The 72089-nt window shown below is 32.9% G+C and overlaps 1 long non-coding RNA gene across 1 annotated transcript; it reads left to right on the forward strand.

The window, feature by feature from the left end:
* The first annotated feature begins 16094 nt into the window (after positions 1–16094).
* Positions 16095–39920, forward strand: LOC118192710 (uncharacterized). Its single transcript, XR_015040150.1, has 2 exons — positions 16095–16147; positions 39449–39920. It is a non-coding gene; the product is annotated as an uncharacterized LOC118192710 (long non-coding RNA).
* The last annotated feature ends 32169 nt before the right edge of the window (positions 39921–72089 follow it).

Here is a 72089-nt window from a genome sequence, read left to right on the forward strand (position 1 = left end):
TTACCGCGTGATTTCGGGGTGTAATTGGAAGCACATTCGGCTGGCAGTCGGAAGGTTTGAAGCAGGCATGTCTAATTTTTCTTGTTTCTCAGCTTCGAAAAGCCTAATAACCTAATTAAATGTACGGCAATAAGCCTAATTAAAAATTAATTGAATTTCCAGTTGCATTTCTAGGCATTTATTTAACGAAAATATGCAGAGATTATTTGAGAAGCTGGCCGAATGATTTTGAGGGATTATAATCAATTCTGATTCTGAGACATTAAAGATTAACAAACTTGCACAAATTTAGATGTTTTCCAGAGTTTTTGTCAAATAGAAGGATTTCCTAATCTCTGAGACAGACAGCCTTCGTGCGCTTTGTCATCTTCAAATAATCTATTTCTAAGCCGTATTTGTGGTTACTTTCCTCTTTGCTAACTTCGATTTGGGAAGTTTAATTGAGATATTCCGGGATAGATGGCGCTAGGGATATTTTGTTAAGCATGCTTCTTTTCCATGGTCATTGCATCTTTCAGTGATCCTAATGTGGAAAAAACAAAAAGCTTGCCTCCCTACGTTTCTGGAAACTTTTTTTTTTTTCGTTTTAAATTGCAAAGGATTGCCGATATCTGTAGTTTTTTAAACTTATTAATGAAACATTTAGCAGTAATTACTTATAAAATTTTAAAGAAGTGTAACAGGGTATAAAAGTCTTTCTTAATATGTAATAACTTTTTAATGTGTTTTATATTCCACATCGGCATGTTTCTGTTGCGTCTTTAACTGAAACCCGTTGTTTCCTTTTATGTACACTGTGTCAAAAAAGGGGGACAGTTCTATATCTCCCGTTCTACTGCCAATTGTTTTTCAATATTTCGATTCTACGACTCAAATTATGCCTAAACATTAAATTTTGTAAAATTTATAAAGAAATGCAACAATTTATCTTGGCGCATTTTTCCGATTTGCGCCAAAAATAATTCATTTGGCTAACTTCTTAATATATGGCAATCTATTTTCCTTTCCTTTTTTACACTGTGCATGAGCGGAAAGAAAGTCACATCATTCCTACTTTCAAATAATTTTGAGCAAGTGCTTAAACTACATTTGATGTTATTATCGCTTTTTACAACATGCCAAATTTCAAAATGCGTCAATATTTACGCATATCTCCGGAAATTTTGAATAAAACATTTTCGAAAGAATAATTTTTTGCAGGTATGCTTAGAAATTCATTTACGCTAAGAAGATGAAAAAAATTTCATAGATTACAAATTCAAAATATTTTTAGAAAAATTTATAAAAGTTATTTAAAAACACAAATTTTAAAAATAAATCATAAAAAATGCGCGAATTTGATTTAGAATGAACCTAAGTTTCGAAATATGAAAGTAAGAATCAAATAAGTTTAATAAATAAATTATTATAATAAGTTTAATAATATTATTATTATAAATGCACATGTTATATATATATATGTAATAATAAAATGTCTATAGTCAAGAATACACTTAAAATTCTAATTGTATTGTTCTTTTCATTTTTAATGGCGACGTTCTCTTATTTGAAGGTACGTGGAATCAAATCCACAGCCCCGTGGATTTAATTCCACGTGGATTTAATTTTTAGAATGTTCTGGAAATATTTAAAGCGAACTGGATTGGCTGACGAGGCTGACGTCATTTCTTGGAAGCTCCGCCTTTCCAGAGGCTATAAAAGGACTCGCAAAGAATATCGGGGGCTTTTTCTTAAATGTCACTATGCAGTAAACTTCATACAAAAAGTTATTAGTAATTCTTTTTATTTACTCCGGATATCTGATTTTGTAACTGCTATTTCTCCTGAATAATAATAAATGGACCTGTTTTTTAAACTTATCGTCTGATAATTTAAATTACGACTACATCTATGTTTCTTCAATGATCTATTTATTCTGGACAAAAGCTGGTAGATCATATATATATATATATATATATATATATATATATATAATTATTATTATAAATATACATATTATGTATATACAATATACAATTAACATTGAAAATCTAAAATTTTGAGGGTTAATTTTTTTTTAAATTATTAGTGGGATTTTTACAAAACTTGTTATTTTGCATAAATTTGAGTCAAAATACCTATATTAGACCAATGCTATGTATAAATTAAGTTAAGTACTGGAGCCTATTGCGGGCTTAAAGATGCCGGAATGAATTTGCGTCAGTTAAATATAATTTTAGAGGAACTCAAAAAACTTTGGGATGATTATGGAATAATTAAGTCAGAAAATGAACTAAATATCTCTTTAAAAGTATTAGGGGCTTATGGCTTAGGCTGGTGTACGAGTAAAGATGTAACTTCTTTGAACATAGATAACTTGTGCGAAACATTAAATAGTTGTAGACACCACAAAAAGAAATATATTATAGGTGACTGATACTATTTTCGATCCAGTAGGTTTCCTGGCGCCATTTGTATTACGTGTAAAATTGATAATTCAAAACCTTTGGCAGTTGTGTTTAGAATTTGACGACGATGTTCCAACTGAGTGTAAGCAGTTGTGGTCCGAGTGGAGCAGTGAAATGTGAAATCGAAAAATTAAAGAAATTTTAAATTTCTCGAGAATATTTTCCCGGCAAATTGAATCAAAATAAAGACATCAAACTGCATTTATTTTGTGATGCATCTATTAAAGCGTACGGTGCAGTCGCATATTTTAGATCGATTGAAGAAGGGTAAGTAACATTCATTATGGCAAAATCTGGAATTGCATCAATTAAACAAACACTTCCAACGCTAGAGTTGTTGAGAAACATTAACATCGGCAAGACTTGCTAAAAATTTTAAATAATTGTTTTCAATTCATGAAGAAAATATCTATCTGTAGACTGACAGTATGATAGTCGTTTACTGGATTCATAGTGCTCCTGAACGATGGAAAATGTTTGTAAAAAATCGAGTATTTGAAATACAGTCATTAACTTGCCCAAATAACTGGAGACATTGTAATGGGAAGTCCAATCCAGGGGACATTTTATCTCGAGGATGTTCAGCCGAATATTTGTTGTCTTCAAAATTATGGCACTTTGGACCAAACTGGTTAGTTGAATTAGTGAGTACTTGGCCTAGTAAATTTATTGCGACGACGGAGTTTCCTGATGCTGAATTAGAGCGGAAAATGTTTATAAATGATACTACAATACTACCGTCTATTGCAGAAAACTATAATTCTCTGATGAATCTTGAAAATTATAGTAAATTAATTACAGTTATTAGAGTGACTGCATGGATATCTAGATTTATTCACAATCTGAAAAATAAAACTGACAAGAAAACAGGACCCTTGACTTACATCCAAGATAATGAACCCCAAGTTCTGTCATCTGCTCGTTTTCTGCTACGGCAGAAACTAATTTGCCTCCTGTCAAATACACTCATGAAGTGTGCAGCACTAAAGAAATTATTTTAATAGCGCATCTGCTCGTTTTCTGCTACGGCAGAAACTAATTTGCCTCCTGTCAAATGCACTCATGAAGTGTGCAGCACTAAAGAAATTATTTTAAAAGCGCATCTGTATCGTTAAAAACTATTAAATAACTTTTGGAAAATCTTTTATATATTTGTTGAATCTGAAATCTTCAAATTGTGTGAACAATCACAGTGTAAAATATGCCTTGAGTATGAACGATATCGTGATAATACATGATGAACGTTTACCACGTAACATGTGGAGATTAGGAAAGGTTCTCAAAATATTTACTGGTAGAGATGGACTAATTCGCAGTTGTGAAATAAAGACTGAGAAAGTCATTATAGAGAGACCTTTACAGTTATTAGTTAAGTTAGAGTGCTAAGAGTATTAATATTGTGTGCTGGTATATTTCTTACTGAAAATGTAGTCTTAATGCTACTTAATGTTGTATCTATGCTTAATATTTAAAGTATTGTATATTTAATATTTAAAGTTGAAATGTATGTATTAGAAAATTTTAAGGTTGCACAAATGTATAAGTGTATTTAAAATTGTTTTAATTCTGAAAAAAAGGCAGGTTTTTTGTAATAATTCTGGTTGAATGATTGAAATGTTATTTGTTTGATATTATCTTGAGTTATATAAATTCTTGATTTAAATTCCTAATGCTTGAACAGGAATGTTATGACAATAATCCTTGATGAATGAAACTTTACTTGATATTCTTGAAACATATGGTACGTTTTACACGTTCTTGATGTTTATGCGACGTTTTCTTGACCACAAAAACTTGAATTTGTATTGAAATGCATAATGATTCTTGAAAACGTTCATGTATCACTGATAATTTTGATTGTTCTGAACTACTGTTCAGCCGGGCCAGTGTGTAAGAAATTTATCTGGAAATATATTTTAATCGCCAAAGAGGGCGTAAATCCTTCATTGTGTATACTTCTTCTTCTTGGATCTGGCAGTGCCAGTTGAATGCAGGTTAGAACTGAATAAAGTTGGAAGTTTGAAACCTGATTCGAATGTTCATTTACTTGGTGAATTTGTGTGTGATTTGAATTGAATTAATGTTTCTTGAACCAAGATAACATGAAATCTATTCGGTTCTATTATATTATTTTACACAACGCACCGAAATATAATCGCTAGGAAATCAAGGACAGCCCCGTGGCGTTCAGGCAGGCAGAACACGTTCTGATTCCTCTTCCAAAACCTTCCGTTAAATACGAACTTCTTTCTACGTCATTTGAATACACACGTGCAAAACGATTAGCATTTTGGCTAGAAAGTGCGAGTTGAAAGCAAAAGCGATATGAAGTCGCTCAAATATAAAATAATTGTTAATTAAATTAAATAAATTCCCATGCGCTTCTAAGCAAATACTGAATTACTATATCTAAAACGTGTTTTGATAGTAATGAAATTTAAAAAGATATTTTCCGTATTTTAGCATATCGGTAAAAATTTCTTATGCTGACATTTTTTCAAGAGCAAAAACAAACTATCATTTCGAAAGGTTATATAGGTATCTTCTTGTTTCTGAGTCAATAAAATTTTAGCATTTGCGGACTGAATAAAATAATGATCACGTTAAATAACTGGAAGTCCGTAAATTGTCCGTAAATAGGCTTAATAAAATAATTAGCACTCTAGTTTTTATGAAGTCATACTTTGTGAAAACTAGTACTATTAAGATTATTTTAAAATTTGATAATGACATTAGGTAAAAAAAAAAAAAATTGTTTTGGAATCTTGCATAAAAAATTTTCTAAAAGCAAAGAAATTTAAGGAAAAATAATTCTTTTAAAAAGAATTTATTATTAAAGATCGTTTATATTTTCTGAAAACTCTACCTTTCTAAGGCATCAAGAAATTTTGTGTCGTAAATGCTGTTATATGAGATAAATTTAAACTTTTTTAACAATAACGCTCTTGAATTGCTTTAATCTCTTGGACACCAGATGGAGCTGCCTTCGCGGATAATGAAACTCCAGATCCAAATTATCAAAAATCGTGTTGTTGAATCTGCAAATATTTTGAACAAATTATAAAAATTTCTAATCTAACAATCTTCATAATAGCCTAAAGATCATATATGCATTTAAATTAAAGTGATCACATTTTCATTGAAACAAAGCGGGATAAATGGAATGAAATAAGAATTGCAATTTAGTTATGAAAGTAGACCAATAATTCAAAGAAATATATTTTATTGTATACATTCAAATTTATATGAATATACTCGTATTTATAAATATACAAAAATATATTTATTATTAACTATTGGTAACTATAAAAATGTTTGTAAAAAATCTGATGTGTACACCACATGACTTCTTGTACGGAATATTAAATTATACGCATTTTTCTTGCATTTCATTTAACTTATTAGATTGAATTAAATCTACTTCGACGACAGCGCATTACAATAGAATAAATGCATTCTTTAAAATTCACTTTGTTTACCACAGCGACACTCTGGCGCTAGGTTTACTTAACAGTATTATATTTCGCTCATATGATAACTCAGAATGCACAAAATTTATATCATTTAAAGAATTATCTAGTCGTTGCCACATGTTCTATTCATATACTATAACAAAGCTAGAACGATGTATAAAAGAAATTCAGCAAACAAAACGAAAAAGAAACAGTTTTTCTCAGACGATTGAGTATTTCTCATTCAATTAATTCCGTTTTCACTTCGCGACAAGGCAAAAATACATAAAAAATCAAAATATCTGTATTAAAAATTACGAAGTAAATCTTAAATACTTATTTCCTCGAAAAAATTCCAGAAAGGATTAAGCATGATTAAATTCGCAATAATAAATGAAGGCGTTATCTTTGTGTTGCGAAGCTTAGTGTCTCTAGATTGGCAACAAATCTACAATTCTGCTGTTTCAAATGTAAACAAATATGTGCGCCATGTTATTTAAAACTTAACCGCACTTAAACAGCTTTTAAATTGTTGATAATTGCACAAATATTGCTTCCAGAATTACGAAAGGCATAACATCTTTAACCGGAAGATAAAAACAACATAATTCAATCATTTTTAAAGCAAAAAATGTGCAATTTACAAACATGTAAGAGTAAAGAAACTGAGATAACTTAGCCGGGTAACAGAGTGGATATATTTATAAATATATTTATATACGTTTGGCGCGGCCGATTGAAACCAAAATACGAGGTGCACATCTACATGTTATAGTAGTCCTATATACAAAATTTCAACGTTCTGAGGCTACTCGTTTTTGAGATATGCGAGATACGTACGTACGTACATACGTTCCTACAGACGCCACGAAAAATTCTCTTCAGAATTCATTTTAAAGCAATTTTTTAGTTTTTTTGGGGGAAAAGAGTCTTTTATTCTGTCCTTACGTATAGATATTACGCAAAAACATGGTTAAATTGCGTTCGAAAGCTGTCAAAGTGGATATTTTTGTCGAAATATGCTGCCTGAAGCTTTTCGCGATTACAATACTTCCTTTTTACTTCGTACAAGGAAGTAAAAACAATAATTTGAATTTTATGTTTTTTAATTAGTTTAAAATTTTGTTTAAAAAAATTATGACTTTCGTTCATGGTTATATTTTTCTCCAAGTGAATGCTTTGCAATAGATTCGAATCATTTATTAAAATGTCGGGAAATTTCTCATATGAATTGGTCAAATTATATTTTACACTTAATAAAGATTTTAAAGTTTTAATGTTCAACTGCGTTTTTTCAATTTTCCATATTTTTGATACTCGAAAAAGCACGTTCTGTTACTGAATTTGTTTCTGAAAGGGAAAGCGCGTATTCTACAATTTTCAAAATATTTTCATATGGAATGTTATTCTGTTTAAAATGAAGGAATAACTCCGTCCATTTTTTGTCTGTTTCCACATTTGCAGACAACCGCCATTTAATTTTTTCATCAGTAACGTATCTTTTTACCAATGACACCTCATCAAAAAGATCAATTTATCAAATATTATTTTTCGGAAAATGGTTACTAATAAATTAAAAAGATTTTTCCACATATTCCTATAAAATCTCCTTTTTTAATGTCACCCAATAAAAATATTTAATATCCTCGAATTGAATTGTCCGTTCTTCAAGATATTCCAAGCAGTTATTATAAAAATTTCTGACTTCTTTCAGAAAATCAGTTTAATATGGCCATCTTGCTTTTCCAACCTAGTGATGTCCTTTCGAATAACTAAAGGAACATAATCGTTATCAATTCTCTCTCTCTCAATATTGTTTTTAAATCAGTGATTTCATTTGACACTTCCGTAACTGAAATTTTGTCCCTTCAATAATTTTCACAAGCATTGTGAAATAATGTAGCTTGGTTGTGAATGAATTGAAGCCAAATTTGTGATGTATCCTTTTAAAAAAATCTGATGTGTACACCACACAACTTCCTTGTACGGAATATTAAATTATATGCATTTTTTTCATTTTATTTAAACTTATTAGATTGAATTAAACCTACTTCGCCGACAGCGCATAAACCACAATAGAATAAATGCATTCTTTAAAATTCACTTTGTTTACCATAGCGACACTCTGGCGCTAGGTTTACTTAACAGTATTATATTTCATTCATATTATAACTCAGAATGCACAAAATGTATATCATTTAAAGAATTATCTAATCGTTGCCACATGTTCTATTCAAATACTATAATAAAGCTAGAACTATGTATAAAAGAAATTAAGAAAACAAAACAAAAAAGAAACAGTTTTTTACAGACGATTGAGTATTTCTCATTTAATTAATTCAGTTCTCACTTCGCGAGAAGGCAAAAATACATAAAAACTCAAAATATCTGTATTAAAAATTACGAAGTAAATCTCAAACGCTTATTTCCTCGAAAAAATTCCAGAAAGAATTAAGCATGATTTAATTGGCAATAATAAATGAATGCGTTATCTTTGTTGTTGCGAAGCTAAGTTTCTCTAGATTGGCAACAAATCCACTAGTCTCCTGTTTCAAATGTAAACATCAATGGCCGCCATTAAAAACAGGCTTAGCGGCAATTAAACAACTTTAAAATTGCTGATAATTCTAAAACTATTGCACACATATTTACTAAAGGCATAAAATCCTTAACCGAAAGATAAAAACAACATAATTCAATCATTTTTAAAGCAAAAAATGTACAATTTACAAGCATATAAGAGTAATGAAACTGAGATCACTGAGCCGGGTAACAGAGTGGATATATATATAAATATATTTATATACGTTTGGTGCGGCCGATTGCAACCAAAATACGAGGTGCACATCTACATGTATTAGCAGTCCTATATACAAAATTTCAACGTTCTGAGGCTACTCGTTTTTGAGTTATGCGAGATACGTACGTATGTACATACGTTCGTACAGACGCCAAGAAAAATTCTCTTCAGAATTAATTTTAAAGCAGTTTTATAATTTTTTTGAAGGAAAAGAGTGTTTTATTCTGTCCTTACGTATAGATATCACGCAAAACCATCGTTAAATTGCATTCGGTAGCGGTCAAAATGGATATTTTCGTTGAAATATGCTGCCTGAAACTTTTTGCGATTACAATACTTCCTTTTTACTTCGTACAAGGAAGTAAAAAGAGCTTCAATATTCTTGGACATTTATCTTGTGATAAAAATATGATTTTAATGGTTCCTATATTTTAGAAATATTTTGTACAGCTGGTAAAAGAGCTAGCCATCGCGTTTTGCTGTAACCAATAATTCTTTTATATTCGATTTCTGCGCTTTCACAAAATCCTTCAAACTTTCGCACAGTATATATATAAAAATACGAATAAATTTTTGCAATAATATTTTCAACACCCACTGAAAGTAAGTCAAACGCTGTTTGAATAGTATTGTGTCGAATGCGCACTGCACAATCTACTGCAATAATTTTTTGGTTCAAATGTTTGTTAAGTTTCGTAAAAACGTTATCGATGGCTCTTCTAGCTTTTCCACCAAAATTTGCGTTAGTGTTATCCTCACAATAGGCAATAATTTTATTGTTCAAATTGTTCTTTTTTAAAATAGTAATTACTTATTGAATCAAAAATTATTTGTGAAGTTTGACCCGGCAGTAAAAGAAAATCTGATATTCTAATTTTAATTCCTGTTTCTGGATCAAAAAGGTCTAATAATTGTGGGAAATAATTTTAAATCTTTGTGGTTGGAAGCATCATAATACATGGCTAATGCGCATTTAAATCTCAGACTTTCTGCAGTTGTGGAAACGAATATGGTGAAAAAACATTACAAGTAATTGTTTCGGTTTATGTCTTTGCACATGCAAATTTTTGTCTTGCAGTGTTTTGATCATTTGTGATGTACAATCAATTGATCTGAAACTTTGATTGTGGTTTATGGTGTGGAAAGCAAATAGCCCTTCAGCTAATGCTAGCTGTTTCTCCGTTAACAATATATATTCCTTGACAAGACGTAACGACTATGATCGAACACCACCGAGTAAATCTAACTCGTTACATCGCCTAATTTAGTTTACTCTGCATGCATTTTATGTGTTTCTTTTTTATTTATGTATTTTTTATTTCATTATATTTACTATAATAATTGATAAATAATAGGCAATATATTTTTACGTTACATTTAAAATAGGAAATGCAGATATTTTCTAAAAAGTGGGACATTTTTAAAAATTGGAGGGACGCGGGACAGTCCTCCAAAGAGCGGAACTGTCCCGCCAAAATCGGGACGTGTGTGATTATGGCAAAGCCTCGAGGGCTATCTGCCTAAGAGGAGGGATGCCTTCGTGGAGGACTTTCTAAGGGAAACTGGCTCGTATACACGTTACACATGGGGAAAACCACGAAAACGCCCATGCAGCCAGCCCGTTCGCGGGAATCGAACCTCGGACCGAACTACCAGTGTTCAGCGACTTTACCGCTCGGCCGCTGGTGGGCCTTCAAAATCGGGACGTGTGGTCACTTTAATTTAAATGTCACTATACTAAATCACAGTTGTTTGATGTCTCCTTGTGCTTACATACTACCATAGATCATGTACCCATTAGAGAATACATGAAGTTTATAAATTTGCACACACATACACACTAAGGGATACATGGTATGGAAGAGTTTAAAAAATATTACATATCATATTTTCTGGCGTATTTCGGAATTTGTAATTTTTGATGTCATTTTCAACTTGCCCTTGATAAATTGGTTAATTAAGTTAATAACTCGAGGAAATAAGTTTAAATGAAGTGAGACATTTTCAAAGTTTAGATCACTTAAATTTACGAGTTATAAGGTATTTCTCCCACTTCCCTAGCGTGCCTTCGTGGTGTAACGGTAGCACCCTGGGCCGGTATTCCAGAGGTCCCTGGTTCGATTCTCAGCGAAGGCGGTTGCATATTTTTCATCTTTTCTGCTTCCAATTAAACTAATGACTCTACAATTTGCGCTCGAACTAAAAGGGTTGTGGATGATGATTCTCTGCACCCAGGATTTGGCGACTTAATCCCCTAAAACTGTAATTAAACCCTAATTAACCTAAATTACACACAAAAAAATGTGTGTAATTTAACGGGTCGTACGAGGAAGTCATGGTGTCTCCACATCAGAAAATTTTTCACCAATTTTATCGGTCGAAAATCTAAAAGAGAAAATTATATGAGTAAGAATATAACAAGTGAAAAATACTCATACTACTAGTGATTATCGCAATATTATATATTTAAAAGAAGCCTACATTCCAACAAAAATACATAGTAGTATTAACATTGCAGTATCTAATAAGACATCTTCATTTCTACTTTTCTGTAACTTGAATCTCGCTCAAACTTATTGTTGTCTCCACTATTTCTTAAGCTTCGAATCATATTTGAGTAATTAGAGTGAATCATCCATAAATAATAAAGTAAATGTGAAGCTAATTCATAGAAATCGCAGACTGAAGATTAGGTCGTGTTTACGTCTCCGTAATGGGTCGGTTCTTGCATTAAGCTGGCTTAAATAACAGTTAGAAAAAAAGGATTTATTCAACTATTTAAAAGAAAAGGTTCCGCGTGACCTTCGCAGGTAGTTTGTGAGGAGCTGTATTTTTTAGTAGGAGAAAATTATTTTTGATTGGACGAACGCGTTTTAAAATTTAAAAGAAAACTTTCTCTGAATTCATTAAGGAAGGAAACAATTACACGAATGTTTTTTTTTTAATTTTTAGAACATGGCGCTAAAACGCTATACAGGGGTTCTCAACCGATGGTACGCGTACCGCTGGTGGTACGCAAGAGAAAAATAGGTGGTACGCTAAGAAGCAAAGTATTTTTAACAATTAAATTCAAAAATTAAAATCCCAACATCCTGATTGACTGTTTTCTCTTACACTCGTGAATTTAAGTGATCTAAGTTTTGTTGAAGAGTGGTGGTGGTAGTAGTACTTTGGTACTAAAGGTTTTCAATTTTTTTTAGATGGTACATGTTAGTCAAATGGTAGAGAACCGCTACAGTGTAGGAAAAAGTACGGTATTATTTTGCCTAATTCTTACGAAAATGCAAAGTGGTTAATTTCAAGAAAGCAATATTTAATCAAGTAGTAAATTTTATCTTAAAAAATGTCATCTTCTTTTTATTTTCAGAAAATAAAAGTTTAAAAGTCACTTTACTTTATATTTTACAGACGAAGTTCTTCTTCTAAGCATATAGTTACGGATTTGGCATTTAAATAGTTTAATGTTAGTAGAATTATAAATTAAATTGTTTTATCCCTGTGCAATGCAGCGCGTGACGAATATTATGAGAAAGCTAAGCCGGAAAAATTAAAAATACAAGAGCACGTGCATGTAACATTAAATAAATAAATATGTCTTTTGATTTTCAGAAAGTGTTAGAAGTTTCTTGCGCATTTAAAAAAGCTTATACAGGGTGGCCCAGAAGTCACTTTACATTTTGAAAATTAAATAACTTTTTTTTCTATTAATATATTTCTTTTTCTCTTTTCAGAATTAAAAAATATAATCCCTGGAAATTTTTGGCATGGATAAGTTTACAACAGAACAACGAGTGAAGATAATTGAATTTTACTTTGAAAAATGGACGGTCAATTGTTGCAACGCAATATATGCGCCATTTTAATGTTCGACATCCCCCTAGTAGGCCTGCAATAAGGAACTTAGCGACGCGTTTTCAAGGTTCAATTAGTGCAATCTTTAAAACCAGCAGACTTTCAGAAACGAGTAAATTATGCTGTCAGGTTTCAGAGAACTGCAAGAAATGACAATGAGTTTATTCACAAGTTGATCATGGGAGGTGAAGCTCATTTCCATTTGCATGGACATGTGAATAAGCAAAAAATAAAAAAGAATTAATTAAATACAGTCATTTAAGAAAAAGTTATTTAATTTTCAAAATGTAAAGTGACTTCTGGGCCACCCTGTATAAGCGGCATGAAAACCTCTCAGTTCGTAGTTGTTAGGGCCCACCAGCGGCCGAGCGGTAAAGACGCTGAACACTGGTAGTTCGGTCCGAGGTTCGAATCCCGCGAACGGGCTGGCTGCAGGAGAGTTTTCGTGGTTTTCCCCATGTGTAACGTGTATACGAGCCAGTTTCCCTTAGAAAGTCCTCCACGAAGGCATCCCTCCCCTTAGGCAGATAGCTCTAGTGTGCTTTGCCATAATTAAATAATCCAACCCATCCAATCGTAGTTGTTATTTAATTAGTTGTTGTTTTACGAATTTGTTTAGAAAACTGCTCTTGTTGAATTGTAGCGAACTCGCGGATTAGCTTTCTCTAGCTGTTTTGAATTAAGTTCTGTTGAACGTTTGAGTAGTTAAAAGATAACTACTGTGATGTATTGTAATATTGTACGAATATCTGAGAAAATTTAAGTATTTTGTTTTATTTATTTGTGATAATAATAAATCTTACTGATTTTTCATCGGACTTGTGCATTCAATTCCTAACGAACCGGTGCGCACGCAATAATATCATAACTGATTAGAGTTTTACGTGGGAACTGTGTTTTAAACTTCGTAGGTTAAGGAATAAAAATTTAGAAAATTTAAGAAAAACTGCAAATGAACTCTACCTTTACTGTTTGCTTGATGTATAGCCAATGCCTTTTGCAAGAACAATTGAGGCTGTAGAGACATTAGGAGTTTTGAAGGAGGAGACATGAAAAACGTGTAGTGCCCTCAGCGGGACTCGAACATGGACCTTACGAATACGCGCCGAGTGTGCTAACCATTACACCACGAAGGCACGCAGAAAGGAGGGGAAAAATGCCTTACAACACTTCCACAAAAACCTCATATTTACTTCAATATAAAGAGAATATTTTCTATTTGAAAGAGCTTTAACATATATTACGGATATTTATCATATAATGTACCGTTCATACGAAAGTAAGGAATGTTATATGCTCAAAAAAGTTTACCTTGTGTTGAAAATTCAGTAACTAATAAAAAAAGAAAATCTGAAAGGTTTCAGATTTTAAATTACGTCCAAAGGGGCGTTTTTCTAAAATTTTTTGTGTTACCTTTATTTATTAAATATCCTGTTCTTTGCACTTAAAACATAAAATTCAGTTCAAGAACAATATCGTAAAATAATTTTAAATTGGAAATATCTTTAGAATTTTCGATACGCAGTCTCACGCGCTGGAGATAAAAATGTTTTCTCTGTACAACTTTGCTATTGCTCGTTTTGAAATCGTTTAGTTTTTTTTAATAAAAAATTCGTTGAATTGTTATAAAATACGAAATCAATAATAAAACAAATTTCAAATTCAAATTAGGGCTTCCACATGCCCATATTCTATGGAAGATTACGTTAGTCAAATTTTGATGGCTCTAGATACCTTTGTTTTATCACTTTGTGAGAAGCACATGTACATTTATGCAGATTCATCATTATTTAATTTCTTCAGATATAATACAGGGCGATGATATTTGGTGGCAACGATTTGAAACGTGATACAGCCTTTTAAAGTTTTCAACGCAAAATCGCAAAACGAAAACAATTTTCCTTCAGGGCAAATAACCGTTTTCGCTACTGATGAGATTTAAGCGAAAGTAAACGAGAAAAACTCATAAATGCTTTCAATAATTAATCAATAATTAATGAATAATAAAATTAGGGTATAAGTTAATTAATGAATAAGTAAGTACAATGTAAGTAACAGAGTAAAAATATTATGAACAATAAAAAAACTCAGATTTTATATTACACCCAAAGGGACGTTTTTTTAACGTTTTGTGTATTACATTGATTTATTAAATATCATGTTCTCCGCACTTGAACCATAAAATTCAATTCAACAGCAATATCACAGAATATTTGAAAGAGCATATCTTTAGAATTTCCCATAAAAAGTCTCTCGCACTGGAGATAATTTTTTTTTTTTTTTTTTTTCGTAAAAGTGTTGCCATTGCTCGCTTTGAAATCGTTGAATTTCTTAGTCAAAAACCATAAATGCTTTACGAAATTTGAAATATATAATAAAACAAATTCCAAATTCCAAATTTTGGGCTTCCTGATACTCATATTCGGGTGCAGACGTACGTTATTCAAAATTTGATGGCTCTAGGTACCGTTGTTTTATTACCATGCGAGAAACATAGCTACATTTATGCAGATTCTTCATTATTTAATGTCAAATATACTACAGGGATTTAGTATTTGGTGGCAACAACTTTAAAAGTGATTCGCTGTATATAGTAAATCAACGCCAAATGCCAAAAAGAAATTGATAGCCCTTCTGGGCAAATTGCCCCTTTGAGTTAAAAATCTGCAGCTGTTTATAAAATTAATTTAATATAATTTTCGCTTTTGCAATTTTTTTCTAAGAGGGGCTGGAGTGTTCTTTCACTCTGTCGTGATCGATAAGTGCTCGGTTATTAAAAAAAAAACACTCTGTGTCGTGACTATATACAATCAGGTACACATGTTATTTTTACCAGCATTTCACTTTCATCAAAGGCTTTTTTTCCCTTACAGATGGGACTTCAGACTCAAGGAAAAATACGCAGCAAAAAAAGGGAAAGTGCGATATAATATGCACGAAATAGCTTTCGTTTGAGACAAGGTAATAAGCGGCATGGCATGCTTACCTTAATTTACTTTTTTTTATTTTAAAGGTGATTCTTAAATTGCCCTTCATATACGTAAATAAAAACACTGATACTGTCTGTCCACTTATGATTGCGGGAATGCATATTCGTTTCCTTGAACAAAAGTTATTTTAAGTAACTTGGCGAAATTCTTCGCTTGTAGCAAATAACCCAAAGATACCAGTTAAAAATAAAAATTATAAAAAACAAACTACGCAGTTGTTGCTGAAAAAAATATTTCCTTCTCATGACGCTGCTGTGTGTATACATCACATCGATTAATGGTTTTTTAATGTTGCATCAATAAAATTTAAATTACTGCTCAAGCTTTTCAGTCAATATGGCTGCGTTTAAAAAAAAATCATTTTCAGAACTTCGCGCGCCATTTCATCAACCGGCATATTTAAAAAATAAAAAAAAAATATATTAATACTTAGGGAAAAACAATAACTTAAAATTAAATTAAAATTATATAGAGTCAAATAATCCATCCAGAAGTGGTATGGATTTCTGATTCTTCTATATAAGCTTTCGAAAAGCTGTTGCGAAATCAGAACGTATAACCAACCACTCAGTTGAAGACCCAGTCCAGATTTCTTTCTTCAAATCGGTAAGGTTCTATCTTTTCCCAAAATACTTCAACATTTAGAATATTTCATTGCTTTTACTATATTTTGTAACTTTCGTTTTGTATATTCAAGTTTCAAGTTAAAAGTTTGGCAAAACTGCTGTTGGTGCAAAGGTTCGTCATCCCGCAATCATCAAAATAATTTTATTTTGCCGTTCAATCAAATTGAAATTATCTTAGAAAGAGCTGTTGAACAGTATAAGATTACATATCTGTTACTAGAAGTTCGTATGAGATTATTTTAAAAATTTAAACGAATGTCCTATCATAAAGTAAAACAAGCAAATTTGCTTTATTTAGTTAGGTTTCAGTTCGAATGTAGATTAATCAGTCAGTTTATTGACTGCATCTTGATTTATCATCTGCATTATTTTAAAGCCAGTATGTTTAAAGTGAGTTTGGAAAATACTTTGTCCAAATGATGCAAATGTGCGCATTGGAAAGACGTTTACAAAATTCACTTTATACATATTTTTTTCGATTAATTTGAAAACGAGTTTGGCGATTTTTCGGACATATTCTCACTTACATATATAGACATATTCTCACTAACCAAAAATTTCAGATATTGAATGTTTTCACCAAGAGCGGAAAGAAATCTTTTAAATGAACTTTATACCTTTAAATTCATTTTTAATGATATCCGAAAAATCGCTCAATTTTTAACAGCTTTTTTTTAAAATCTACCATCCAAAAGTACAAAGGCTGTTCGTATATTTTTAGACGATTTTCATTGCATTCACAGAAATATCTTACTTCAAATTTTTTTATTTTAAATGGCCTATTTAACAATACTCAATCTTCAGTATCTTCATACACTGTAGTTTCCAAGACAATAAAAATCCTCTTTTAATATCGGAAGAAATATTTTATCCCATTCCTCTTCGACAGCTTTCCAAAGTCCAACGAGAGTTGTAGGTTGACATCTGGATAAATCCGCTTTTGGAAATTCCAAACGAGCAATAGTCCATGGATCATATACCAGGAGATTTAGTAGGGATATGAATGAATGATTATGGCCTTCATAACCGCTTCTTTTTCCCTTTCTTTCCAGGTAATTAACACTGGATTTTGATGTATGGCTACTTGCTTTGTCTTGATGTAGTTCTACTGACTGATGGCATTAGGGAAAAAGAGTAGGGATTTCATATTTGAAAACTGAGTATCGTATATTTTCCTGATGGGTTTGTTCCTGATATATGTGGAGATGATCTTAATATTTTTCAGCACTATCTTCATTTTGAATTTGCCGTTATAGGAAAAACCAGCAACAATCATTAATCTCTTTGAAAACATTTCTTTAGATTGTTTGAACTATGTTTTAAGATTTTTCTCCTCTTTGACGATACGAAATGGATATCCTTTTATTGCATTCATTTGAATACACTCAAGATTCATCTATTTTGATGTCATTTTTCCATTGTTATTTGAATAGTTGTTTCTCATACAGAATTGTAAAGCAAGCTCTGCCTTCGTCAGTATATCCTGCAGAAAGACGATGCACATTACGGTTTTTCACCTTTTTATGATTAAAACCAGCATTATCACTGTATTTACAGTTGATACTGAACATTTAAGTGATTTTTCAATTGTCCCTTGATTTGGCAAATTTTCTTTCGACACTAAGTATCTTAAGATACAATTTTAAGATACTTTCATTTGCGCTTTGGCAGCTGAGGGGGAGGAATTGGGAAATTAGATTTGTATACGAAAATATGGAAAATATCTCACTCATTGTGATCAATAAATCGGTTAATGTTATCAAAGTATTACTGAATATTTTTTTTTTTTTTGAATTCAACTAAAAGCGAAAAAAAAAAGAAGAAAAAATCTGAAAGATTTCGGATTTTAAATTACGTCCAAAGGGCATTTTTTAACGTATTGTGTGTTACCTTTACTTATTAAATATCATGTTCTTTGTTGTTAAACCATAAAATTCAGTTCAACAGCAATATCGTAAAATAATTTTAAAATGAGCATATCTTTAGAATTTCCGATACACTCGCGCTCTGGGGATAAAAAGGTTTTTTCCCCCGTACAGTGTTGTCACTGTTCGCTTTTAAATCGTTGACTTTGTTAATAAAAAATTCGTTAAAGGTTTACAAAATATGAAATCGATAATAAAACAATATCCAAATTTCAAATTTGGGCTTTTAGATGCCTATATTCTCAATAGGATTACGTCATTCAAAACTGGATGGCTTTAGGTACCGTTGTTTTATCACAATGCGAGGAACATACGTATATTTATGCAGATTTTTCATTATTTAATTTCTTTAAATATAATACAGGGCGATTTTATTTGGTGGCAACGATTTGAAAAGTGCTACGCCGTTCATAGGATTCGGACACAAAATCGCAAAACGAAAACAATAGTTCTTCAGGCACAAAGCACTTTTGAACTCATAAGAAATAAACTTGCCAAATTATAAGGTATTATAGGGTGATGTATTCGAGAGGTCCAGGTTCGAGTCCCGGCGAAGGCATTGCTCATTTTTCGTGTTTCCTGCTTCAAAAATCCTAATGATTCTACAATATAAGGTAAAAATAGATTATAAAAATTCCCAAGAATAAAAAAATGTCGCCAAATAAAGCATTATGTTGCCAAACAGTTCGCTTTCTATTTTAATCAACACTTTAATATTAACCAAAAAAGGTAATCTTAGTTTGTTTTTGATTTGGATAACTTTGATTTTGAGGATGATCAGACACGGGCTTTTTTCAGAAGAAAAATTTCCGTAGAATTTCTTTCCCTTGTTCCTTTAAAAAAAAGGAAAAGAAAAAGAAAGAAAAGAATATGCTTTTAAATAAATCTCCAAGAAACTTAGATTGCTTTTGCGCCTTATCTTAAATTTTACGTTTCCATGTAATCTTCCAGTGAAAGGAGAACTTTCCGACAAACTTAGACTGATTTTTCGATAATTTATTGAAAAAATTTTCGACAAACGTAGGTTGCTTTTTCGCTTAATTTTAAATTTTACATTTGCATGCTGTCATAAAGTGACGCCCAGACGGTGCAGTGGTTATGGGGTCTACTGCAATACCGAAGTGCTCGAGTTCGAATCCCGGAGAAGGCATGGTGGTAATTGAGCGTTCCTTCATAGAAATCAACTATTAGGTCCCTCCACTTCTGGTCCTAAAACAATTCTCTTAAAGCAAATGAGGGATATTCACCGAGTATTAAGATTAGAGATATAATATTGATCCAGAAAATTTTTGAAAAATTCAAATTTAAACTATGAGTTAACGATTTTATGAATAATTCTTAAACAAGTTTTTGCATTTTATTAATAAACACTCTGCGAAAGTATTTTTATATATTTTTTGTGGCATTTATATTCAATTAGCTGAATTCCATTGCTGCTTTGAAAGGTACTTTTATCTTACCGGTTAACTTTATCAAAATAGATGAGGGCAGATATAATCACATTAAGTGGGGCATACTGTAGTTAAAAATAAACCAATGCATTTGAACAGCTGCATATTTTCATAACTGTTTCAGCATCACGATTTATCTTCTTTCTGAAGTATTAAAAATGCAACAAATCGGCAACAAGATGAGCATAAAAAAACTTCCTAAACGAAAATGATTTCTCCATGGCTCTGCTGTTCGTTCCAGGCGTACCAGCTGTCAGCATCTCTTTTTAGAGGCACTACCATTTTTTTTTTTTTTTTTTTTTCTGTACCGCTATTTAAAAATAAAGAGGATCGCAAGAGGAAATTATAAGTAAAGGCGTTCACGGTCGACATGGTAAATAAAGCTACATGCATGTGGTTAAGTTCATTGTCGTTTCCATTTACCCTCTTCCTTTTCCAGATGCAGGCCGTTCACTTCAAGTTCTTTTTTTTTTTTTTTTTTTCGTCTTTTTGCCGTCTAATCGAGCAATTCCTTAATTTTGAATTTTCGTTTTTTGTTGTCAGTGAAAGATGAAGCCAAAATGAAACAAAGTATCACCTGAGGCACTTTCCGTCAGTGATCTGATTTTCTTCATTTGAGCGTTTGCTTGTCAATTTAAATAACATCGTGCAAGAGATGAAAATCGGTATGCATTGTGATAGGTATATTTTTCCCCAATACTGAGCGTTTTCATTATGAACTCCGTAAATATAAAAATTAGAGCACAAAGAACAATAATCCATCTATCTTCCTGTGGAAGGTGGCTAATTTAAACGATAATGTGTAACATCAAAATAAAATAGAATGTTAGTGAATTTTAAAAGAAAATAACTATATGAAACAGAAATTTAACAAGTAATATAATAAATTTTTTAGGTCAATTCCTACTTAGGTCAACAAAGAAAAATTTCAAAAATACAAAAAAATTAAGTTAAAAATTTTTTAAAAATTTTAACGATTTTTTTAAAAATTTTACGAATTTTTAAAAAAATTTAATATGTGAAAAAACTATATTAACATCAAGTGTCATCCACTACAAGTTTAAAAAATATATCTGAACTTGAGTGGATGAATAAAAAGTATTTTATTAACTACTGAAAATTTTAACAAGACATAAGGAGAGTGTGCGCTGATAGTAGGAATATAAAAATATGAAGCATGAGTTACGCCACCAGATTAATTTATTCACATACTCTATGTCAAAGGGATTATCCAGATTCATTGTTATAACATTGTTAGATTTTACTGTATTTAGAAGCTAGTGTCAAATTCCTAAAGACTGTTGTTGTTGTTGGACAACAAAGTTGTCCATTTGTTGTTGTTTTGTACCATGAATTTCACGGAAGAATTAGTTGTCAAGAGCCTCAAGGAGGTTGGACTTATATTTCCACCGCAATTTTGAGGAAGAGCACCTCGGGAAAGGTCAAAGAGGTTCATACCCCTCTTCTCTTCCACCGTAGTCCACGAGAGAGCTTTCTGCTCATCATATATTTAATGCCCCATGCCGCAAAGACACTATACATTTACAAACATCCATGTCTTCATTGGGATTCGAACCCAGGGGGGGGGTTGGTACCTCAGTAGGGTACCCTAACCACTACACCTTCCGGGAGGCTCCTGAAGACTTTACTAGACTGATTACGAGTTATCGCTTACTCTGAAACAAATCATAAAGTTGTGAGAAGGTTAAAATAACCCTTTTTGGAACAGAACAGAAAGGCACAGCATGTAAGACAGAAGAACTTCAGAAACTTGCGATTATCTAAGTTAACATAACAAAACGTTAAATCAAAGTAGATAACGTAGTCTGAGACTGCATATAAAATAGACTGTTTAAGCTGCCTGAGATAGTTAATAGCGCGCGTTTTAAAACGTCGGCTAGCGAGACGCTAAAGCCGGAATACACGTTAGACAGAGCTGTAGATAGTAAGTGAGGGCAGAAACTCTAACCTAAACACTCAAAACCTCAGCTTAAATACACAGAACAACTAATCTGTACTCTGCTTAGGACTACGGGAAGGAGAAGTTGCAGTTAAGCTTTGAATCATAATAATTGTTTAGTTAATACAAGCTAAACAATTATTATTAATTTAATCTCAAATATTTGTTAATACCTTACAAAATCATCTTTTTAAATCTGATGAAGGTAAATGCTTGAAGAAAACAGATATTTGAGGCTTCATATATTTAACTGCGAAACCACTGAAGCTGTGCAATATATAAAAATTTTTAAAATTATTTATTAAAAAATTTATTAAAAAAATATTTATTTAAAATGCTGACATTAACGAAACCTTTTCGACATACTATGACGTCACATTCAGTCGCGTGTTTTCTTCAAAGTCCGAATATAATGGTATATGATAGTAATATGTTTAATGTTTGGCAGAGCTATTTTATTTCATATTTATAAAACTTACAAATTTTTATTATTTAAATTTTATGATTTGAAAGCGAGCAGTGGCAACAACTTTCGACATAAAGCAGATTTTTATCTCCAACGCACGGAGACTGTTGCCACTCGGGAAAATTTCAAAAATTAGCGTTTAATTAATTTCTCAGATGATTAAAGTCGTACGAAGATGAGAATGATCAAAATGACTTTCCACGAATTTTTGGAATCTGTGGGTACCTTTCTAGAAACTCAACTCCCTGCCGTTCCGGTGGAGATGATGTCGTAAACAAACGAACAGACGTGTAAATATTTTAATAGTGCTGTTTACTGCATGGGAGGTTTCTTAACATGGACATGAACACACAGCAAATCAAATATGAGAACTAAACTTTCGACACCAGACAAAGAAACAAGGAAAGGTATTTATTACAAGGTAAGCAAAATAAACCTAACTGACAGCATCGAAAATTTAACAATAAAATTTCAAGAAATGTTCAGTGATTGCAAGATTCGTAGAACACATTCACATAGCGTAGTAGTATGATGACGTCTTGACGTAGGCCGGGCCTTTTTACTTTCGAATGAGATTGAAATATGAAAATGACGTCGGATCTGAATAATTTTATACTGCTTACAATATCTCTGTTTTATATGATTGGATATTTCTGTTTCACGAATTTCAAAATCCTGATTTTGCTACTGGTATAACTGAAGTCTCATGGGCCTGTTTTATCGAACATTAGAGAGAATTTATGTGGTTTATTCAAAAGAACATTTTGTAATTTTACCATAGAAAAAAGTGCTTCGCTTAATTAAATCTGAAACCGACATTGATCTGTTAGTAATATTACAATAGTAAACTGTTAGATATTTTCCCCCCACCTTTCCGCATGCCTTCGTCGTGTAATTGGAAGCACACTCGATGCTCATTCGAGAGGTCCAGCGTTCGAGTTTTGGCGAGGTCAATGCACAGTTTTCACCTCTTCTGATTAAAAAAAAGACTTTGCAATACATATGAAATATTGAAGTTTCTACGCGCTCGGCCATCACCTTTCATTTCAAAAAAGAAAGTAGATAAATCATTTTTACTTCGCATTTTCATGTATTATCAATACACGAAATTCAGGGTCAGAGAGTCCATACACATAATACAATTTCTTGGCTTAACTTTGATGCATTTCTTACCGATATTTGTGATGCTTCGACTGATCGCACATGTTATACTGTAAGTAATTGCCCGTAACGTCACACCTGAGGTAGTAAACTAAGCCAAAATCCTAAACTCCTAAGTAGCTTACAAAACTCGTTTTTGTGATATCACCTTCGCTAAGAACTGCTGACCTAATTGTCCGCTTCGGAGGATGACATGTGAATTTAAGTAGAAAAGAATATCATCAATTTGTAGACAAAAACATCTATTTTAGATTACTTGTATAATTTAATAATTTGTTACCTTTATAACGATATTAATATTTATTATGCTTTACACGATTTGTTACCAAAGAACACGGTTAAGGGGACTCATACACCTTAAAACCCATAAGATGTTCGAATAGGTGACTGTTGCAAGAATTGGCATAACTTATTTATTTTAAAAGCAATCCGCTTTTTGGCAACATTTTTCGTCATGTTTCCACCTTGCGCGCACAGTTTAAAACATTCTGTTGCATAATTTAATTCCATATTTAATATATAGCTTTTATAACATTTGGAAACTACTGTGAACCTAAAATTCTAAAACTTTCTTGTTAAATTTTTATTTTATTTGGTGTTGAGGTTATAAAATGTATTTTATTAAAAAAATTTGTAATGTTTTCGTTCATAAAATTTTTCAGTATTAAAATATTTATCATACTTTTGGTTCAGTTAGAAAATAGTGCCCATATAAAGAATTCCATCCGATTTCAAGTATGTACCATTAGCCATTTCTAAAATATCATGCGCGCAAGGTGGAAACATGGCGAAATATTTTGTCACAAAGAGGATTAAATTACAAAAATATTTGTGGCAACACAAATTTTCTGGTTACTAGTTTCCAAAGCAGCTGTATTATGTAGTTAGTTGTAAAAGGTTGGAAGTAAATGCTTTTAAAATAAATAAAATATTCCAATTCCTGCAACAGTCACATATTCGAAGATCATGAGGAGTTTAAGGTGTATGAGCCCCCTTAAGAACTGATTGATAAAGATACCATTAATAATCAGCAAAAAAATGTTTAACGTAAGGAAATTGCAACGCTATATATTCGAAGGCTAAAGAGAATCTTCTTTTTCAGCAGTAGTACTGAAATTGACAAAAACGAGACATGTGCCTGCATGAGAAAGGAAAATTCGAGAATTCTCCACGTAAATGACAGGAAACGAGGCAATATCTCTTGCTCCGTTGGTTTCTGGTGCTTACGACTAGTTCTTTATCAGTTGTACGATTTAATAACATTCTTTTCTTAGATACCATGAGTATAAGATCTACTTTTACCACACACCTAGTCGAAGCCCAGGGAGGACATGGTTGAATTTTCCCGTTCATCATTTCGGAGGGAGTAAACCTTATCTAAGTAGCCGTCCTGATCGATTATAGTGACCAATACTATTGGCTGCTGTATCATAAGGCTGAGGTTCGAAAACCCAGAGTGAGTGAGTGAGCGCCACCAAGGACCACTACTGACCTGGCCTTAGCCTCACAGTGTGTTATCTTCCTGGCAGAAACCATCTACTCTCTGCTCCACCCTTCTCCAGGAACGCAGCCATCGACTACCTCCACAGACAAGGGCTCAATATGTGCCACCTTTAATCTTCAATCCTCTCATTCTGCAATAATTTCAGAGTGCCATTGTTATCTCCACCAAACAAACACTTCTAACGGGCCTTCAGTCTTCATTCATATCTGTGCCTTACCTCCATACCATGATATTGTATTTATTTATTATTACGATCTCACCTACCTATGAACATTACCACTACCACCAAATGTAACAATATGCAGCTATGTATATCCAAATGTATAACATCTATATGATTGCATGTCGCCTTGTTTAATTCTCAATAAATACGGAAAGGTAGTATATAGAGGCAATACCATTTTTGCTCATAGCGATGATATGGTGCCCCCTATCGTGGTTCGTGGACCACGATAAGTTCCTGGACCACCTATCGTGGTTCGTGGACAGGACAGGAGCATACCGAAAAATGCTCCTGTCCTGTCCACGAACGCAGCTGAATAGATGGCTAAGAGCCTCATAAAGTTTACGTGTAAGCTTGAATGTTGTGTCGAAAAACCAGAGAAGGCACAGATGATTTTAAAGGTATATCATCTGTGCAGCAAGGAGGCCTTCAAAATGCACGACGAGTGGAAATTCCTCTTAGTTGGCCCACCAACGGTCGAGTGGTAAAGACACTGAATACTGGTAGTTCGATCCGAGGTTCGAATTCCGGAAACAAGCTGGCTGCATGAGGTTTCCGTGGTTTTCCTCGTGTGTAACATGTTAATGCGAGCCAGTTTCCCTTAGAAAGTCCTTCACGAAAGCCTTCCTCCCTTCCATGTAGGTGCCTTAGGGCGGAACACGTAAATAATAATAATAATAATAATGGTTTGTAGCAACGGTAGAGGGATCTATCTACGTATTTATATTTTGAACTTCCACCCTCTTCAGTGAAGAACACTGTGGGATGATAATTTTAAATGCTGTGCCGAAATAGCCAAAACAAATCGATTAGCATAAGGCTATAAGACTGCATTAAGGCAATTAACATTGAATAACTTCGATCGACTGGAAATTTTTTTAACTTCGTCAACGCGACCCACTGGTTCTTTATTAAAGATTGTTTGTTGTTCTTCGTTTGTTACATTTTAAGTAATAAAATAATAGCGTAAGGAAGGAAAACATACACAACATATACAGAATGGAAAGAAAACTTGATATAATTTTCTCTTGCTCTCTTGATCTTTAGTAACGTAGACAGGACGTGTTATCATGTATACTTGCTCTTAAATACTTGCTAATTCACTCATATAATATGGCTAACTATTTATAATCACCGCACCTTCGTTTTCAGTAATATATTTCAAACTAGCAGCTTCGCTGCCAGCCTTCGTCTGGCTTTTAAATGTACCGGAAAAATGGCTGAAGGGCCAAACGTTAAATTTAAAAACTGCGTAGAATTTTACTCTGTAGAACAACTTCATAAAAAAAATTTTATTACGTATAGCAAAATTACAATGAAATAAGCAATATCCCTTAATACAAATATTAATTATCCTAATAAATAAATTAACCAAGTTTCCGTTGAAGAAAAAAATCATGCAAAACTTTTCAGTATCTTACAAACAGTGAAATAAGCAAAACATAACATGAAAGCAACTCAAAAAACATAAAATTCCGCGCATACTTTTACTCTACAGAACAAATCAATAAAAATGTATTATACGAGTATATATATATGTAGAATTTGACTTGATTCACAGCATGAGATCACGAAGTAATATTTAAATGGTTTATTTAATAGAAAGAAATAAAAGTAAATAAAAAAAGTATATAAAGATGAAGTTAACGGTATGCAGGATTAACACAATGATGCACCAACAGTCCTTTTATAAACTCTTGAAGACGTGTGAGCCGTCTGCTCACGTCTGCCATCCACTCTCGACCAGGTCTCAGCGCTGTCTGGGATGATTCTTACTGCGCTGGGTGATGCTATACTGATGACGTCATAACGGGCAATTCTCATTCAGCATTGGACGGTATGATTTCCCACATATATGAATGACAATGAAATACGCCAATCTCTTAAAAACAGTGACATAAGAAATACAAGGAAAATTGTTTCCAAACCCATATTTCTAAAAGAATGAAACTATTCAAAATTATGTGATTTCATCAAAAATCTATCAACAACAGGCCCACCAGCAGCCGAGCGGTAACGTCGCAGAACACTGGCAGTTCGGTCCGAGGTTCGAATCCCGCGAACGGGCTGGCTGCATGGGTGTTTTCGTGGCTTTCCCCATTGTAACGTGTATACGAGCCAGTTTCCCTTAAAAAGTCCTCCACGAAGGCATCCCTCCCTTAAGGCAGATAGCCCTCGAGTGCTTTGCCGTAATTTAATAAACCAAACCTATCAACAACAATAAGACAGGAAAATGGTTGCCAAAATCAGATTCATAAAGATGTGAGATGTGTACTCGGAAGCTTCATTTAAATTTTTTTAAAAAAATACAAAATATTATCATTTTTCCAAAATTCTTTTTGCAAAAGCAGTCGCAAGGATGAAAGTTTAACGTGACCAAAAATCAAAGAAAAATAAACTGTACATTTTTAAAAATAAACTTTTTAGAAAAAAATCCCGTTGAAGAGGTTTTAAGCTACCTTTTTCAAATAAATTCGTATTGAATCGATTTATTGAAACACGAAATTTATTTTAATTTCGTAAAATAGCTAAGTGCCTACGTTTCATGACGATGTGAAAATGGAGTGTGGAGTAAAATCTCGCTTTCCTATAGCCCATTATGTCTCAAAATGACCCGATTTCGTCTCAAAACATAAAATAAAAATAAAAAAAAATTCTAATTCGAATTTCGAAAAAATCGCTTCGAGGTGCACTGGCTCTTGTCTAGATGCACCTATGTACCAAATTTCGTAGCCGTGGGTTTATTAGCTCACGAGTAGCGCGAACGAAAGACACACACACATACTCTTTCTTTTATTATATGTAGAGATTGTGTTGAAGTATAGAACACATTTAGTATTGCAGAATAAATCTTTCGTTAGAATTTTTGTTGCAAATCCTGGTAAATCCTCTGCTCTAATAACTGAAAGTAATAGGCATTGCCACAGATATAATATTTAGCATCTGCCAGATGTTCTGCCGTTATATATCTTACATTTCTTCTTAAGAATCGCTGGAAATAAGAAAGATGAAAACTTTCCATAATTTGTTACTAATATTTCAGGTATAAGGATGGAAGACAACCTAACCGTCCCTTATTATTCTGTTCGTTCAAACAGAAACTTCTCGCGAGTGTAAAGGGGCATCTTGGGCAACGTTCTTTGAAATGAGACGGCTAAACAACCCATGGATATTTAACAATTACCGAAGAATGCATTGAGTTACTAGTGTCTACTTATTTGAAAACAACAACACCTTTATCGATTCAAGTGAATTAGAGCTATTACAACTTCGTTTCTGAACCATAAACCATGTACAATTAATGAAACAAATTCCAAAAGAACTGATATTCTATTACTATATGTGTTTGATTTCGATATAATGTTTAATGATAAAATTAAATCCAAATTTCCTAGACGTCACACGTTTTAAAAATAATAATTCTGTTTGATATGCCTGACTGTAATACGATATTTAATGCAGCAAATATTGGAAAGATGAAATATCTAAAAAGGCTCTGGATTAATATAAAATTCTTTATCGTTTTAAAGCTTCAGATTAGATCGTGATTTAATTGCATTTTCTACTTTATTTTTGTGACATTACACAGCAAACCAATGGCCAAGTGGAAATTTTGAAACCTTTTTTTATCAATTCTTGAAATTTAATTTTAATTTTAATAGCGTTATTATTAATTCTCCAAGGCTACAAAACAAAAATCCGCCATTTACAGGTAATTAAAATAACGTATGTTGAAATTCAAATTCAAGTAACGAAGTCGAAGATACACAAATTTGAAAGCTGGGTCAGTTATTTACCGACATGTATTTAATGACGGCTAGCAAAATGACTAAAGCCGGAATAATATCGACAGAGCTGGGAATAGAACGTAATTGCAATCGAAGCTGTTAAAACTCTTAAACTCTGAAACATTCAACCCTCGATTTAAGTACTTAGGCAAGTAATTTGCATTCTATTGAGAACTACAGAAAGGAGACGTTTCAGCGCAAATCATAATAAGTGCTCAATTAGCCAAAATCATTATAAGTGGATAAGATTAGTTTAATATTAACAGTTTAAACAAAACTTTTCTTTCCACGGAAAGGGCTGGCAGTGTCATATTTTAATACTTTTCCTCAACTATAAACTTGAATATGAGTCAGTTTATCTTAATAAGGTTCCTTTCGAAATCGTACCTCTTAAGTCATAAATCCCTCGCATATTTTGGTACCACCAACCATCCAAAGATCATAATGAGCTGTGTGCTCCCATATTTAACTAGCATTAATTTAGCAGATCTAAAACATGCCATATTACCGTATTTCAAGAGCAGAAAATTATGCGAATACTTTAATTTTCTATGCATATAGTAACAGTAAGATATTTTCTCCCTTCTTTCGCATATCTTCGTGGTGATAATTGGAAGCATACTCAACGCGTAGTCCACAGATCTAGGATTCGAGTCCCAGCTAGAGCTTTAATCATTTTTAACGTCTCGTTCTTCAAAAAAAAAAATTTTCCTAAACTCCACATTGGCGCCCGAACTAAAAGGCGGCGAACGAAAATTTGTCCTCCGCAGAATGTGGCAAATGGGTCCCCTAATCTCGAGTCAACTTCTAAAAGAGGAAGTACATAAGGTATTTTCTCTCTCCTTTTCACATGTCTTCGTGGTGTAATTGGAAGTCTAATCGACGTGTATTCGAGAGGTGCAGAGTTCGAATCCTGACTAGGGCACTGCTTATTTTTCACTTCAAAAAATAAACTTAATGACATCTACAACATAACAATTGAAAAGTAATCATGGATATGTTACGGTGAAACACCGAAATCTGGAGAATGTCGACTTTCACCGGTGAATGTCAACATTCACATAGTCGCTTGGTGTATGTCCGAAATTTTTTCCAAATACTCTTATTTCTGACTTACACCGGTAAATGTTGAACATATAAGAATATTATATTTCCTTCTCCGTAATTCATTCGCGAAAAAACGCACTTGAGACTCAGAATAAGAACTTAAGAACATAAGAACTTAAAACACACAGTACATTCAAAATGAGAAAGGAAAATAATAGAAGTTATAAACTTACCAAATTATGTGATTCAAATCTTAATTATTGCAACAACTTAAACTATTATGACACTTTGAATTGCACAAGAGGCCCTTGCTTTTACAACTGCATTTATTTGTGGAACACTTCCTTTTGCAATGGCAGCGTGTACATATACTCCTCTCTTTTCGACCTACACCAGAGCATATCTGTGATTGTCGACGTACACCGGTGAGGGTCCGAATGTACAAGAATGTAAAGAAATATTTGATCTTTCACCGACGTATCTGGTGAATGTTGACATTCTCCGGTGAAAGTCGACATTCTCCAATTTCGGTCTTTCACGGTAACAGATACACTACAGTTAACTATCACAATGTTATTTCTTTAAAAGAAACCTACACTCCATAAAGAATGCATAGTAATATTAACATTACAACATCTAATAAACTATTTTCCTTTGTATTGTTAATGAGAAGAAAGCAATCACTACGTAGACGAAACCATTTTTAGAATTTAGGAGAGTCCAGTCTCTGAAAGCATTGAGGAAAGCAAAAATATTTTTAAATATTTTTAAATCAAATATTTTTAAAATTTTCGGAACCTGGAGCTAAAATGCTAGATTGGGTATACGCGATGAAACACAGTAATAGTAACAATAACAATAGTTTGTTAAGCATTGTTTTCGAAACACTTGTTCGTTCTTTGTACAGCGCAAAGCCTGTTTTTAAATTAAGAACTACAATTTATAAAATAAAGTAATGTCTTTGCAAAATAATTAAAGAAAATGCTTAATTTTTTAGATATGCGTAATATAAAGAGTCCTATTTATGCTTTATTTATTAACTGTTACCGCATCGTCTGCTCGCTATAGGATGACCGTGCCGGCACAAACGGAAGATATTCAAACAGACATTGCAACGGCTATAATATATTCTATAATAGTTATGCAAGTAATTATAATGCAGCTACATTCCCTTCAAAGCAGATTTATTATCCTTGCGGGAATGTCCACTTTTGAATTCGTGCAGGAAAGTGAAATTTTTATCGTCTTTCGATTTATTTGAAAAACGGACGCGAAATTGCTAGATGCATTTTTCCCTCTTCAGAAGGTTTCCCGCTATTTCTTCAAATGGCTGTTCACGGCTTTCTCTACTTTAAAACAGCCTCATTATCATCTTTTCTTTCCCTTTTCCGAAATGCCTGTCATCTGTCTTTAAAAAGTAATCAGAAGAAGAAAAAAAAATTGTCTAAATCATTCAGTGCCATGTACAGTCGGGATGGCAACGAAACTACAAAAAGGGTGTCTGTGACAATGTATTCAGTCATTCGGAAGTATCTCTTTGCGTAAACATCCGAAGGTAGGTTGTTATTTTGATCTCCTGTAATATTGTGATGTACCTATAAAAATTGTGAAAAGAATGGAATACTCAAATACCGTATACGATTTTAATTTCGAAAGGATTAACATTTTAGGAGTTTAACTTGAAGCAATTAAGTTTAAATTTTACTAACGAAAGATTTCTACGATTATTATCATTTAAATTTACAACTCATTTATAATTTAATTTCAGCCTTTACTGTAACTTTTCCTTCCCGTTTCCTCACCAGAATAACTTAGATATTATTTAAGCTTAGGTTTTTGGATTGTAAGACATAGCGTGTTTTCGCTTTTCGCGAGCACGTTACGTTAGTTTCTGCCTGCTCTAGCAAGTTCGTAATTATTCGGCTTTGCGTCATTGCTGCCGACATTTGAAATCGATGCCCCGGTTAATGTTATTCAGCTTAGATTAATATTTAATTGTGTAGTACTTGACTACTAACCTAAGTTTCAAATTCAAATTTACTTTTGCTTAGGTACACGACCATGATTTGTCGTTGATTTTGGTAGAACATGAATGTGCTCTGATATTCTAATTTCCATTTAATAGTAAGGTGACTGAAATCTTCGCATGGCTTGTAGTTGTTTACACAGAGTGCTTATTCGTTTTACGTCTGATGGGAATAATAGTTCCTAGTTCCTAATAAAGTACAACGCTATAGGTTATTCAGTTTAATTATTTCCTTTATGACTCTTTTCACCACATGTTTCGCTCATTCCAGTATATGATTTTCAGTAGAAGCAAATTGACTATAAACTGTAGAATTTATACGGGTAGGAGTGTGAAAGTTTCGGCTTGTTTCCACTGTCCTACAGATAGAAGAAAGCACCATCTAGGACCTGCTATGTTGGATACATTTGTACAGACATTAGGTTAATATTTGGAAACAGGAAAGATGAGAAATTAACAACGCCTTCACCGGGAATCGAACCATGGACCTCTGAAATACCAGCTACCAGCTCAGTGTGCTGACCACTACACCACGAAGGCACGCTAAGAGGGTGGGAGAAATACCTTATATACTCCCCCTTTTAAATTGCTACTGGGGTGCTTAGGGGACCCAATCGCCAAATCCTGAGTGGGGAGAAATCATCATCCACCACCCTTTTAGTTCGAGCGCCATTGTAGACACATTAGGCTAATTGGAAAAGCCTGAGAGATGAAAAATTAGCAACCGCCTTCACCGGGAATCGAACCACGGACCTCTGGAATACCGGCTCAGTGTGCTGACCACTACACCACGAAGGCACGCTAAGAACGTGGGAGAAATACCTTATACGTTCTATGTATCATTCATTCTCAGAGTCTGTAAGAAGCTCCGTAATTGCTGTATGAAGTACTGTGTAATAATACTGCTTAATGCCAAAGAATAACTCTGCATTATCCCAGGATAGACGAAAGAAGGTTCTTGTTGGAAATACCGAGGTTAGCTCCTCCTTGGTAAGTGTGTATTCAAAATTCTGTCGTGGTGTAGGAATCTGCGTGGATTAGATCTGTTACGGTGTAACACAGAAACCTGGAGAATGTCAACATTCACCTAGTCGCTTGGTGTATGTCCAAAACATTTTCCAAATACTCTTACTTCTGACTTACACCGGTCAATGCCGACATTCACCATGTACTAATGGTGAATGTTGAACATATAAGAATATTATATTTTCTTCTCCGTAATTCAGTCGCGAGAAAACGCACTGGCTGCATGGGTGTTTTCGTGGTTTTCCTCATGTGTAACGTGTATACGAGCCAGTTTCCCTTAGAAAGTCCTCCACGAAGGCTATCCCTCCCTTTAGGCAGATAGCCCTAGTGTGCTTTGCCCTAATTAAATACACCACCTTATGCTCAAAAATTAAAATATAAGTTGTTCAGATTAAAGAATAATTAGGATGTCAGTATACTCACATATCGACTGTCAATATTAATTCATTACACATGTCAGGCTTTCAGTGCGTCTAGAAGTAAACTTTCTTTATTTCTTATATATGTTACGGTGAAACACCGAAATCTGGAGAATGTCAACTTTCACCAGTGAATGTCAACATTCACATAGTCGCTTGGTGTATGTCCGAAATATTTTCCAAGTTCTCTTATTTCTGACTTACACCGGTCAATGTCGACATTCACCATGTACTAATGGTGAATGCTGAACATATAAGAATATTATATTTCCTTCTCCGTAACTCATTCGCGAAAAAACGCACTGGAAACTCAGAATAAGAACTTAAGAATATAAGAACTTAAAACACACAGTACATTCAAAATGAGAAAAGAAAATAATAGAAGCTAAAAACATACTAAATTATGGGATTCAAATCTTATTTATTGCAACAACTTAAACTATTATGACACTTTGAATTGCACAAGAGGCCCTTGCTTTTACCACTGCATTTATTTGTGAAACACTTCCTTTTGCAATGACATCGTGTACATACACTCCTCTCTTTTCGACCTGCACCAGAGCATATCTGTGATTGTCGACGTACACCGGTGAGGGTCCGAATGTACAAGAATGTAATGAAATATTCGATCTTTCACCGACGTATGTGGTGAATGTTGACATTCTTCGGTGAAAGTCGACATTCTCCAATTTCGGTCTTTCACGGTAACAGATCTAAATAACTAAATCTTTAATTCATTGTACGAAGTACCGGAAGTATTGTAATCGCTAAAAATTTCTTATATCATATTTCAAAGAAAATATTCATTTTGAAAGCACTCGAAACCATTTGAATGATGTTTCTGCGTGATATCTGTACATACGGACAGAATACAAGACTCTTTTTCCACAAATGGATTGTAAAATGAATTTAAAATGCATTCAGAAAAGATTATTTCGTAATGTCTATACTTACGTACGGATATATCTACCATGCTCAAAAGAGTAGTCTCAGAACAATGAAATTTTGTACATGGGACTGCTGTAACATGTAGTTGTGCACCTCTTTTTTTGGTTGTAATCGGCCTGTTCTTTTTGTTGCAAACGTATATATATATATATATACCCACTCTGTCACCCCGTTCGGTGAGCTCAGTTTTTTTATTTTTATACCCTGGTAATTTGTGTATTTTTTGCTTTAAAAATGATTGAATTATGTTTTTAATATGTTCTGGTTAACGTTTTTATGCTTTTAGTAATTTTGCCCCCAATAGTTCTAGAATTACCAACAATTAAAAAATTTAAGTAAGCCTAAAGAGACTGCGAATTGTTTACAGTCGAAACTCTTAGCAAAACAGTGAATTAAGTCATTTGTGCACCAACATCAGTGTTTTTTTGCCCAGTGTGATTAAAACGTCAATGCTGTGCACTGAAAATTTATTCTTCCTGCCCGCTGGCCGAATTGCTTGTTTTGATGAAGAAACTCTAATTTTAATTGAAAAAAAAAATTTTTTTTTTAACTTTCTTTAACTGTATTTGGTGTTTTAGGTTTCTCTTCATTGTACAATTTTTTAATAAAGATATTTTGAGTTTTTATGCATTTTTGCTTTGCATCGAAGGGAGAACTGAGTTTACGAAATAAGAAATATATCTCTAACAAAATTCGAGGAAATAATCTTAAATGAAGTGCAGCGAAAATGTGTATAATTTAATAGACCATACAAGGGAGCCATGTGGTGTCCATATCGGATATTTATCACTTCTAAAAAAAAAACTTCGTGTTGAAAATAGGTTCAGATTGCTTGGAAATTTTACCTCATATGTTTCAATTTAAGCGTTCGTAAATGATGAGATAGAATATACTTACAATTAAACACATACAATTGTGCTATGTTTTTGTTTAATGCTGAGTTACTCTGGTGATGCTAATTCACTGCACAGAATATAACTAACACCTTACTGAAACGGTCGTGGCACTAGCTCTGTAGATGAAACCCACACTGGTGTGACAAACTGGTATTTGAGAAGGTTTTTTGTAGTTTGCAATCCATCTTTATTTAGAAATTATTAATATTTATCCTGAGAAAACTGCCGGTTGAATATCTCACTCAAGCTTCAGTGCCAAACTTACTTCGGATGGCACAATGTCCTAAATTTTAGAAACTCACGAATAAATAGGCATTTCTGATTCAGTTTTCAAGTTATTTATCCGCTGCTCTAATATATAAGTTGATATGTTTTAAACCAAAGTCTTGTCTCCAGCTAAGAAAAAAAATGAGATAAAGAGAAGAAACCAAAGACCTATATTATTTTAAATCTCAAATTATATGACGAAAATAACGGAATTAAATTCAATAATCAAGTACATGATCGCATCCACGATAGCCATACGACATCATGTGCTGTCACACAGTAGTAAGGGCGCACCAGTGGCGAAGCCGTAAAGTCACTAAATACTAGTAGTTTGCCTGGAGTTTCAAATCCCGGCGAAGGGGTTGGCTGCAGGAGTGTTTTTCAGGTAAGCGTGCAAGGCAACAATTGAAGAACGACATTAAAAAAAAAAAAACTAAAATGCGAAGCTTAAGGTTTTTTTTTCCTTCTTCCCATTTTAAAATATTTATAAGGTATTTCCTCCCTTCTTTCCGCATGCCTTCGAGGTGTAACTGGAAGCACACTCGACGCGTATTCGAGAGGGCCATGGTTCGAGTCCTGGCGAGGGCACTGCACATTTTTCCGTGTCTACTGCATCAAAATAACCTAATGACATTACAAATAAACGGCGCCCGAATTAAAAGGTTGGTGGACCGTAATTCGTCACCTCAGGTGCTGACAATTGGGGTTCCTTAACCCTTTGACGCGCGCGATATTATTTTTATAATTTTTTTAACTAAAAACTCTAGAAATTGAATATTATGATCCTAGAGACAAATAATATATGAATTAAAAAAAATCTACTCTTGCCCATTGTTCTGTGGGTGGTGGTCGCACTGTGAAACCACAGCGCGTTTAGGCCTTTGAAACTTACTGACGTAGTAGAAAAAAGAACTTACCATTTTCCGCGCGCGTTTCCAATAAATGACGAAATTTACGGATTAAAAAAATGTATGTAAGAATTGCATTATATATAATTTTTTTACATTATTTTACAAAGAAAATCGTCAGAAAAAATTAAAAAATAAACATTTATGCAATTTTTCTATAGCTGTGAAAATATAAGTACCCACATAATAAGGACATTTGGATAAATGGATTAAAACTTAATAAAATAAGAATAAAAAAGAACTCAGTGCTTTTTTTTTTTTATTTCAAAGAACAAATTTTTTTGACACTGTTCAAAGCATGTTTTGTCTTTTTTGCACATGCATAGACCCACACTGCACGTTTCGCACATACATCTTGTTCTATGAGGTTGCTTCCTGGTGCTACAAAATGTACACTGCCTGGATTTAAATTTCACTGGTATATGTCCAGCGTTATTTAGTTTCTTTTCATCTGGCACATTCAATTTGTGGTTTTTTATGTTAATGGGGGGTACTTGGTCCTTTTGGCTTTGTACGGATCGTTCGTTTTCAATTCATACTTATTTTATTCGTATTTCGTCCCAAAATATTCAGAAAATATTTTTAATTTAAATAAAACTTTTACGCAATTTCTATTTTTAATTATAACAAAGTATATTTACATTAAATTTAAACCACAGGAAATAATTTATAAAATCACAATACTAGCTTGGGGAGCATATGTGTTGATGTCAGAGAAAGGTATTTAGACCTTTTTACTGGGCAGGTGCATGTATTGTTTAGTAATAAGATAACTCTGTGGTTTCAAAGCCCTTTATCTATATCCGGGTAAAAATAAACATTCCTATTTGAAAAGCAAGCGAACGCCATTGAGAAGCAAACGCCAGTGGTTTCAGGGCGCGACCACCGAGCCTCTAGAGGATTGTAAGCACTGTGACACAATGCTCTAGTGGCGCAGTGGTCGCGCCCTGAAACCACATAGCAAATGCCATACATATAGAGGGTTTTTTTATATATGCAGTTTAATTACTGCAATTTTTTATTGCTTATGATAGAAATCATGATGTGCGATGACTAACTTTTGAAATTTAAAGTTGTTTATATTAATAAAAGGAAGTTATTTTGTCTCATCGAAAACGAATTTTAAAAGGCATCCGATCTGAAGTATTAATACCTAAAACATATATGATTCTACAGTCATTTTGTGTTATTTAGATGTAAAAGATCAGTAATCAATTCATTTTCATAAATTTCCGAAAAAAGAGGAGGAAAAAAATTCGGAAAATGGTGGTTTCAGGGCGCGACCACCGCGCGTCAAAGGGTTAAAAGGGGCGGTATGTAAAGTTTTTCTCCCTATTTTCCGCATGCCTTCGTGGTATAATTGGAAGCATACTCAACGCGTATTCGAGAAACATAGGGTTCGAGTCCCGGAGAGGATATTACATATTTTTTCACGTCTCCCTGCTTTAAAAAAGAAAAACCTAATGATTCTACAGGTTCTATTCCTAGAATTTAAAAATTCTATTTAATTTTTTTGTAGCAGTATTTGTGGGCCGTAAAAGTGGAGTCTGGAGACAAATGTCCCGATTGTCCTTATGCAAGTCAGTCTCTGAGAATAACTGAATATTGCAAAAGGCTGCCTGAAATTCTTCACACAGCTTGCAGATCAGAGCTTCTAGGCTTCTAATCTCAATAAAAGAAATTCGCTAATTTTTTTAATTCTCGTGAGCAAGCCAAGTCTCAATAATGAATTCTAAAATTAAAAAAAGAAGAAGAAGAAGAAGAATTAAATCTTCAGCAACATTAAAATGCAGTCACAGACGATCGTTTTCATTCTTTTTAGAAATTACGTCTCTTAAACAGAAAGTATTAATTAAGTTATCCCCAAAATATGTACAGTTTTAGAGCCATTAGGATTTTGGGGAAGCAAGAGAGATTGAAAAATGAGCAACGCCTTCACCAGAAATCGAACCACGGACCTCTGGAATACGCTCCCAGCGTGCAGACCACTACACTACGAAGGCATGCTAACAAGGCGGGAGTTCCAGTTACCCGTAAAATTCCCAATGAAATTAATATCAGTTTTATAATAATTGTTATTTACCTGCATCGCTTATTAGAGTTTATGATTTAACATCACTATAATAAAGTGATAGTATTGTACGCTTAGTTGATTATTTGTCATGTTCTGGAAAACATCGCTACTAAACTAAATTTCGAAAAGAAAGCTTAAACATAAAAACATTAATGTTAATATGAATATCATATTTTATAAACGACAGGTTTCAGTACACAAAGCAGATTTTCGTGAGAGTTCTAAGTATGAAAATTGAACGCTTTAAAGTTATAACCATGTTAAATTACCCCTTAATAGAAATTACCTCTTAATGTTCGTAGAATACGAACATGTTAAATTAACGAAATTACGAACGAATTACGAACATGTTAAATTAATAAATTACGAAATAACGAAATTACGAACATGTTAAATTACCTCTTAATGTTCGTAGAATGCGAACATAAAATTGGTTTGATTTTTAAAGATCGAAAATATTGCATTTGAAATAATTTTTACTAAAATAATTGCATATATAATCATGTGCACTTTATTAAAATGGTTCTGAAAGCGGGCGATTATTTAGGAGAATTAATAACTTTGGACTGAGTTACAATGAATTAAATATATTTAAAAATTGAAACTTATGTACATTACGACCACACCACTGTGTGTAAAACATCTTACGAAAGTCTAATTTTTAATTAAATTTTTAGATTAAATTAAATATCTAAGTAATTAAAAATAAATTAAATGTACTTAAAAATTAAAACTTCTGTATTTTATAGTCACTTACATAAATAGAACTGTAATACCTTTGGGTGTAAAAAAATCTTACAAAAATAATAATTAAATTTTATTTAATTTTAATTAAATTTTTAGAGCAATGATTAATTATTTAAACTTTTAAATCTTATTTTGACAATAATGCTAATTTTTGCCTTTGTTTTTTGAGACTTTAGTTTAAAAGAAAATTAATAACGTATTTCCAACTAAACAGTGCACAGACTTTTCGGTTTGAATCAAAAATAAAACTTCTTCATACAAACAAAAACAAAGCTTGAACAACTAATGAAAACAACGACAGAGAAACAAAGGTAAAACAACTAATGGGAAAATAGAAAAATTGAATTCACGAGTTTTGTAAACTAAAAATTGAGTAAGAAATATTAATTGTAATTGCATTAAAAATACTATCGATAATCCTTTTAAATGTTCAATTTCATTTCAGGTGATAAAGATGCAACCATGGTTGAAAAAGTTATATTTCTTTCTCCTCCCAATCTGGTTGCTGCTAGCCGTAATGTTCCAAGTATCTAATGGAGGCATGGGCGGTGGTGGCGGCGGAGGTGGACTCATGGGAGGAGGAGGAGGTAGCAAGCACGGAGGCGGAGGTGGTGGACTGGGTTCCATGTTAGTGGCAGGTCTCATAGCAAAGATACTAGGGGAACACGAACATCATCACGAATGTGAACACGGTCATCATCATGGCCACCATCACATGATGCAAATGATGCACATGATGCACGGTTGATAACTCATCTCGAGTATGAACACGGCCAACATCACATGATGCATATGGTGCACATGACGCACAGCTGATAACTTCTACCTAGCCAGAAATGTATATATACCTCATCATCATCTGTTCATCAAATTATTTTTGTACCATAACTTTTTTTACATAATAAATCGCTTTATTTTCGTAATTCTGTCTTTTTTAATGCATTAAAATTCATATTTCTTCACACACACTAAAAAAATTAGTAATAATTCATTTAGCCTCAATGAACAAATTAGTAATGTAATAAATATTAATCTTTGTTGTTCAAGCGTGTCATAAGAATATATGTTAGTCATTAAAATAGTTATATAAGTTTAATTACACAATCTAATGTACCACTGGATAAGGAGGAAAGAAATGAACTGGTTTTTTCAGATTTCTGCTGTGTAGAATTAGGCATCATTCAAACTAATAATTTGAAGTTGTATGTAAACTTAAATGTAAACAAATGATAACATGGAGTTTGAAATAGCTAATGGTGAAATTTTGTTCTCTCCCTGCCGATAAAGAAACCTTGTGGAAGGTAAAAACCTTTTGCTGAAGCATCGAACTAACCAGCACTTATACACTGGTGTGCAAAAATTAAAGACGAAGTCGAAAAATTAGCATATCAGCTGAACGAAGAGGCAGAGCGGACAGAAAGACCAATCAAGAGATTACGTAAGGTGATGTACGGTAGCACATGCGCAGATATGCAGGTAGACGTAATGGGGGAGTGTCTGAGTAGTATAAAGCATGTTGTCGGTGTAAGATCAGTATTTCTGGCAAAGAGATTGCACGCCGTATAGCAGTTAAAATCACACCGAGTTGCTGCCTTAGCGAGAAATGGCGAATAATCAATCTGTTAGACGACATCTGGATGCTTTTACCCGAGTTCGAATCATTGGGAAGTTGGAGGAAGGCCGCAATGTGACAAGTGTGGCTGCAGAGTTCGGAATTGCTCACAGCATCGTTTCACGACTTTGGAGACAATTTCAAACTACAGGAACAGCTATCCGGGAGTTTAGTAGTGGTCGTCCACGAGGAACCACACCCGCAGATGACCGGTATATTGCCTTACAGGCCAGAAGAAACAGGCGGCAGACAGCGGGAGAAATCTCTAGACACACGACACAGGCGAATGGACGACCGATATCGCGTTTTACCGTGGCCAGAAGACTGCACGGTGGTGGTCTGTTTGCACGACGCCCTGTACGGTGTGTACCTCTAACGCCTGCCCATCGGAGAAGGCGTTCTCTGTGGTGCCGGGAACACCGGAATTGGAGAGACAATGAATGGGGACGAGTACTCTTTACAGATGAGAGCAGATTCAGTCTGAGTAGCGATTCTCATCGCATACTCATCTGGAGAGAGCGGGGAAGCCGCAATCATCCCTCGAACATCATTGAAAGGGACAGGTATGGAGGTGGCGGTGTTCTCGTTTGGGGAGGCATCATGCTTGGTAATCGTACAGACCTTCACATCTTCGACGCAGGTTCAGTCAACGGGACCCGTTATTGTAACGAGATTCTTCTTCCATATGTGCGTCTTTTCAGAGGCGCTATGGGTCCGCAGTTCCTTTTCATGGACGACAATTCACCATGTCATCGCACAGATCTCCGGATCTGAATCCTATCGAGCATGTATGGGATATTCTAGGCAGACGCTTGGCAGCTCGTACCTTACCACCAGTAACGATTCCGGAGCTTCGATTGGCGCTGCAAGACGAATGGGCAGCAATGCCTCAACAACTCATTGACACCCTCATTCTCAGCATGGGCAGACGCTGTGAAACCTGCCTAGCAGTCAGGGGAGATCCTATCCCCTATTAAAGACCGGATGTTTTTTGCTGGACACCCATCACAGGGAGGTTTCGGCCTTCAGTCGCATTGCGCTCCATGCTACTTTTTCAATAAAGCTTCTTTTTATCCCTCTGATTTCTCTTTTAGTAAGTGTTGCTTACATTACTCATGTTATTACGTATTGGGGATCTTACGGTATTAAATGTGTTGATTTGGAAAGCTTTTGTACAAAGTTATATTGAAAAAACCGTCTCGTCCTTAATTTTTGCACACCATTGTATAAAACGCTGTTCCAAATCCATTTTAATTTTCAACAAAATTTCTCTTTTCATCAATTTAATTTCACTTTTCCGTGTCGAAATAGCAGCCATATTTTTTGTAGGATTTCGTTTTTCGTTTAGGGCACTTAACATATTATATCATGGAATTACTTAGTTAGCCTTCTCGAGTAACCATGAACACAATTTAACAGATGTGAGAAGACTTCAGTAGCAAAGAACATGGATATTTTTGTTCTCAATAATCTGATGATTTATTTTTAAGTAAAAAATCCTTGCACAGTTAAAATGCTATTTACAGAAACTGCACATTTTTACTTTTATATGAAAATTTAAACTTTTTTCAATAATATATTTTAGAAAGAAATGAGAAATTTCCGACACTTGATTACTCCTAAGTACTGTATTGATCGACACAGAGGTGGTAGACACAAGTGACAGCGGGTCCGGACTTACAAGTCTTGAATCCGCAACTGTATAACGCGAGGACTCTTTGGCGCCCCAGAAGCGCGGCGTCAGGACCTTAACAGAAACTTTTATTGACGCTGTATACTGAAATTTGTGCATTTTAAACATTTTACAGAATACAATCATTGTATACTGATACACACACTGCAGCGTTTACATAAATAGCAATAATAACAATAATTAAGCATTATCGTGGTGTATTTTATGTGCACGCTGGGAATACATTTATAATAATGTTTGCTTCACACATGCGTACGTTGTTGCACGTACATAAATATTTCACACTAATAGTTAAATATTTTACACTGATTGTACTCTTAATTACAAGCCAGTTCTACCAGATACATATATATATGTTACCGTGAAAGACCGAAATTGGAGAATGTCGACTTTCACCGGAGAATGTCAACATTCACCAAATACGTCGGTGAAAGATCGAATATTTCTTTACATTCTTGTACATTCGAACCCACACCGGTGTATGTCGACAATCACAGATATGCCTCTGGTGTAGATCGAAAAGAGAGGAGTATATGTACACGCTGCCATTCCAAAAGGAAGTGTTCCACAAATAAATGCAGTTTTAAAATCAAGGGCCTCTTGTGCAATTCAAAGTGTCATAATAGTTTAATCTGTGGCAATAAATAAGATTTCAATTACATAATTTGGTAAGTTTATAACTTCTATTATTTTCCTTTCTCATTTTGAATGTACTGTGTGTTTTAAGTTCTTATATGCTTAAGTTCTTATTCTGAATTTCAAGTGCGTTTTTCCGCGAATGAATTACGGAGAAGGAAATATAATATTCTTATATGTTCAACATTCACCATTAGTACATGGTGAATGTCGACATTGACCGGTGTAAATCAGAAATAAGAGTATTTGTAAAATATTTCGAACATACACCAAACGACTATGTGAATGTAGATATTCACCGGTGAAAGTCGACATTCTCCAGATTGCGGTGTTTCACCATAACATATATATTTCAGAGTATTCATGTATAGTGTTCCATCATTCACACTCTAAATAGCACACTAACTTGCCCCATAAGAGCACTAGTACCATAGAACGAGGCACCCAAGAGTAAGACAGTTAGTACTGAAGATTGGGCAGGAATCAGTACTGCACTAGGTGACATAAAAAAGGCCCTGTCCCAAAGCCTGAAATTTTTCCATTATGAATTTACGTTTTCTGAGTAGAATAGTCTGCTTAGTAAAGAAGCGAATGAAGGGTGCATCATCAACCGGCAGCCGCATGTTTTACGCCTCTGTGAGAGGGCATACTGTTATGTAATGCTCTGGAGTACCAGCTTTACCATACAGAGGTTAGATAAAACAAATACCCTTTTACAGAGGTACTCTGGGAAGGGGCCGCGACCGTTACAAATCTTCTTACAAACAGAGCCTAGATAAGTCGATCAGTGTAAACTTTATGGTAATATATATGCGCTCCTTTACCTTGAGGAGCTGCATCCCATTCCTCTTGCCATTGTTTTATGCCTTGTCCCAGAACCCTCTCTTGAGATAAGATCTAGGTAGCAGAATGGGCACAGACTGTTTCTTGCTCCTTCTTTGACGAGGTTATCGACTTCTTCATTCCCCTGGTATCCAGCATGTACCTTTATCCAGGATATATGAATCGACTCTCGCTCTCTCAAAGCAAACGCGTCGTCTGTCAGGGTACAAGGATGGTAGGGATTACGGATCGCATACATAGCAGAAAGGCTGTCTGTGACGATGCGGAATGTGGGCCCATCGAATTGTTCCGTTGCATCAACCTGTTCCACCTGCCTAATTGAGAGCACTTCAGCTTGAAATACCGTGCTCCTGATCTTAAGTGCCCTTTCTATGCTTGTAAAACTTCATTGTTACAGTTTATTGCAGCGCTTCATCCAGCACCTTCAGAGCCACCTCCTTTAACATTTCTTAGCCGCATTTGCGGATCCCTTTGCTCGTAAGTCAGTACTGATACTAGATCTCTTGGTGGAAATTTAGAGCTACTTTTGAGAGAGCTATAATCAACGACAAAAAAGATCTCTCAATTTCTGTCTCTTTTAATCACTCTTGCTCTGTGTTCCGGAGTTTTGTTCTGTATTTTTCTGAGCGTGCAGAAATACACATTCCTGGCTTGTCGTTGGTCCAAAATTTTCAGAGAATCTCTCGAATGGTGAGTTCATCTCCACTGCTGGCGGTTTTATGTGTACGTGCTTGGGAAAAAATTCCTTGAGAACTCTCAGTGTCCTATCTGGAACGTGACGGTTACCATCTAAAGGAGTGGTTGGCAACAGGCGGGTGAGCGAGCATTCCCACGCTTTGTCAGGAAAGGCTGTTCCAAGTACTTTTCCTCTTTCGGACCAACATGGAACGAAATAGAGCCAAAACTGGAAGCGACTGCAGGTCACGTTCCACTTTCCTGAGAAGTCGCGGCGATAAAATTGCTCAAAACGTGACAAAACACATAAAAATATCTTTTTCGCAGACTGACTGTGAATTAGCACTTACATTTAGAAATGTATTTGAAAATTTTAGCCAACCTATTTGTATTTTATTATGTATGGCTTCAAAATTTAGAAGTATTTTTAATTGCATGATGACTTGACAGTATAAAAAGGTGCAGTACATTTTTGAAGAAAAAAAAAAAATCAGTGACTCAGTTATTCAATTCTTCTTGGAAATGCATTTAAATAACTTAATAGATTGTAGAGATATTAGATAATTTTTGGAAGCAGGCAAGATGAAAATTGAGCAATCGCCTTCGCCGGGAATCGAACCACGGACCTCTGGAATCCCGGCCTAGCATGCAGAACCACTACACCACGAAGGCACGCTAAGAATCAGTGTACCCTGGGACTTACATCTGTAAAAAGTAACAGACGTAATTCTGAAAAGGAATGCTTTCAATTCAATTAAATTAAAGAGAAAGCTTTAAAACATTTATTTCTAAAACAAAAAGTACGTTATTGGAGAAGACAAACAACAAGAATTAGAGTAATATTTGTAAATTTTGAAGGACTAGTTTCGATGGTTTAACTACAGAACCATGTTTCTCAGCAGCCTAAATCCAAATAAACGAGATAAGATAGGAATGGAGACAAGTTAAGCTGCTGGCGCCATCTAGTGATGGAACAAAAAACTAAAACATAATTTCCTTAAAGGTGGATTGATAAAGATGGATTGAAATTAGGGTCGTCAACCAGAATAGAAAAATTGTTTTGAATGTGAAACGCCTCTATAAAATCTTCAAAAAGCATCTTCCATTGATGAATTAGATTTTCTAGAGGCGTTTCACATTCAAAAAAATTTTTCTGTCCATATTAACGATCCTAATTCCAATCCATCTTTGCCTTCAGCGTTTAAGGAAATTATGTTTTAGTTTTCTTGTTTTATTAATAGATGGCGCCAGCAGTTTAACTTCTCTCCAGCCATTCTTATCTTATCTCCTTCATTTGCACTGAGGAAGCTGGTTCTATAATTAAACCATGGAAAATTTACGTCCTGCACGTACGTAAATTACGTAAATTAGTCCTGCAAAATTTACGAAAATTAAGCTCATTCTTATTGTTTGACTTTCTCCAATTATCATTATTCTGATTGTTATTTTAACTTCAAAAATGAATTAGTTCTTATCTTTACCTTAATTTGCCAGTGTCTGGTGTGATAAACCTAAACGTTTTATATATTTTGGGAATCAGTAATGTTCAACTTACCTTTTTAAATCAAAATTCGAAAACTGATTTTTGGAAGGTTAATTTGATCTTATTCCCCTGAATGAATTTTGCACACAATAATAAAATTAGCTATGTATTTCCGAAGCAGGCTATATTATTCCCATTCTGCAGAATTACAACAAAGCAGATTGCTTATTTAGAAAATAAGAAACAGTTTACTAATTCAGAAGTCAAACAACAAAAATCAGCGTTATATTTACAAAATTTTCACAGGACCAGTTTCGATCGTTTTACCGAACCATCATCCTCAGCTGCAAAACTGCAAATGAACAAGATAAGAAATAATGATTAGATAAGATAAGAGAGCCTGGACAAGAATAAGCAAGTGGCGCCATCTGTTGGTGAAACCAGAACTAAAACATAATTTCTTTAAAGGCCGAAGGCAAATTTGGATTGGAATTAGGATCGTTAACTAGAACAGAAAGATTTTTATGAATGTGAACAGTTTTTTATGAAAGAAACAGTTTATTAAACAACTACATTTCTTTTGCTTCAGAGTTTTCAGAAGATCGTTTTCTTCAAAAAGTTAATTTACTAGTAATGCTTGCGACGGTAGTATTTATGCTATAAATGTACATAGCGCTGTACAGAATTGTTGCTGCATTTTAATCTTTTAGCCGAGCATTCTTGTTTAACACGCTTTAATTATGTTTAATACTCTTTTCTTACACGGTCTTGATCTTTCACTTTGAAATGCGACATAATCAGTGACTTCGAATGAGGAAGGGGAATCATCTAAGCCAAGAAACACGCAGATCTGCTATGTTTAAAGACACAGCTGCTTTCCTGTTCAGAAACAGCTGCATTTTGGCAATCTTGCAAACGAAGATAATCCATCTGATGCTGAAACTGATAACAATACATTGGTACTCGGAATTCTAAACTGATATTTATCAGTTTATATTAAATTATATTATATTTAAATATTACTGATATTTATCAGCTTTTGCTTCATCTCAGTTCAAGAATGAGCACTTCCAGAAGAACTGACGTTTGATTCACTCGAGCATTCGTGAAAAATAAAAGGTATTACATTTAGAAGTCATGCAACATATTTGAAAAACAAAACTTGATATTAGATCCGACGCTCAATAATTTCCATTATGAGAGCATTTTAGAGTCTGTCTCATCTAATTGTTCAATCAATTACTAAAAATCGATAAATTACTCAAGAGCTTATTAAAAATAGATAGTGCTTTCTAACTGGAAGTCGTATTCACTCTGATTTCAAATGTATTTAACACACCTGAAATGACGCAATAAAATTTAAGGATAAAATTACCAATTTTTAATTGGTATGAGGGTAAAACGTTACTCCGTTACGTTATGTGGGTAACGTTAGCTGACAGCCAAAGTATTTAGAATATATAAATTTCGTTTTAATTTCTACATTCACTACATAAAATATCTTGACTGAATAATGAAAGACTTTCATGAAAATAATTTCAAATCAGCATCATTAAAACTGGAAGACAGTATTCTCTAATCAAAAATCTGCTCAGAACTTACGATATTATTAGGATATTAAACCTATGTTATATTTTTGAATATTACTCTTTAATAAAAAGCAGTCTGGAACATTATTATAATGTTACTTAAATCCTAACATTATGTAACGAAATTATGCTTTCATTACATAATGTAACCTTCCAGCACGCGCGCTTGGCAATTTTACATGACCACGCGCGCGTAGTATTTTTTACGACATCCGTTATTTTACCGTTTTTGGCACGCAAAACGACAGAAATGAGGGAATATTGATAGTAAATTTACTAAGAAATAACATATTAATCTTATGATTGCAAAATACAAATGATGTCGCATTCAAATATAAGTAAACTATTTTTAAGTTCCCATGTTAGTGAGATGGAAATGCAATGATGTATTTCATTATTGAAATTTTAAATTGATATTTAATAATTATATTTTAAAATCGAAGCTAATTTTAGTATTCATCAAAAACAAATATAGACAATAAAAAAGGAAAACACCTTGGAAGAGAAAAAAAGTAAGGTTTAGCATTACTTACTATCTGCAAGGAAATTTACATTTTACTGGTTACAAAAACGCACATTAAATTATTTTTAATGATTTTATTTATTTCTAAAAAATAGAAATAAAAGAAAATAAGGAATGGAAATCGCTATTGTTCTCCTATCCAAAGGTTTCCTTGTCTTCCTTTTCTTCATCAGATAATTCTTGAAGAATACGAGCAAAATCAGCTGGTTGCACACTTTTTTTTTTTCGCCCCCATGAAAACCGATATGATATGTACAGAGCCAAATGTGTTCAAATTAAAATAATACGCGGCAATTAATAACACAAAATTACAAAATATTTGAGAAAAAAAGTATTTTCCGAATTTTAAAACACGACCACAGGCGTGTCGTAACTTTTATGAAAAAGCTGCCACGTAGCACAAAAGCCCAGTTAAAAAAATTTGATGTATACACCACATAACTTCCTTGTATTGGAATATTAAATTGGAATATTAAATTATACGCATTTTTTCTTGCATTTCATTTAAACTTATTGGATTGAATTAAATCTACTTCGCCGACAGCGCATAAACCACAATAGAATAAATGCATTCTTTAAAATTCCCTCTAGTATTTGTTTACCATAGCGACACTCTGGCGCTTGATTCACTTAACAGTATTAATAATTATATAACGGAAACTAAGTTAACTGTTATATAATCCAATAATTATATAACAGTTAACGTATATATTTCGTTCATATTATAACTCATAATGCACAAAATTTATATCATTTAAAGAATAGAATTATCTAATCGTTGCCACATGTTCTATTCAAATACTATAATAAAGCTAGAATGATGTATAAAAGAAATTAAGAAAACAAAACAAAAATGAAACAGTTTTTCACAGACGATTGAGTATTTCTCATTCAATTAATTCAGTTCTCACTTCGCGAGAAGGCAAGAATACGTAAAAACTCAAAATATCTATATTAAAAATTACGAAGTAAATCTTAAACACTTATTTCCTCGAAAAAATTCCAGAAAAATTAAGCATTATTTAATTGGCAATAATAAATGAATGCGTTATCTTTGTTGTTGCGAAGCTAAGTTTCTCTAGATTGGCAACAAATCCACTAGTCTCCTGTTTCAAATGTAAACATCAATGGCCGCCATTAAAAACAGGCTTAGCGGAAATTAAACAACTTTTAAACTGATGATAATTCTAAAAATATTGCATACAGATTTACTAAAGGCATAAAATCCTTAACCGGAAGATAAAAACAACATAATTCAATCATTTTTAAAGCAAAAAATGCACATTTTACAAACATATAAGAGTAAAGAACCTGAGATTACATACCTGGTAACATAGTGGATATATATATAAATATATTTATATACGTTTGGTGCGGCCGACTGCAACCAAAATACGAGGTGCACATCTACATGTTATAGCAGTCCTATATACAAAATTTCAACTTTCTGAGGCTACTCGTTTTTGAGTTATGCGAGATACGTACGTACGCACGTACGTACATACGTTCGTACAGACGCCACGAAAAATTCTCTTCAGAATTAATTTTAAAGCAGTTTTATAATTTTTTTGAAGGAAAAGAGTCTTTTATTCTGTCCTTACGTACAGATATCACGCACAAACATCGTTAAATTGCATTGGATAGCGGTCAAAATGGATATTTTCGTTGAAATATGCTGCCTGAAACTTTTCGCGGTTACAATACTTCCTTTTTACTTCGTACAAGGAAGTAAAAAGTAAAATGACTTCCTGTTGGTACATTCCATGAATGTGGGGAAGGGTAGTAAGGAGGAACAGAAATGACCTTCAGATGTCTCAGCTTCGATATGTGAAAAATGTACATTAAAAACTGAATTTGTCGTAAATTTTGTGCATACGCGCGTGCTGGAAGGGTAATAAAAAATTCCTTGACGTCTGAACACAATATACGAAATAGATTTTTTTTTTTTTTTTTTTTTTTTTTTTTTTTCTTTTCTTCTTCTGACCGGTCGTAGACGCTGAAGGTCTACCCGAATTATTGCTATTTCACACAGGATCTCAGGTAACAGCGATTCCGCTGGGTCTTACCCCCAAATGCTTCAGGTAGTAGCTACGCAGTCTTCAATACTAAGGCCATCCAGCAGCTCTGGTTTTCTGGTATAGGAATCATGTTCATATATTTGACATCACATATCAAAAATGATTACACATCATTGCATTAGTCAAATACGCAGGTATTGCAACATCGAAAGTGTTAGACGTACCTTGTTTACGGGGGCATCCGCTTAAATCATAAAGCTTCATGATGTCATTTTCCAGCCCCGTGGTAAACAAAAACTGCAAATTTCAAGCGTGGTAAAATTAATCATGACAGCAAAAACGATACACGTACTCTCATATTAACAAGCATTAGGGACCGTAAATATTTTGAGGTAGAGCGTCGTGAAGTTTAAAATGAGAATTCTGATCAATTTGCGAAATTTTCATTTAATTTTCGTAGAATATTCACATACAAAGCAATTTTAATTTATAAATTTACTGCATATTAATATCGTAAACATTTGTGTCTGGTTTGCTAAGTACTATAACTAAACGTTTCCAGTTTGCTTGTCACTTTTAGATGTGCATGATTTGTTATCTGAGATACATAAAAATAGTTTTTGGAGTTTGCTCTTAATCTGACAAGTTCAGATGGAGATAAGAATATTCACGTGTGTTTATCACACAATTTGCAATCTAGAGGCCGACACCAACAGTCGAGCCATTAAGAAGTGTGGGACGAAGGTATTACACAAGGAATAATAATCTCCCGTTATGTTTCCACTTAACATTGCAATAGTCATGAGCTCATGGACCAGTATCAGAAGATTTTACCATCCACAACATGCCTGTCACTAAAGACTTTCGATAAATTATATAGACATGAACTAATTCAGTCTATTGAATATGTGTATTTAATTAGTCATGAACTAATGAATTAGTTCATGCTTACATAATTTACCGAAAGTCTTTAGTCTTATATGTGTATTTAATTAGTCATGAATTAATTAAATACACATATTGCCGGTATCAGAAGTATCTCATGCCCAGTATCAGAAGATTTTACCATCCACAGCATGCCTGTCACTAAAAACGTTCGATAAATTATATAGACATGAACTAATTCAGTCTAATGAATTAGTTCATGTCTATATAACTTATGGAAAGTCTTTAGTCTTATATGTGTATTTAATTAGTCATGAACTAATGAATTAGTTTATGCTTACATAATTTACCGAAAGACTTTGGTCTTATATGTGTATTTAATTAGTCATGAATTAATTAAATACACATATTGCCGATATCAAAAGTATCTCATGACCAGTATCAGAAGATTTTACCATTCACAGGATGCCTGTCAATAAAGACTTTCGATAAATTATATAGACATGAGCTAATTCAGTCTAATGAATTAGTTCATGTCTATTTAACTTATGGAAAGTCTTTAGTCTTATATGTGTGGGGTGAGGTTAGGATTAAAATAGAGGAAGGCAGTGGCATTTTAAAGGTATTTAATGATGAAAGAATAAACATGATTATGGTATGTACAGAGTGAAAGGAAGTAAGATAAAAAGTTCTATTCATCATGAAACGGAATTACATCATCAAGCAGTGTTTTCGAGCGGCATAGTTCAGCTCCATCCATCGCCACGTTATAATCTCATCCGAATGAAAGTCTGTCCATTTCCTCACGCAGCTTGAAGAAGTATCTCGCTGCTGTAGTTGCCAGTTTAGGAAAAGGCGGTCGAGTTGTAGGACCGAATTTCCACATACGTGTATTTAATTAGTCATGAACTAATGAATTAGCTCATGCTTATATAATTTACCTAAAGTCTTTAGTTTTATACGTATATTTAATTAGTCATGAATTAATTAAATACACATATTGCCGGTATCAGAAGTATCTCATGATCAGAAGTATCCGAAGATTTTACCATCTACAGCATGCCTGTCACTAAAGGCTTTCGATAAATTATATAGACATGAACTAATTCAGTCTAATGAATTAGTTCATGTCTATATAACTTATGGAAAGTCTTTAGTCTTATATGTGTATTTAATTAGTCATGAACTAATGAATTAGTTCATGCTTACATAATTTACCGAAAGTCTTTACTCTTATATGTGTATTTAATTAGTCATGAATTAATTAAATACACATATTGCTGGTATCAGAAGTATCTCATGACCAGTATCAGAAGATTTTACCATCAGCAACATGCCTGTTACTAAAAACTTTCGATAAATTACATAGACATAAACTTATTCAGTCTGCGAAATGTAAATAGAGTAAATACACATATTGCTGTGATACTGCCAAGTACAGAGAACTGCCAAACATCTGCTGACAGCAAAAGCTGTGACAATGAAGACAATTAACTTCACTTACTTTTGAAAGGTCACTCAATATTATTTTGTTGTTAATGTTATTTGTAATGTTATTAATGATTATTAAGCTTTTAATAAATTTTTAATAAATATGTGTGATTTCGATCTCTGATGCTGCAGTTGCTCATGAGCTAAAAACATGCAGTCAAAGCCCTCTTCGCTCCAATATACAGATATTAGTTTTCCAAAGACATCCTTCCCCTTTTCCAACGATATTCCTTTGAAAAGGAACTTTATAATAACATAAATCAGAGACTAGTATGGATTGCACGGGAAGAAAAAAATCTGAGAAGAAATATTAATATCCCGTTTCACTAAAATTGGCATTATGAGAAATCGCTTTTATGAAACAATACTCAGCGTTAGTGAGTTCTCATTTCTTTCTTGTATGAAGTAAAAGAAGTACTTCAATCGCAAAAAATTTCGTCTATCAAATTTCAATAGAAATATAGCTTTTGACTATTTCCAGATCCATTTCGACTATTTTTACATGATATCTGTACGTTTGTAATTCAGAAGTGATTTTTTTTGGTGACATCTGCACGTAGTACGTTTGTGTGCATGAATGTATGTACCTCACATAACTCAAAACCGATTAGCAGTAGAAAGCTGAAAATTTATATATGGTATTGCTATAACATCTGGTTTTGCACTTCCCTTTTTTGTAGCTATCGGCTGTAGCCAAACGTGTATGTTATATACGTATATACCTGTTCCTTAGTTGGCTTAACCGTTCTTACCTGCTCTTCATTTTCACAATCCTTGGTGGTAGTCACATACTTCCAATTACAGAAGTGTTTTAAATGACGATATTATTCATATTTTGGGAATGTCAAATTTTTTTTTAAAAATAATTTCCTACAAATAACGAAATTTTATTTTTAATGCTTCTCACGGTTCCTGTACTTATATCTAGAAAAGTTTTATATTCGTTAAGAAAAAAAAAATAAAATTATAAGAAGTTTGACTCCCTTACGAAAACATTGACCTGGATATTTAATTTCAAAATTTGCATTTTTTGATAGTCTCCAGGAATCTGTTAATTAAGTCAAAATAATTCAAGGAAATAAGTATAAAAAAGTGCAGCAAAATATTTGAATATTTATTTTAATAGCTGTAAAACGAAGTCATGTATGTCCGCATCAAATTTATTTTAAGCAATTTTTTACGAAGAGTTACACTTCATTTGCTAAACAGCTAGAAACACTAGGGAAGTTATCAAGAATCTTTTGATCATCTACAAAAACTATAAAAAAAATACGTTACATTCTCGAGTATAATGTCAGATACCTATCATTTACGTCATACAGGACTGATGGCAAGTCAAATTCCGCCATTAGACAGACATACAGAGAACATATAGACATTGCATTGAGATGGATACAAACAGTGCTGAGATATTAATTGGTAGTTTTCGCCTTCTGGTGTCTGCATCCTTGTCTCTTAATAATACCAAATATCTGACAGCTCAGATTAATGCCTCATTATCACGTCAAATATTGCTAGGAAGCTCGCGATCTTCCAACTTTCAATCTAAAATGAAATTGTATTTATGAAGTGCATATGTGGTATGCGAAACTGAAGTGCATATATGGTATGCGCTGTTATTTCCGACAAGAGCTGTGTATTTGTCACATTACTCTTATTCTGAAGTGATATTCGTAACACTATTTTAGGCTATTGTTTAACGCTCAGATATTGTGGAGAATACTGTTTTGGAGATAAGATTTTTGCGTTTAGTTACGGATTGCTCTAAACCTGCTGTTAGTGATGTCGTAATTAAAGTATAAGGAGATTTTAAAGGAACATTTAAGATGGGAGTTTTCAAACAAGCGTAAAATTTTGGGAAAGCCAGGCATTCCAAATGGATATATTATGTATGAATCAACAAGAGAGTATGAACTTTTTAGAAGATTTTTGATAAATTGTGGATTATTGAAGAATAAAGTTTGTTGTGAAAGATGTAAGATACCATGCAAAGGTATCTTACATTCTTACCTTTTCTTAGAAAAGCCAAGAAAATGTGAGATTTTCCGGCATTGTTACATCCTTTTAACCTTAACTATTTTCATTAATCATTCCTTAATATTTTTTTCTTTTAAAATCGCGTATAATAGTTGTAAATTTATTTTGGTACTTTTCCGTTTTGCCGGCGCAAGCGATAAAGTCGCCAATAATGGTACAACCGATGCCAAACGGAATATTCTCGGTGGTTACCTTTTACGCCTCATTTTCAAAACAAGTCGCAGCTTTTTCCTATCGATTGATTGTTTCTTTCAATACTGGCATATAATTACATAGAATTTTTATCAGATAGTTCAGTTTTATGTCTAAGGACATTTTCGGTAATTACGTCAATTAGGATGCAATAACAGCACTTACCCGAAGCCGAAAATATAGAAAAGGTTAAATTCATCAATTCTAATGAGAATGCATTAGCGACGTAAAGCACTGCAGTTTTACATAATTTCTGAGTAAGCTATTCGTACGCATTGAAATATTGCTTGCATTTAAACTTGTGTTACAAATTAAGATTTAACTTCAAATTAATGTAGATAATTACTGAGAGCATTAGATTTTTGTAGAGTAGTTTACGTGAGATGAGATCGCTTGGGGTCACGTGATACGAACCGGCGAATCAGGATGTTGAACCACGAAAGCATAGTAAATTCTTAAATTAATGTCTTTTTACAAATTTATTGTCTTTATTTATTGGCTTTTTATAAAATTTTAAGCGATATTAAAATGTTTATGCCTTCAAAAAAAGAATTCTTAAGAATTAACATTTTTTTTAATATTTTTTATGTGTATACTGTATGTTGTCGCCAATAAAGTCTGCTTGGCGAGATTTGCGCCGGAAACGGAAAAGTACATTTATTTCTATTATACACGATTTCTGGTGAAATCAAGATGGCCGCCATTTTTGAAACACGGAGTTTTGTTGAAAATCTCCATGGTAACCATTTTCAAAACACATTTCACGCACTTTGGCGCCAAAAAAAATTCGCCAAACTTTGAAGGTGGGCTCCTTTATTTGGCTAATATTCCATAAGCGGGATAAGTTGGCGTCAAACTGTTTTAGCCTTCAAAATTTGGCAAAAATTTTAGGCGGCAATGAAAGCCCCAAGATGTGATTTTTAAACATAAACAGAAGAGTAACTTTTAAGTTTTGCAGTAGTGAAACGCCGTTATTCTATGTAAACGGAATAGTAAAATGAGATGATAAAATACTAGATGAGTAAAACAAAGTCCAACAGCTTTGCAAGTAAATACATAGTCCTATATATGTAATTCATAATAAAATAGTAGAAAGAACAATTCTTGTGAATAATTATTGAGTAAATAAATATATACACTCATCAGACCAGAGCACTGCGAAGGGAGTTTTAAACGTAAACAGAATAGTAAATTATGCGTATTCAGCATCATAAACTCACTAAAATATTCAAGTTACTATCGTCGTGGAATTCAACATACTAAACAACTTTCGTTCAAAACTTTAAATATTCCACATCTTTTGATTTGATTTTGAAAAAAAAATAATAATAATTAACTAAATAAAATTAAATGAAACATTCATAAATGATAACTTCACGTCATCTAAAATCCAACATTCTCCCACCACCAACAGCTTAACCTTCTGCAAATATTATATATATATAATATTAAACAGTAAAACTTTTTAAAACAAGCACAATATTTCAAAATGAAATTTTAAAAAAAAATCTGGCTACACTAAATTTCTGAAGAACTAAATTGACACTCTTACAGTTTTAAAATTCACAATTGTTCACAATTCTGAAGACAGCATACAGCCTCAGGGTGTCAGAACAAGTGCGATTTTCTGGTCCAAACGAAATCTTAGTGAAGAATGATTATATTTCTATTTCGATACCTTTTGAGGGCTAATTAGTAACTTTCTAAAATTATTATTGGCTGTTGAAGTTGAAGTTTGAGTTTCAATTTGAAAAAAAAAAAAAAAAAAAAAAAAAGTCTGCGTTACTAAGCATTGTCTAAAAGTGATACTACAGCTATTAACTTTGAAATAACGCAGTTCAGGAAAGTTTATTATGAGAATTTACTATTTCTAGAACACAAAAAGGAAAAAAATCAAATAAAAAGAGGAGTTTATAGGATTTATGCTAATTAAACATTTGTTATGTTACGAACCTTTAATTAAATTTTCTTTTCGTAATCTTCACTATAATGCAAATTATTTGCTGTGTAATTAAACCGGAGATTAAATGTTTTAAAATTAGAGCTTCGGACAGCTGCACACTGCAAGCCCTGTTAAGGTTTTATTCCGGCTTTGGCCATCTTGCTAGCCGACGTTTAAATACGAGTCATCAATTTCTTAAGTGATTTATTTTGAACGTAGTCTCAGATAAGGTTACTTACATTGGAATAAACTACACCTTTTGTCGAAAGTCGCTGTGCCCACCATTTAAAAAAACAAAATCTGAAAGCTTTCAGATTTTACATTACGCCCATTACGTTGAGTTTGTTAATAAAAAATTCATTAAAGTGTTACAAAATATGAAATCGATAATAAAACAGATTTCAAATTCCCAATTTGGGCTTCCAGATGCCCATATTCGGTGAAAAGATGTGTTATTCAAAATTGGATGGCTCTAGGTACAATTATTTTATATCCAATGCCAGAAACATACACATATTTATGCAGATTCTTCACTATTTAATTTCTTTAACTATAACACAGGTCGATAATATTTGGTGGCAACAATTTGAAAAGTAGACCGATGTTTATAGTGAACCAACGCAAAATACCAAAATAAAATTAATAGTTCTTCAGGGCAAATTGGCCCTCTGGAATGAAAAAAAACCTTTTTCTTATGTTGCCTTAAATACCTGAGTAAAGTCGCTGAACACTGGTAGTTCGGTCCGAGGTTCGAATAGTTCCGCGAACGGGCTGACTGCATAGGCGTTTTCGTGGTTTTTCCCATGTGCAACGTGTATACGAGCCAGTTTCCCTTAGAAAATCCTCCACGAAGACATTCCTCCCCTTAGGCAGATAGCCCTCGAGGCTTTACCATAATCATACCCACACATGCACCTTAAATACCTGCAAGTAGTTGAGGTTTATCTGTAGCACAGGCAGTGCCTTATGTTGGTTTTAAAGAGTTAAATATAAAGGTTATTTTGATCTTCTTGCGACTTGTTTTTTGCGATTCTCTTCAGATAAAAGCAATAACTTGTTTTTCAGTCTAAATTAGGACATTTTCAGAACATTGAGATTAGCTTCTAGACATAACAAGGTTGAAGGACTATTGCAAATTGAAGGAATTTGGTATCCCAAAATGGATGAAATAACCAATTTTTTTTTTTTTTTAATTTTTGCTAAAACGTATTTTAGTACCCTTATTACACTGAAGAAAAATTTTTAAACAATCTGACGTTACTAAATGGTATAAAAAGGCTTTTAAAATTTTTGGTAGACCTTTAAATACCATTGCAATTTATATACCAGACCAAATGGATAAAAGAGAAAAAGATCTCACATATGTTGTTGAGCGGTTTTAAATAAAATGTTTTATATCTGTTAAAATTTCCAATCTTGCTTTTTGAAAAAATGAATAAAATTACAAATTAATATTATTAATATTGATTTCAAATGTTTTAGAAAATATATTATAATTAATTCATACATTAAATTGCTTCTAACGTGTTTTCGGAAACAAAAACAGCTAAAGAAAAGTTCAACTTTCATTTTATGATTTTTTTTTCAGTATTTCTGGCCAGTTGAGGTGTTAGATAGAAGCTGTACTTTAAGTTAAAATTAACCAATTAAATATTAGCAGATTTATTTCATATATATATGTATTAAAATTCAGTAACAAAATTTTTAAGGAATTTGAAATGATTTAATGACCATTTGGACAGTTTACATTCTTTAACTTGCATTTTCTCAGTTTGTACTTTTCGATAAATACTTTTACTTAATGTTCTAAAACTTACACGGACTAAATTACTTAACATTTTCACTGCTTGTTTAAAATTATGTACTTAATAGAAACAAGCACGGATTTTATAAAATACTGAAAATAAAAATTACTGGATGTGAAAATGTAATTGAGATCATATTTTTTGCAAAGTTTTTACATAGAAAATGTGTTTTAGTTCTTTCTCTCAAAAACTAATTCATTAATTGCAAAATCGATCCTTAATGTTATTAAGAACATTCTAATAAAACTTTATAAAACGTTTTGGTGGAAAATCATTTAAAATTGCAGAGGACGAAAAACAATTTAATTTTAAAATTTTTCTTTAAAAACTTTTAATTAAAAAAATTTCAGGCAAAACATTTTTTTTAAACTTAAAATCATTTTGTCTGACAAAACCGTTTAATAATATTCATAAAAAATAAATGAAAGTTCTTAAATAACAAAAATCATTTGAAAGGTACCGAGTGCCCTTAAAGTTAGAACTTTGCTTTGGCGTTTTAAATGGTATATATATTTATTTATTTATTATGTAACATAACAAAAATAATTCTTTCAGCTAATCTGCTGAATAACATTCTTCCAAATTAAACGATTATAACTATTGCACATTAAATAGTTCTATTAACTATTACACATTAAATAGTTCTATTAACTATTACACATTATTCGCTGTTTTATTTAATTCTTTGAAATTTATTTTATTTGCATCCGTTTCAGTAAGAATATAACGCATGGAAACTTACAAAAATAATCAAACATCTTAAAAAAAGAATATGGATAGCTAAATTTCACTCACTAAAATTTCCCAAGTTTCTTCTGGAAAGAGATAACCATGATTAAAAAACTAAGAAGGCAAAAATCAGTAACAACTACCAGGTAAAAGAGATGGTAAGGAAAAAAAAAGATTAAAACAAGATAAAAATAGATGATTAAAAAGAAAGATTCAGACTGATCCCAAACAGGAATAATTCTACTTGAAGATGATATAGTTCACTTGTTTCTAGTTTAATCTCAGATCTACCATTTGAAAAGGAAAGTATCCCATTGTATAGCTTTTAGCTGCAGATTAAAACGGGAATTTAAAACTCCAGTGCTTATACCAACATCGTCAATACACAGTTTATTATGCATGACAAGGTCATCTGTCAGTAATGGCATTGACATTCTCTCTCCAAGGAGCATCGTGGTCAACATCCACAGACACCTCCTTGAGGAAAATTAGATTAAGAAGTAAGGAAGATGAAACTTAAGAAAGCAAAAATACATAAAGCTATAAAGTTTTCACTTTCGGGTTTGTCGCCCAAGGAAAAGATTTTCAACACTGTATACACATCAAAGCGGGTTAGAGGAAAACATTTACGATGATATAAAGGCACCTGTCATTGTTGAACTTCATCGCATTTTAGATTCTTCACCTGTTTCTGCATATCATATCTGCATCTCCTGTTGTGGCATTGCAAATCAAGTCAACTGAAGTTGCAACAACGTCATCAACGTTGTAATCATCGAAAAGTGTAATCTTCAGAGTGCTTCATCTAGACGATTCTGACCAATGGAACCTCGACGGCTAGTACTGCGATGGGCCTGTTTAGCTTTATTCATTGTGTGGTGCATTATAGGCTGTGCAAATGGAGGCAATAATGGAGGAGGTGGTGGTGGTGGAGGAGGAGGCGGAGGTCACAAAGGAAAAGGAAATAATAATGGGCTACCAGAGCTGCTGGTGGCCGGTATTTTAGCGAGTGTTCTTCAGAGGAAACATCACGGCCACCACAAACATTCTCATCCTATTCCTATATTCATTCCAGTTCCTCATCATGGATAGAACACTGGTTGTTGACTTTCTGAGTAAAAAGTTGAACTTTAATTTTTTTTTTGCAATGAATTTTTTGTGAAATGTTCTGTTAAATGATTTAAGACTCTATCTTTTACTAAATATCCAATTAAACGATGGTAATAACTTAAATCCATTACAGGGCGCAGTTTAATTTTAAATACCATATATGCATTTTGTTGAAATCTATAAATATAATTCAAAGTGCCTTGGCTAACAGGAGCCCAGATCAGCAGCTATAAACTATAAATGAGTATATTTTGAGACAAATTCCAAAAAGAAAGGAGTGCATGATCATGTGTTTTTATTTTCCTTATAATTTTTACAAAAACTCGTGATTTTATCAATGAATTGTGCTCATGTTGTTTCATCAGGTCTTGAAATGACAAAATTGAATGGATAAAGGTATTTTCATCAGAGAAATCAACGTGATAACGTATCAGTTACACATTTTTGCATTTATTTAACTATTAGCATGTGCTCAACAACCATTAAATAAATAACTGCAAATATTAATAAATATAGCATGTGCTCAACAACCATTAAATAAATAACTGCAAATATTAATAAATATAGCATGTGCTCAACAACCATTAAATAAATAACTGCAAATATTAATAAATAATCAATGTCACTAATAAATAATCAATGTACTTACGTGCTACTGTGCACAGAACTAGCCAATGGTGGAACGAATTCCGAAATTTCAGCAGTAATGCATTCATTTCCTTGATATATTTCTACCTGTTAAACTTTCCTCTAGTTCCTAGTTGATTTTAATATAGACTGCTATAGTTTCAGTTTTATTTGAATGTATAATTGGCTAAATTTAAATCAAATAATTATTTATGTATTTAATTAATAAAAATATAAATAATCCAAATATTAGTTATACCTAAAATAAATTAATAATTAATCATATTAATATTTTTTATAAAATTTTCATTTTATGTACAGTTTTCAGAAAAAAATGACTTGACTTTGTATATTTCTATTCCACAATAATAATTTATATCCCTTTCATTTGTATAACCTCTATTTACCTCATATGAAAGTAATATTTTTTTTCATATTTTAGTCAATTTATTGTACTGTGAATTTAATATAATACTGTCAGAAAAGTTCTCACAATTAAAAAATAATAATTTCTTAACCGATGTTTCAGAAGAAAGTTGTATGAATATGGAATTTATTCTTCTTATACATAATATCATAGATTTTCATTTCACATTGTATTTCCATTCACATTTAGAACACCACGAAAACTGTGTTTTCTTAATAAAATTTATTTTAACTACTTTTGTATTTATTTGTCGCATTTTTAAAAGTTAGTTATTTATAACACTAATATCATGCAAATGGAACATAATACTAACTATGTAATATTTCTGATATATTAATGAATGTTTTATCATAAAAGTTATCTACAAATTACATATTCTTATGAATTAAATTAACATTAAAATATACAAATTAAGCCAGACTCTGTTGAACTGATCTAAGTAGAATTACAATAAGTTTTATAACTTTCAGTATATAAATATTTCTTCTTAAGCACAGCAGTTTGCAAAATCGTGCATGAAATATTGAAATGCAAAATATTCATCTATGAGTTTTATTTGTAATTCTGTACATTTAAAATGCAATATTTAATATATTATAATAATTTATCGCTTTTCAAGTTCGCAATCTTCATTATACTGTGTGTAAATGTCATTTTATTGGTAGAAAAAACATTGTTTTATTTATGAAGGCTTAAATCGTCTGTTATTTTGAAATAACATACATTTTAAAATCTAATTGAGTTTATTATTTTATTCTGTAGCAATGGAATATTAAACTAAATTAAATAATGTAATATTAATGTGGGATGGCATCGTTCATTATAATCGGACGACGCGACAAGCTGTGAGAATAAATCTTTTACTTTCTCGATGATAGAAGTCAGACGATTCCGCCATTAAGACGATGACGCGATTAAAAGATGTTTGAATGTAAAATACGATTCCTTCTCTTCATCTGTAAATAATCTCATCCATTTCCTTCTACGTATGTAATTACTTTGTAGTTTGTAGCAACTATTCATGTTTCATTAAATATTCAAGTTTTACATAAATCGGACTAGTTTATTAGCCCCTAGACAGCCACCCAAGAAGTAAGTTTACAGACATCATATTCCTAGACAGTAAGTACCGATTCTACATTAATAGTATTGTAAACAAGTAAGTTGGCAATCGCAATTTGTGGTAAGAAAGGTAATACTCTTAAATGAATTTCCTTTAAGAAAAATGAAGAGGGATTTTCAAAATAAATATTTAACATTATCCGTAATACGTCATTAAATGATTCCGGATGAGAAATTTGCAATGTTTTATAAACTAAAAATCAAACATCAATTATAATAGTTACAAAATATTTTGTTCATATGATTAACCTGAGTCTAATTCTTGTGTTTGATAGCAAACTCGAATTTCATGGAAATAAATTTTGAGATTTAGTTGACTTCATAGATAATTACAACATAAAAAAATTTCAAATTAATTTTAAAATGATAATGAATTTCAAATTTATTCGTACATAAAAGGTTTTTCTAGCCCAAAACAGCATTAGCCCAGGAGGGCTATTAGTCTCAAAACGAGATTTTGTGTTGAATCAATAAAAGTTTGAATCACATTTCATATTGTTGCCACCAAATAATATCGCCCTGAATTATATTTAAAGAAATTAAATAAAGAAGAAGTTGCATGAATGTATGTTACTTCCGCATTCTAAAACAACAACGGTACCTAGAGTCATCAAATTTATAATACCGTAGTCCTCCACCCGAATATGGACACCTGGAAGTTTGAATTTTGAATTTCAAATTAATTTTATTGTGTATTTCATATTTTTTGAATCTTCAAGGAATTTTTGATTAATAAACTAAATTATATCAAAGCAAGCAATGACAACACTGTACGGGAAAGAACATTTTTATGTCCTGCGCACGAGATTGTCTATCGGAAATACTAAAGATACACTGTTTCAAAATATTTTATTGCGCATTTCAGATTTCGTGAAACTTTAACGAATTTTTGTTTAACAAACTCAACATTTTCAAAGCGAGCAATAACAACACTGTACGGGAAAAAAAAACACATATATCTCCAGCGCGGGAGTCTGTCTATCGGAAATTCTAAAGATAGGCTATTTTTAAATAGTTTTAGCCCAAAGGAACATCAACCCAATACTCTCGAAACGTGTATATGTAGCGTAAATGAGAAAAAGAGAAAACGCTTCAGATTTTTACGTATTTTTTAAGTGGTAGATATTTTTTGCAAATATTAGAATTTAATTCCTTACTTAAGTCTTCCTAAAAGTATTTTCATTAAGCATTGAAATTAGGACTTCATTCGTTAAAGAGTATGGAATATTTTTACGAATAATTGATTGTAGTCATAAGGTGCATCAGAAACCGTCAAATCTTAGTTGTTATAGCTACTACACACTATATCCACAATGAACCAAATTTGTATTTCAGAATCATTCGTTACAATTACATGTAAATTAATATAATATGAGAACAACACATTACATTTATGCACGTTAAATGTATTCTTGTAATTATACTAAATGCAACGAGAATAAGCTCATTATGCAAACGAGCTGTCGTCATGAAGTAATTAAATTTATTCGACCTCCATCCTCAATTTTGCGTTCGTGTCACTTTTCTATCGAATTATTTTTCAAATAAAAGGATACCGCCACCAAATGCTGTTGCTACGTATTACTTTTACAGAAATAGATTTTCCACATTAAAGCATGAGAACCTATATGTACATGAACCTGTGTATTTATCACTTTTCAATTTACAACAGAATAGAGGAATAAAAAAAGAGAAATGTTTATAATTAACATTGATCCAACCTTTTTTGTGCTATGCCCCACCTAATCCTCTCTAAAACTTTTAAGCTCCCCCTAGTATATACATAATTTTTAATATTTAAAAACTGAAACTTTCACGAAAGAAATTTGAATGATAGCTTTTAGGAAGAAATGACTACGACATTTTATGAGCAAACACAGTAAGTGAACTTTCAAAACATGGAAAACTGAAATTCAAGAATAAACTCATCGCACTGGTGTCAAAGAAGGAGACAGCAACGACGAAGAATGTTTAACTGATATTCCTTAGTGTAAGAATGCCGAAGCATTAAATATATTCCGTAGAATTTGCAGAGCATAAAATAACTAATAAGACATAAAAATGTAATGAATTTTTATATTCTGCTTTTGAAGTTATAAAGTTTCGATAAGAAAGAACCATTCTAACGTTGAAGAATCTTCATGCAAGAGCAACATGGTAGATTCCAAAATATATATTCCTTTTTTTTTTTTTTTTTTTTTTTTTTTTAGCAGCAACTCATTTATGGCACTAAATCCGCATTCAGTAAAATATGAAGATGGAAACGGTAACAATAGTTATCTTGCAAATTTTGTTGCGTTTGGATATCTGATTCTGGTTTCCTCACAAAGCTATGTCATCGCTCCTTTTATATTAAATAAAGTTTTAATTGACTCAACATTTTGCATTTCTGCGAGTTCTTCTTTTTACTGCATATTTGAAATGTCAGCCAAATCCACTAGCATTGGCTGCATCATCCAAAGTGGAAAATCAATTTGTTTTAAGTTACAAAATCTTTTAAATCAGCCGATAAAATTTTCAGATGATCGACAATAACAAGTATAGCGGTAGTCGCGTCACATTTTTGGGGCCAATCAGACTTTTCAAACATTATGTTAGGCATGCCTGTACATGCCTAACATAATTCAACAAGGATAATGAAACCAAATAAACAAGGATAATGACCTTTTGCATCATAAGTTTTATTTGCTCCTTCAAGTTGTTTATTTAATATATTTAATTTTTCAAAGATATCAGCTAAATAACTCACAATTGCCTTCTTATCATCATTTAAATGATTTTTCATTTCAGGTTTGTCGCTTAAAAAATAACTAAGAGTATCAAATAGTTCCATAAATCTTTCCAAGCAGTTCCCTTTCGACAGCCTTCTTACTTCAGTGTGAAGTACAAGTCTCATATAGTCTTCATTTTATTCTTCATAAAATAACTTGAAAAGACGTTCACATTTGGCCCTAGCTTTAATAGCATTGATACACTTTATAACTAAATTTAGTACTTCATTTAGAACAGGCGAATTGTTTTTAGCTACCAGGTTTTCTTTACGAATAACACAATGCACAAGAAGCCTTTCTGGATTCTCATCTTTTATCAATTTTAAGCAACCCTTTTCCTTATTCCGTGCTTTACTTAATTTTTCAACTATCATATTAGGAGCACCATCTACAGTACAAGATGTATTATATTTTTTAGTTTACTATAAATATCTTTGAAGGTAGTGGTGCTTTCTAATGATTTACAGAACATTTTTTTGGCAAAATTCCCTTTATGAATATATCTTACACAAGTTACAAGTACGGCTTCACTGTCTCTCAAAGTTGGTTCATCCATTTGCACCGAAACTTCTCTTGTTTTCAGCTTTTCAACAAGTTGTATTCCAATATCCTCACTCATTTAATCTTTCTTCTGCAAACACTATTGTTAATTAGTGGCATAGCTTTAACGTCTTTGTCATCGTTTTCTAGAACAGTTTTAAATGCTGATATTGATGGCTTGATTAAATTCTCCCCTATAGTACGGCTTTTCCCAGATTAAGCGATGAGTAATGAAATTTGATAAGTAGCTTCAAGAGCACGATTAACAGCTGCATTATGAGCAGTAGATAGACACTTTAATATTACTCTTTTTTCAAAAATGTTCCTTAAAGTGTGAAAATAATTCAAATCTGAATTAATATCAGCATTATGTTTCGCTTTCAAATGTGCCTCAAGCGACCTAGTTTCATGCATTTGTTGGTCAGGCATTATTGGCATAAAAGGACAAAAGTTGACCGTTTGTGGACCGTGTATGACACCAAATTTTAAATATGCCTCCGAACACTGATGAACGTTTTTTCTTGCTTCCACCCCTCATTTCACTAAGGGCTGAAAGAAATAAATATAAGATCAATATAAACAAAGATGAAAGCAGCTACTGTTGCCATTCAAGGAAAGAATAATATACCGGTTGCCATTCCTACAGTAAAAAATAAAGTAAATTTGTTGGCTGTAATGTGCGAGAAACGTCTGGAAAGCATAATGTGTCAGTTATTTAAATGCCTTTAAAAGCATTTAAATGTCCATGTCTACAGCGAGAATTCTTTATAAAATATTTAAAATGCACCACAATTTAAAAACTTTTTACGTATACATCACTTACATTTTTCTTTATTTTGGGGAATAAAAAATAAAATTTCGAAAACTTTTGACTTCATGAAACATATTTAGAAAGTACTTTGTTTCCTTAAACTCTGCATGAGTCCATTTTCGAATTGCCCCCCTTAACAGTCGCATTGCCCCCTTGTGGGGCGTGGGCCCAACTTTGGGAAACACGGATCCATAAAGTATATAAGCAAATTAGATTTCATTTACCAAACGTTCAACTGGAGGTGATAGTTTGCTTAAAACTCCTTGTTGTTCTTCTAGTCTCCCATGTCTCATTGGCGGATGGACATGCGTGCTGACTACGTCAGATTTTTTACTTGATTTCTCAGATATGTGGTGGCAATGCACAGTATCTAACTGTTATGAGGTCTTCCGATTCTTATACTTATATTTGGGAAAGATTCGTACTCGTTATGAATATGAGGGTGGGTCTATATAGCGAGAAAATACTATGCATGTTCATATTTTGTTTTTAAAAAATTGTTTTGTAATTTTATATATATATATATAACATTTTTATTTTGGTTTATATGATATAAAAGTAAAAATTTTTTATTTATTTTTTTCAGTGGAATATTTTAATTTTTCACTTTCGGTTTTAATTCTTTAAACAAAATAGAATTCTCTTTGTTTTAAATAGAAAATTCTAATTAATTATTTTTTCCTTGCCTTGGGGAAGGGCCGGAATTTTCGGGTGAACTATTATAATTGAAATACAGTGAAAGGGTTCATCGGCTAATTCTGGATACAGTAAAGCAGGATTTTTTTAGAAGAGAAATTTCAATTGATTTCAGTGTTCCTTCTCCCTGATGAAGTGGCACTGAAATTGATTGAATTCCTCTTCTGTTACGTTCTTTTTCTTTAAATTTCATTAAAATATTTTTTGAATTGGGGATATTGATTGTTTTAAAATCTTTGATTTTTACATTTATTAAATGCTTTTATAGAATTATTTGAAATTTATTAATTATGAATTTCAAAATTTTTGGTCTTTGTGAAGCATTAGTTCTAAATTTCTTACATATATATATATATATGTGTGTGTGTGTGTGTGTGTGTGTAAATATATCGTACAGTCATTAGGATTTTTTTTAAACAGAAGACTTGAAAAATGTACAATACCCTCATTGGGACTCGAATCTTGGACCTCCCAAATACGCGTCGTGTATGCTTCGAATTACACCACAAATACATGAGGAAAGAAAGGAAAAATTACCTTATATACTCCCCGTTTTAAAGGGCGAGTGGAGTTAGGAAACCCATTCGCCAAATCCTGGTGCTGACGAATTATTGTTCACAACCTTTTAGTTCGAACACTGCTATAGACTCGTTAGGATTTTTGATGCTACAGACGTGAAAAATGAGCAATCCCGTCACCGGGACTGCAACTTGGACTCACGAATACGCGCCGAGTGTGCTACCTTTACACCACGAAGGCAGGCTGAAAGGAAGGAGAAAATACCTTATAATATATGTATATATATTCACCCTTTTATTCGGCTCGGCGAGCTTTGTTGGGTGAGCCTTGTTGAGTATACATGAGTATACATGTATACATAAATCTAGAACGATGGTATAAAAGAAATTAAGCAAACAAAACAAAAACGAAACAGTTTTCCACAGACGATTCAGTATTTCTCATTCAATTAATTCATTTCTCACTTCGCGACAAGGCAAAAATACATAAAAACTCAAAATATCTATATTAAAAATTACGAATTAAATCTTAAACACTTATTTCCTCGAAAAAATTCCAGAAAGAATTAAGCATGATTAATTCGCAATAGTAAATGAAGGCGTTATCTTTGTTGTTGCGAAGCTTAGTTCCTCAAATTGGCAACCAATCTACTATCCTGCTGTTTCAAATGTAAACAAACATGTCCGTCATGTTATTTAAAAATTAGGCTTAACTGCACTTAAACAGCTTTTAAATTCTTGATAATTCTACAAATATTGCTCTCAGATTTTTTTAAAGGCATAAAAACCTTAACCGGAAGATACGAACAGCATAATTCAATCATTTTTAAAGCAAAATTGCACAATTTACAAACATGTAAGAGTAAAGAAACTGAGGTCAATGAGCCGGGTAACAGAGTGGAGATATATATAAATATATTTATATAGGTTTGGTGCGGCCGATTGCAACCAAAATACGAGGTGCACATCTACATGTTATAGCAGTCCTGTATATTCAACGTTCTGAGGCTACTCGCTTTTGAGTTTCGCGAGATACATACGTAAAGACACCACGAAACATTCCCTTTAAAATTCATTTTAAAGCAGTTTTATATATATATATATATATATTGGAGGAAAAGAGTATTTTATTCTGTGCTTACGTACAGATGGCACGCAAAGATATCGTTAAAATTGCATTCGATAGCGGTCAAAATGAATAATTTCGTTGAAATATGCTGCCTGAAACTTTTCTAAAATTATGTGCCTTATATTTAAGAAACTTTTACTGTGTAGGAAAAACAAATTTCTAGAATGTCATCGATAATTTTGCAAGTTGGTATTTTATAGAGATGATATTTTTTTTTTTTTTTTTTTTTTTTTTTTTATGCATTCACACATGAGGAGCAGCAGAGGGCTCCCTCGGGCGATAAAAGTTCTAACTATGCCACCGAGATTGCTCTTAAATTTCAGAAATTTAGATCATTAAGATCATTACCACCTAAATAAATGCATAATGAAATGAAATATTCTATTTGCGGAAGAAATATTTTAGGTCGTTTGTAATTTGTCTGCTGCCATTTTAATGATGTAAAAATAACAATAAGAATGTTCTTTGCTTCAAGGTGGATAACTTCTCATGAAAGAATTCATGGTACACGCGGAAAGAACATACAAAGCAATCACGTAAGCTCTTCATTCCGCAACGAAAGGAAAATATAGCCGAGCTATTTTTACATTCTTTTAAATGTAAACTGCATTTTAAACTTCTTAAACACGTATATGCGTTGATATGTGACAAAAAAGTTTCAAACTGCTGGATAAACAGTTTTAAAAACCATTTGTCGATAGATAGTTAAATAAACAGTAACATTTATGAAAGGAAATATTTTGGATTCATTTTGTTTACGATCAAACAAAAATATTTAAAAATATGGCAAATGGAATCGTAAGGCATAGTTTTGAATGGTCGGCTGATTTGATGGTAAAATAAACAACTGGAATGATTTTTAAGATTACTAGAACGTTTAATGGATGACTGATTTGAAACACATCTTCCTGATTAAAAAACAGAAATTTTCCACCTTAAACGAAAGCCTAATTTTTCTTTAAAAATCAAAATTTATTTTAACTGTAAAAGTTGATCGTTGTTTTATTATACCATTATTATTTATCAAAACTAAATTTGATAGATACAGATTTTCATTAACATAAATTTAGATTTTAAATTTATGAAATGTGTTTTTGCTGGTATACACAGGGGTTGTCCAAAATAATAGAAATTCTGTGCTTAAAAATACTAGTTTTGCTTCTTTTGGTTTCACGGTATCTCGTTAAAGTAGCTTTTATGATTATTTTATAAACATTCTCAGGGTCCTGTAGAATTACAAATTTAAGTGGCTGTTCGTAAAACTGTGGAGTATCACTTAATTTTCTACCAGTTTACCTTTCCCATCAAATCTCACTTCCTTTCCCTCCTAGAATGCAAATTTTCAACATATTCAGATTAGATAGACTGAAAAAAGTTCTTAAGTTTTTGTAGAGTGAAATCAGAGTGTTCTCTGCCTACTTGAAGATGGATCATATTTCATGCATTTAAGAATTATTATTATTATTATTGTTATGTTCTCCTGGGACTCGGGAGCTGCCGGTTCAAGATAGTGGAGAGTGTGAGACATATACCTGCTTACCTTTGTTAGTCATCAGGTGTTCCCGTCCTCCATCACCTATCACTTGCCTACTTGAAGCCTACGTTCCTAACTTTGCTACGCTAGGGATTAGAATTCTGCGGCAATGAGTTATTTTTGCCATTCTGTTTACGCCGAGTACGAGTTACATCCAGCTTGAGCGATGGTTTTAAACTGTTAAGCCGTTAGGGCATACTTACCATCACCAAATTTTAAGTTATCCATTACTTTTGATTTAAACAAAAGGTGTTGGCTTTTGTAAGCTTAAGTTGATGCCGACTGTTAAACTTTATTTGGGTTAATAAAGGGTTCTATACACTGTCTTCTTGACTGTATAGTACTTTGGTGGATTATCACAAAATCCTAGGACTTTGTGATATCCTAGGACTTTGTCCTTCAACGTCGCGTGCATTTTATGACAGCCAAGAAAATTTAGTTTGCAATGAAAGAAAATAATTGTTTGTGACTAAGTTCTAGGGAGGTGAGATTGCCGGTGCCTAGTTCTTTTTGATGCATCTGTAACTTGATTGTTGCAAAACTATTGACGATGTAGAGATATATTGCGTCTAAAGCAATGAGAGCATATAATAGTCTCGGGAAAACTTTTCCGAGGAAATGCGATTGTAGAAAGAAAGCCAAACTTATTGACAGGGATTAAGACAATAAAAAGAATTGTTATACAAAAAAAAAAAAAAAAAAAAAAAAAAAAAAAAAAAAACATATTAAAAGAAAAAGGTCACTGTTGAGCTACAGAACTCATACAATGAGAAGGAAAGCACATGTAACAAAATAATTATGTAATTACCATCGCCAGCTTGCAGAGCATACGCAACGCGCACCTCACAGTAATAAATTTTAAAATCAGGTAATGTTATTTAATCTATCTGTCTCTGGTGGCAGAGCGACTGAAGGTGCTGGCTGCTTACTGAGTGACTAAAGTGCTTTTAATCTTGTTATTGCCGTTACGAGGAAGGTGATCCTACAGTAGAAGAACAAACTACTTCACCCTGAATAAAAGAAATTATTTGCGTACCAAAGAGTCACTTTCTTTGGAGTACTTGCAATTAGCAGTATATCGCATAAGCAAAATATCTACAGGAGAATCATCTATCTCCGAACCTTCTTTTTCACAAATAAATGCAAAATAGAGACTACGATAGTGTCTACAGCATGTGGAATGCTAATCAATAGAAAAAATGCTATTTTCAAATGAGTCAACCTGCACGATACGGCTCAACCTCAGAGTTTTACACTTGGAGAACATCAGCAAATGATCATGATCCAAACTGCCAGGAGTAAAACATGATGTTTATTCAGTTATGCTGTAGACAGTCATGTCGAGGTTTGTAGCCAGTCCAGACATCACCTTATAAAAAGAAAAAACAGTGATTATTATAAGACTATTTAACAGACCTTGTTCATTCAAAAGCTGCAGATACTTTTTCCTATAGTATATACACTGAAGTGACAAAAGTCATGGGATACCTCCTAATATTTTGCCCGGCGAAGTGCAGCAACTCGACGTAGCATGGACTCAACAAGTCATTGGAAATCCTCTGCGGGAATATTGAGCCATGCTGCCTCTATAGACGTCCATAATTGTGAAAGTGTTGACGGTGCAGGGTTTTGGGCACGAACTGACCTC

Source organism: Stegodyphus dumicola, chromosome 3, assembly GCF_044657685.1.
Source record: "Stegodyphus dumicola isolate Sdum_Otavi_A_Nest chromosome 3, ASM4465768v1".
Taxonomy (NCBI): Eukaryota; Metazoa; Arthropoda; class Arachnida; order Araneae; family Eresidae; genus Stegodyphus; species Stegodyphus dumicola.